Raw genomic sequence first — 64,796 nt, forward strand, 5'->3', positions numbered from 1 at the left:
AACCCAAGATCAAATGACAACCACCTATGGATGTGATTTTTTTTTAAAGATTTTTAATTTATTTATGACATAGATACTGAGAAAGGGAACACAAGCCATGGGGGAGCTGAAGAAGGAGAAGCAGACACCCCGCTGAGCAGAGAGCCCAATGTGAGGCTCGATCCCAGGCCCCTGGGATCATGACCCGAGCCAGAGGCAGACACTTAACCACTGAGCCACCCAAGCACCCCTGGATGTGATTTCTTGACTTTGATCCCCGGGGTCTGGTTTCCTAGAAGGATATCTCAGTTGGAAGGAAATACACCCTAACGTGCTCTCGAGTCATGGAGCATCCGGATCGCGACCCACAGGCAGATCGCTCAGGATGGATACTTCTTTGTATTATATGTGGAAACTTCCTGTAAATTTGAAATTATTAAAAAAATAATATGATTAAGCTTTTCCTGCCCTTGAGGAAACCCGTTTTTCAGCTGCCATCGGTCCTTTCTGTGTTCACTTCTAAGCGTGTGTGAGGACAGGGGTCACCAGAGTTGGGCTCCTTTTGGGCGGTGTTGGGGACCAGTACAACTGCTAAAGGTTAGCGTCGCCCTTCGTGTTTGGAGCCTGGCAGGTCAGCAACCCGAGGCACTATTCTGGATGCTGGAGATGCAGCCCGGTGTGAACAAGGCACACAAAGGCTCCTGCCCTCAAGGTGCGTATAGCCTGGAAGGGACAGACGGCCAGTAGACAGGTTGAATAAGTAAGATGTGTGTTACAGAGAGAAAGCCACAAAGGCTGGTGATGGAGAATGAAAATTAGCTACTGGCCCTGAGCAGTGGGAAGAAGATCTGGGAGGTGTGAGTGTGCATGCGTGCATGCGTGCATGTGTGGGTGCTCAGTTTTAGCCACGCAATCTATGAAATGCCTGTTAAGTACCTAAGGGGTGGAGTCAGACTTCAGAGGAGGGGGCCAGGCTGGAGATCAGAATTTGGGCGTCAACTAGATGAAGACTAGGCCATAAAGTCTTTGCTGTTGTTGACTCTGTGGCCTTGGGCAGGTCACTTGACCTTCCAGAGGCTGGGTGTCCTAATCTATCAAAGGAGAGGGGAGCAGTATGAGGGCAGGGAAGGCAAGGATGGTGCAGGGAGCCTCGTGGTGCTCAGGCACCTGGCTCAGACAGGTCACTGGCATGGTCCTGGGTTTGCCCTCTGCCCTTCTCCCAGTAGTCTTGGACACCTGCTCTCATCGGAACAGACCTGTCTTCTGGGCAGGGGTGGGGGCCAGTGAGACACATGGGCGGAGTCCACAAGTCAAGATAGCAATTTACAAGACGCCACTGCCACCCAGCCCGGAATTCTGGGGTCAAGGTGACCTGCGGGCCCTCCCTGTGGGAACGAGATTCCACCAAACAAATCCCTTCCAGCCAGTCACTGGGTGAACCTGGCATTTGAAGAAGGGAAATTAGAGAGTGACGCAGGGTCGGTGGGACCAGGCTGGGTCTCTGTGGCGTGCCCCTGGGTCCTGCTGGGAGGACCGGAACAGGCTTGGTAGCCTCAGTCAGTGCCCTGGCAAGGGTGCGGCTCCGGGGACGGCTCCAGGCTGGCCAGGCCCCTTCCGCCAACTTAGTCTTTCTTTAGCCTCTTTAATATCTTTCCATCTGTCCAGGCCTGGTGGGGGCCCCACTGCCTCTGTGGCTTAGCACTTCCACTTTGGGGCATCCAGAGGCTTCACAGTGTAAATGCCAATGGCTCCCGTCACATGGAGGCTGGGCAGGTGCCTGGCCACAAGACTTCCTGTCCTCCATCCACCCCTCCCCCGCCGGTTGGCAGCAGGAGGCCTCCAGCTGGCCATGCTCACAGTGGGGAAGTCAAATTTCCAGTCTCCCCCAGGAGGATGGCTCTGGGTGCCCTCTGCCTAGCTTAGTCCTAGCCACCCTTAATCCGGGCTCCATCAACGTCCGGAGCCCCGACTCAGCTGTGCCAAGAGCTCCGGCCCACCCTGAGTAGCCAGCAATGCAGGGGGCTGGGCGAGAGGCAGATCCGGAACTGGGGAGCCTGAGAGGATGCTGTGCTGGGATCTACTCTCTCTTCCCTGCTGGGCTATAGGCCTGGCCTGCTCCTTTGCAAGTCACTGCCCAGAACACCTGGCCTGACCCCGAGCCATGAATAAGTGGACTGTGCCAGCATCTGGGGAGTCTGGGGGCTTCATAGGAGTGGGGACTTGGGTGTCAGTCCCGGGGATCTGTGTTGGGGTGAACTCTGGAAAGCTTGGAATGGGGAGGACACTGGTGCCCGGGGCTGTGAAGGGCTGCTCAGGCATGATTGGGCTTGAGGCCTGGGCATCAAGACCCACACAAGGCTGAGGCTGCCCGTTGCAAGCAGATGGGTTTCCCTCATTTTCCTTTGCATTTCCCGTTGCGTGTCTCCTGTGGCCATCCAGTGGGGCAGGGGGTGGCAAAGGCAATTTCAGTGTTTCTGGGATGTAACTGGAGTATTTGGAGCCAAGCGCTATAAAAATCTGGGAAAGAACGTTTAGTGATAAATCAGGAACTAACAAAACCAAAGCAATCATTTGCTAGTTGTGTCTGCAAGAGGGACAGGGCAAGGGGAATTCGGATCCAGACCCGGCCTATGTGCCTGGGTCTGCTTTATTTGGGGGGTGGTGAGACTCTGCCCACATTCTCCCCCTCCAACCCCAGTTGGCTTCCAGAGGGAGAAGTGGGGAAAGCAGGTGCCCACAGTGGGAGGAGCTTTGGTTTGGAAGATCTAAACCCCCGTCTGCCTGTTACACACACACGCGCTCTTGGCAAATCACTGTGCCTCAGTTTCCCATATGTGGAAGGAATAAGCACCATGTCTCCTACCCAAGGCCAAGGAGGGCAAATGAGGTAAGCACGTGTGTTGGGGTCAGTTGGACCACAGTCCTTGTGATCATCCACAATCTCCCCATCTCCCCTGAATCATCCTTTATGGTGTGCCTGTTCTGTGCCAGGCCCTGGGGATAAGGAGAAACCAAGGCAGAAACAGGGCTCTTCCCGGAATCCATCTATCCACGAGGCCCTCGAGCCCGCAGTAGCCTTTTCCCGGCTCGCCCTCTCCCCGGCTCCTCCCCTCCCCTTCCCACCAGCACTTGGCACTTACTGGTTCCACATTTCCTAACCACCCCTTTTCCCTAACATACTGCAACCCGCCCTTCCTGTCTCCACTGCCCAAGGGGACACCTTCAGGCACCCTCTCGGTGCCTCTGCCGTCTTTGGCAACTTAACTTCTGCGGGTCTTCATTTCTCACCCGGGGAACTGGATGAGGGCTCTGGCTCAAGTCCTGACTCGCTGTCCTAGGGGTCACCTAACCTGTCTCAGGTTCCCTACGTGTGAGGAAGAACCACAACGGTCCCCACCTCCTGGGGGTGGTCGTGAAGGGTCGATGAGATCTGGCAACAAAACGCTGAGAACGGCGCCCACCGTCCAATAAAGACTGTCTACATGTTACTCTCATTACTGTTACTTTGTAGCCATTATCAGACCGCAGGACCCAAAGGGCGGCGCTTCGCACGCTTCGCCCTCTTCCCACAGCTCAGCGCCTGGAGCGTGCCAGACCCTGGGCATCTTCCGCACCTGCCCCGGGTCCGGGACGGGGGTGCGGCTGCAGCTCCGGCTCCGGCGCGGGCACTGCCCAACGAGGGAGGGAAGCGGAAGTAGCCCTGTTTCTCGGAGAGCCCGGCCGGCACACAGTAGGTGCTCCGGGGACGGCCGGCTGACACCGGGAAGCCAGTGGCCCGGTGAGTGCACGCTCCCTGCCCCCTCCCCCCACACTCCGGGCGGGCTGCCCGCGCCGTAGGGGTGTATCCGCGCCCGACGACACCCACTCCCACAACAAAGACGCTCGCCTCCGTGGGGGCCGCCTCCCCTCGGGGCCGCCGGCACACGCAGCGGCCGAGGGGCCCGCGCGTCCCCCGGCGCTGCTCCTAGTCCAGGGTCGGCAGCCGTCCCCCGCGGGTGCAGCTGCGCCCGAGAGGCGGTCGGACCCGGGGAGGCGCCCGAGGGGCGCACGGCGACGCCGCCTCCAGCCGCGATTTAAAGGGCAGCGAGGGGCGGAGGGATCCCTGCCGGCCCTCAGCACGGATCCCTCCGCCGCGGGCGACGCGAGGCGACGGCTCCTCACGGCTCTTCTCTGCTCCGCCTAAATTCGCTTTTTGTCCCTCCGCCGCCGCGAGCACCCAGCGAGGAACTCGTTTCTTCTCCGTGTTTCTCCGCCTCCCCCGCCCCCCCCTCCGCGCGTCCCGTAAAAGCAACAGAGGCGGCAGGGGTGGCGCGAGCCGGCTGGTGTCCCTCCGCCCGGCCGGAGGCACTCCTTTTCGTGTCCTTCCACCGTTCCCGGGCGGCGTCCGGACGGCTCACCGGGGGCGGCGACGCGTCTGCGGCGCGGGAGGCGAGGCTCCGGGGCTATGAGGTGAGGGCGCTCGGACACCGGAGGCGGCGCGCGCGGCGCCAGGACCCGGGACGCGGAGCCCCGGCGAAGGCGGCCTTGGGGACGCCGCGGCCGCGCGAGAGGCGAGGTGAGGCCGGGCGCGGGGACGCGGGGGCGCGGCGCGGTGGGGGCGGGGGGCTCCGGCCGCGGCTGGGACTTATTTCCCGACAGCGGATGGAGCGGGCGGTGCTGCGGCCGGCGCCGCCATCTTGGATTTTACTCTCCATTTTTCTCGGGAATTATTTTTTGGTGATTAATTTTTTGGGGGGCCGGGGAAGTGCCGCCCGGCAGCGCGGACCCCCCAGCGCAGCGGCCGGGCCGCGGGGCCGCGTTGCGCCCCGAGGAGCAGCGGGCGGCGCCCGGCGGTGAGCGGGGGGCGGGCGCGGCGCGGGCGTGCGGGGGCGCCGGGCGGCGGCGGCGGCGGCGGCGGGCTGGGGGCGGGCCGGCGGGAGCGGGGGCGCCGGGCCGGGCGGGGGCCGGGGCCGGGGCGCGGGGGGGGGGGCGCGGCCGGGGGAGGGGCGCGGCGCGGCGACGGCGGCGGGCGGCGGCGGGCGGCGGCGGCGGCGGCGGCGGGCGGGGGCGCGGGCCTTGCAGTGGGCGCCGTCGCCGGAAGGGAGCGGTAGCGGCCACCGGGCAGCGCGGGGCCGGGAAGCGCCGGGGCGGCCCGCGGCCGCACGAGGGGAGCAGCCCCGCCGCTCGCGATTGGGGGACTCTGTTTTCCCTCTTCTCCAATGGGCAGCCGTGATCGGGCTCGCCCAATCTGCTAACTCTGCCGCGCTCCGCTTCGGCTTGTTTTTGTTTGGGCTCGAGCCTCGTTCCAGGTCTCCTCCGGGGCCCGTCCCCCACCCTCCCCGTCCCTCCCCTGACAGCGGCGCCGGCCTCGGGCCGCGGCTCCCCTCCCTCGCCCCGGGTCCCCTCGGTCCCCGGCCGTCCTCGCAGAGTGGCGGTTGTCCGTCTGCGCGCCCAGAGGTGATGGGGATCGGCGTCGCTCCCCCCTGTGGGGGGTGGGGACCGTGTTTTCGTGGCGACCGCGGGGTCCAGCTTGCGAGAACGGTGTAGAAGCGCGCCGGACCGGAGGAATCGGCTCTCTTTCTCTCGCCGGGCTCATTGACCCCGTTCAGGACCTATCGCTCCCGATCCCGCGAGTGGGGAAACTAGGGTTACTAAGGAGGTGAACGTGTGTTCCTTAAAGAGGATTTTTAGAAAAGTGGAATTCGGCCTCGCGGGGAGGTCTTAGGTAGAGTAGCGGACAGATGAACTGGTCGGTCGTGATTGTGACTTTGCATCAGGTCCGTTTTACACTTAAGCTACTTTAAACTTTCTCAAAGTATGGTTAAATGTGGTCGGAAGACGGCTGTAGGATCCTCAGAGGAAGCAGTTGCCCGCTGGAGCTTTTTCCTGTCGTTTTTGACACGGAGAACACGGCTGTAACTTCCGATCGTTAGTTGTAAAAGCATAAGTATTTCGGAAAGGGCGGGGAGAAATCATTTTTGTCTGAAATAATCGCGGGTAACTTGTATATATTGAAATGACACGTACCTAAAGAGTTACTTGCTGTGGATACAAGTTTACTTTGTAGCCGAACGTTTGGCAACTTGAAACACAGGTGTGGTCCCGTCCCTGTCCGAGCTCCCTATATTCGCAGAGTAAAGTCCACAAACGCTTTAATCCCAGCATGTGGGGAAACTCCCGGCCCATTTTCCAGTTCGTACTCTTTAAACATTATACATTCTATTCTCCTAGGCTGTAATGCAGCGAGCTTCCCATGCCTGGCGCCGTTTGGTCCGCATTCCTAGCCCGGCTCTGCCCCACCCCCCCCCCCCAATCTGTCAGAAAGGTCCAGTGAGAAAGTTCTCTGCAAAGACTGGCCCACTCTGGAGGACCACACTTCCTCTGCGTTCCCTGAACAGTGGTTACTTGGCATTTTATTTGGTTATTTGCCTGTCCCTTCAGCCTTCTTGTGAACTAACGGTTGGGTTATTACTTCCTTCCTCTGCCTTGCGCAGGTGCCGAGTAGGTGCTTAGTAGGCATTTGATGAAAGTGAATTTGTTAATCTCCAGGTTACAGAGCTTCAAAGCTTGCATTTAGTTTTTTGAAATATGTCCTTTCTGATGTTATTTTAAAACATTGTTGTTATTCACAAAGCAACTTAGTTTGAGAGTGAAAGGAATATTGTGGATACTTAGTCTTCCAGAGAGGAGGGCTCGATTTTGTACCCATGAACTTTGAAACCAGACTCTTTCAAAGTCATTTCCAAGTGCTCTCTTGCTGGTATGTTCATCTGTCCTATCAGACACACACTGAACTGCTTTCTGTCCTTGAACCAGATACTGGGGGGGGGGGGAGGTGGTGGAAGGTTGGGGTTTATAGCAGAATATGATGTGAAGGAAGTGGTCACAGGTTGTGTGTGTGTTTGAGCATAGAATTTTGTGGGTGGAGATGTTGATGTGTCACTTTTCCCTTGGGTCATATAAATCTGGGATCAATTCTGACTTTTCTCTATGTGGGACATGAGTATGTGGCCCAGTCGTGTTGCAAAGACATGTGTGCCATGTGAACAGCTCCTTGTCCCCAGGTATGTCCTTCCCATGGCTTGGGAGAGCAAATCCTTTCCCATAAACCATGTGGATTCCATTGTTTTATACTCTTGCCTACCATATATTAGCTTTACTTTTTCTCCACTCACTAGAATCCTTCTCCATGGAGGAGGAGTTACAGGACTCTGTTATATGTTAGCCCTAGAACACTGTAATTGTTGAGTTTTCCACACTGGGATCCTGTGTCCTTGCTCTACCGTGACCCAGTACTGGTTACACAGACACATTAAGTAAGTGGCTTAGTTCTAGCTCAGATACAGCTGTATGCAGTAGAAAGATGTTTTCTATATAGGATGTAACTGAATTGTTCAGTCGATTTTTAGTTACTCTTTATTTTGGGGGCAAAAACTTATTTAACTGACATGTCTTGGTGTAGGAAATGGGTTTAATTGCTATAAGAAGCACAAGCTCAAATTATTACGAAATAAAATTAAAACTAGCTAATGCACTTTAAATTGTAATCATTAGGGTGTCCTAAGCATTAGAACACAGTGATTTGAAAAGTAATTTCTTGGATAGACTGCCAACTTTGAACTCATAAAACTGCTTTCTGTTTGGAGCTCTTAAGTTTGAAATATGAGTTAAGCCCTGAAGTTTTAATGGCTGAGTTCCATCGAACATGCTATATGAAGAAGGGGTCCTAGCAGACAGTAGGGAGTGAGTATCCTAGGTCTTCGTCTAAAAGATTTTTAATGAGGGAAAAGTTAACAGCTTTCTTTAAATTCTTTCTACCAACTCTACATCATCCCCCACCCCCAATCTCTACAAATCTGTTTTTACTTTAGTTATTACTGTAGACTCTTTCTCCTCCATAATTTGTTGTTTCCTAGAAGTGTTGGCTGAGAGGAAAGGTCATGCCTGACTGGTATCTACCCCGGAATTTATTAATGTGATCTGAGTTTCTTTTTGTCTTATTTAAATAAAAGAAAGCATTTGTCATTTACAAACGTATTTTGACTCAACAGATGTATTCCTAAAATTTAATCTTGCATATTTTAATTTATTTGCATTATAGGATTTTACTATTTTAAAAGAATGCCATGGTAAGCATCCATCTGTACAGGAAAGACCCATAATCTTATTTTTGTAAAGCCATACGAATGCCTAATGTTAGGTTTAAAAAACAAAACAAAATAAAACGCTTTTTCTTTTGACACCCCGTATTGGAGACAGTTAGAGTGGATGCAGTATCTTTATAGAGCTGGTGACGGAACCAGGAACCATTTGCATTCTAAAATATCCTCAAGACAGAAGAAAAGAAGTCCCTGATTTTCACAGCCTTCGATGCTCAAAGGGTTCCTAGGACCAGTTCAGTCACTCAATGCCTATCGTTCCCACCTCTGGTAGGCAGATCTGGGGCTGTCTGATGTCTGTGTGAGACAAACTTAAACCACACAGGGTTGTATGCAATTATGACTACTTAACCTATAATTCTGGAGTTTGATGAAGAACCATTGGAGTAAGAATCAATCCCTGGGTTTCAGTCTGCTCTGTCATTATTTATATAAGACATGGGGCCAAGCCTCAGCTTCTGCAATTGAACTTTAATCTCTGAGATCACTTCCAATTCTGAATTCTATTTTATCATTTACACTTAATCGCCGCCCTGTTTTCTTGCTTCTAAGAACTATTTTAATATTTTGACATCCCTCTAATTGGTATACATGATTCATCTACGTAGCTTATGTAGTTTTTCCTCCCTTTTTCTTAGTTGATGCTGTAGCTTAACAGTCAGTTGGGTTTTAGAATCAAGAGGCCAGAGTATATTCATGGCCCCAAAGCTTGAGGGCTCCTGCTTCTGGATGGCTCCTGTTCATGACTTGCTTCTCTACTAGATGTCTCTGTTTTCTGTATTAATAAGGGTGCACTAAGAAGAAAGTAGATAGACCTAGGGAGCATTCTCTGGTGAGAAGCTTTTTTATTTATGGGTGATGCACGTATCAAGTGGCTCAGGTGTTGGAGTAAACCCCAGACTTGAGTTTGAACACTGGGTTTTAGACCCGGCCTTACCACTGAATAGCAGTTTGACTTCAGGAAAGCAACTTTATTCCTGAGCCGTAGCCATCTCACGTGTAGTGATCGTGCCTGTCTCCCCGACCTCGTAGGGTTGCCAAGCAGATGGACCCTCAGGGGTGTGTCAGGCTGAAACAAACACCTTTGTTTTCAATGTGAGCATCTTTATCAGAACTCCTGCCGGGCAGATCTCTGACGGCCCGGGCATTGCCTCTCAGGTCTCAGGCAGAAGGTCCCTTCCCTGAAGGGTCATCCTGCTTTCTACTCTGCATCCTTCTGCCCTCTTCTTCGGATAGCCAGTCTTCACAGGCTTCCCTTTGGACACGCAGGGTCTCCCACTCTAGTAGCCATGCCCGCTTTTCCTGAAAGCTGAAGCTCACCCGCGCCCTCTAGCGTTCCGTGGACGCAACAATATTCCAGCACCACGAACAGTGCCCAGGGTCTCCGGGTAGGTTCTTGATGAATGTTGGATTCCAGGTCTGCAGAATGATTGATTTCGTCTGTCTGATTTGTGGAACAAGGTTGCAGTAGCTGATACAGTGTAACTCTCTCTGGGGAGTTTTCTTATTTTCAAGGAAATGCCTGTGTCCCATGAGGTGGAGGGATGTACGTTCTTAGCAAGAAAACCAACCTGCTGTTAGAAGATGGCGTTCCCCCCACTGAGGAGTAAAGGGGGCCCTGATCCTTCAGCCAGTGAACCAGTGGAGTCTGGGGCTGGAGAGGCCATATGGAAATCTTCCCTTGTCTCCTTCAAAAGAGAAACAAAAACAGACCTCACTCAGGGTCCAAGAGGATTTAGACCAAGCCAGTTGCCTCAGAAAATATTTGTTTGATATAGATACCAGGAGTGTTTTTGACAACCCTCCCAAAAAGAGAGGGGTGGGGTTTTTTTTTTTTCTATATTTGTGCTTTTATTTCTTTTCCCTGGTCATCCAGTGTAAAGTCTGTTCCCACTTGGTTCTCTCTAACCTTCTATTTGTTTCCTTTAAAGTTCTTAGCAGAATTTGCAGTTTCATACCTATTGGGTTGTTTCTTTTCCCATGCTTTCCTCTGAGATCCAAGAAATTAGGAACCAAGCAACTTTTGTTTTAGGGCCTTACTCTTCAAATATGGGGCAAAGTATGTTTAAAATTTTGTTTGTGTCACTTTCTTTGGAGTGTCAGGAGTGTACAGGCTCTCCACTCAGCCTCGGCTTAATTTGTTTCTAATTCTCTAAGGCTTGCTCTCGTTTGTAAAATGGGGGTGATATTGTGTATGTTACTGTACACGTGAGAGAACTCAATGTTTTTGTTTCATGTTAAGACATAGTTGAATGTGCAGTGTATGATTAAGGGGCTGTGACGGGGGTAAATGGCAGGGTGCACGTAGAGGTGTTGGCGCAGTTCTGGGATGCTGGCGAGAGCCATAGCGTGAAAATGGTGCCTGGGACCCGGAGCTCAGAGCTTTTCTCTGTCGTGCCCAGGACTGCCAGGCTGCCCCTGCCGCACCCAGTTCTCCACTCCCCGCTTGAGCAGACGTTTCCTTAGCTGTGTGTTGGACTTCACAGCACTTACCCGTCTGCAGGACCTCCGCCTCTCCGCGTGCCTGCCTCCTGCCCGACGTGGTTCCTTCTCTCTTCCCTCTCCACTTTTCCTTCCACTAACTGCCTGTGAGAAAGCCCATTTTTTCCCTTTGGGTTCGTGTCTTGGTAGCCTGTTATCTTGTCAGGAGGAGTGAATTACTTTGGGCAGGCCAGGGATTCCTGAGCCTGGTTTTTGTTTTGTTTTGTCTTTTTAATCTAAGGTTTTTTTGCTCTGCCGTTCTGTGATTCTCTGAATTGAGATGATGTGGAAACGCTTGGTAAACTGTAAGGTCCTTTTGTTAGTGTTGCTCTCTTCACGGCCCCCACTTTTTTCCTGAGTTCTGAGGTCTTCACCTGCGTTATGGAACCGCAGATTCAGCACATTGAACCTTTCTCATCTTGCCTGCAAACCTGTTCTTTCTGTAGCTCAGTCTGTGGCAGTGTTGTAGTCTGCCCAGCTAGAGTCTGGCCCATCTGAATTAAATTCCTTTCTGTCCCTCACCACCTGTGTCTGATTTGTTACCAAGTCTTGCCAGCCTTCTCTTTGAAACACCAGAGCTTTCCCCCAGCTTTCCTCCCGCCCTCAGCCCTCCGCCTGCTGCTACTGTTGCCTTTGAGCTGCTCTCCACCTCCAGCCACATGCTTTTTCACCGGTAGGATCCTTTCTAGAGTACAAGTGAGCAAATTCTGCCTCCTTCTGTCTGTATAATCGAGAGAAAAAAGTAGGTACTTTACAGGATTTGAGAATTAAATGGTAAATGAACGGAGGAACTATTATTTGTTGTTGTTTTCTAAGTGGAGTTACAGTGGGGCACCCGGCTGGTGCAGTCAGTGGAGTGCGGGACTCTTGATCTCAGGGTTGTGAGTTCGAGCTTGATGCTGAGTGCAGGGATTCCTTAACATTAAAAAAAAGTGAAGCTGCACTAAGAAAAAAAATGTCTTACCAGAAACACAGTGGGCTAACTTCCACTGTAACAAAATCTGTAATCTCCGTGGATGTTGGTATGTGAGGTGTATGTATGGTAGGATTTTTAATTCTACATTGTTGCCCGAAGCCACATTCCTTCTTGTCAGGCGCAGTCAGAAAAGCAAAGCTGGTCTCGGGTCTCTCTCGTAAATTGGCACCCCAGTCCTTTTATTCTCTTGAAACTCTTTTTGGTGGAAATGGTGATGTGGTGGTTTTCTTGGGGGAGTTATGGTAGGATAAGGAATGGAGGGGAAGTTTCTACTTGATTTAAGTTTTGTGAACAACGTGTCAGCATATCTGACCTTCTGGTTCTACCTTCATCGCTTGGAGCGACGAAGAGCTCTTTCTCCTCGTTTGATCCGTGTGCCAAACCGAGGAGGTAGGCTGTATTTTCGTTTTACTTAGGAGGCATTTGTGGGGTTAAATGACTTGTCCGTGGCTGCAGTGCTAGAGAGTAATGAATGGGGTCAGAGTGGAACCTAGGTGCGTGGACTCCATCCCGAGCCCCATCCTGAACCCCATGTGCACTGCCTCCTGCCAGACTTAGTCTTGGCCTCTAAGACCAGCCCAAGAATCAACCTTTTGGAAATTTTTCCTCACCCAGGTCTTTGCCCAGTAAGAATGGATTCTTCTTTGTTCTGCTTACCTAGCGTCTTCTGAGGAACCGTAGGCTGTCCTTACAGACTTTTGACACTAGGTGGCATCTGTTTATAGAAAAGTAAGATGCTGTGTGGGTCTGGGGGAGGAGTAACAAAAGAAGCATCCTTGATTTTGTTTATAGGCACTACTAGGTGAACGCATGGATCAGATGTGGCGAGATGGGGAAGCAGGTTGTTTTGTTTTGTTTTTGCAGAATTTGTCCCAAAAACCACATCAGCTGGAAACTTTAGTTTCGAAATGCCTACCAAGACAATTGAAAACACAAATCTTTCTTATATCAGATCCTTTGTTGTGATAAGTATTGGATGAAAATTGGATATTACTGGATAAATAAGGAACTGAATCAGTAGTTTCTGCCCTGAGGCAGTTGGAGGGGGGAGTCGATGACACGCCCAGTTGTGGATCAGTAGGCCTGTGTGCTGTAGTGTCTGATCGTGGACTTACCCATGGTGCATGTTTTGCTGTTTCAGATGTTCTGCTGAGTGAAAAATCCTAGCTAAGAGTTTTAGTTTTCATTCTTACTGTAAAATTTTTACATTAGTATAAAAACATACAATCATAACACTTCTACAGAAGGTCTTGGTTATCTGGGGTTAAAGCAGTTAAATGTGTGATTGAGATGCTGGCTTTACCTTCAGAATCCATATAGCTCTCTCTGTAGCTGTGGTTCACACGTGCAGGTGAAGGGGGAAAATGACCTTTTTAAAAAGTATATTTAAAACAACTTTTCAGAGGTGTTTAAGAGTTTTTCCTGTGATATGTTGGAGTTTTAATGTGTTTGGGGGGTCTGGGGTCTGTAGAGCATTTTCACTTTGGTTTACTTTGTCATGGTCTCTGTATTAGTTGCCTGTGGCTGCTCTGACAAGCTACCATGAAGTTGGTGGCCTCCAACCGCCGAGATGGATTCTCAGTTGGGCAGGCTCTAGGGTCACCATCTGTTGCGCTTGGCTAAAGTCAGGGTGTGGTAGGGCTCCCCCTGGAGGCCATAGGAGAGAATCCGTTCCTTGCCTCTGCCGGCTTCTGCTGTGGCGGTCTTTTGCCGGCGGTGTGTCCCTGCAGTCCTCCCCGTCTCCTCTGGGGTAGTGGTGTTGAAGCTCCCTCTGCGGCTCTCATAAGGCCTCTTGTGATAGCATTTAGAGCCCACTCAGATAACCTGTGTCATCTCAAAATCCGTAATTTAAATCACCTCCGCAAAGACCCTTTTCCTTACAAGCTGATAGTCGCAGATTCCAGATTAGGACCTGATATCCTTGAGGACCGAGTTTCAGCCCACTGCATTCTCCTTGGGAGCAGTGAGCACACCCGGCCCAACGTGACTAGCAGCACTGGCTCTCGCCGTCCTGTCAGCTTGGATTTTTATCCGGCCCTACCTTCCTCCGCGCTGGGGGAAACTGCTCCGAACCAGGTGCCGGCTCGCCCTGGCTCGGGTGGGGCCTTACCACCTGCTCCCGCCTGGGGAGGCTGTCAGATTGGCTGAAGCAAAGCGCTTGCTGAGTTTGACTCTGTCAAAGCTGGAAAAGAAAGCAGAAACGATAGTCGTCTAATTTCTCGAATAACACTTCTTTCTGACAGTACTTATAGGAGCAGGTTGTCAGGTCACAGGTGTGACCGTGGATTCGTGGTCGTCTCTGACAGATGGCGAGTGTGGAGCTGTCTTGTCGGAGGGCGTCACAGCCTTACTGTGTTGTGATGCGGGATGTTGACTACAGGTGTTTCTGGTAGCTTCACGGGCTGCTCGTCTTGGCCTGATAGCATGAATTCCTGTTTGAGGGTCCCATGGAGCCTTGGATATGTGTTGATTACAGATGAGTTTGGAATAACCATTGGTAAAGACTGATTTGTAATTCCCTGATACGTTATTGTAGAGCCCTTTTGTAACTTCAGATTTACGAGAAAGAGCTAGTCACCTTGGGCGTACATGTAGCGGCTCAGTTTGCAACCAGAAGGGGGATGTGGTACGAATGGACCTGCGCTGTATTGGGCCTTGTGCTAGGTTCCAGTGATCCGGAAGTGTGTGCCTTAGCCAGCGCACACGGCAGTGCGGAAGCCAAGTATTACCACATAATGGCACGAAGAAGTACAGTTGTAATAAGCACCGTGAAAGAGCATATAACAAGGCAGTCTGTGGTATGAAGGACTCGGGTTGGGGGGGCACACGAGAGGGCAGCTTGCTGGAACGAGGGCGCGGGGCCGGGGACTGGGTCCCACAGGCCCCTTCTAGGCACCGGCAAGGTAAGTTCTGTTAATGGTAGTTGGTAACAATTCCCAGATACTTTTTTTTTTTTTAAAGATTTTATTTATTTATTTGACAGAGAGAGATCACAAGTAGGCAGAGAGGCAGGCAGAGAGAGAGGAGGAAGCAGGCTCTCCGCTGAGCAGAAAGCCTGATGCGGGACTCGATCCTAGGACCCTGAGATCATGACCTGAGCCGAAGGCAGAGGCTTAACCCACTGAGCCACCCAGGTGCCCCTCCCAGATACTTTTGTTTTCGCAATTGCATGTAGGCCAGAAGTGTGAGCTAGAATGGAAACTGGATTTTCACTTCGCCGGTGGGACACCGTTGGCGCCGACCCTAGCCCGTGCGCTCACTGCTGGACCAGTGTGGGTGCTTCTGTTCCTTTGCGGCGTCTGTGTTTGTCTTTTGTCTCCTCTTTGGATAGTGCTGTCTTTCATGTTACGCTCTTTGTATTTGCCTTCCTTGCATTTATTTTAAATACAACGTTCCGGGGGGTCTGGGACTGCGTCCCTTGAGCATCAGCGTCCATCCAAAAGCATCAGAAATGTGGGGACGTAGTTCAGTGACGTGTGACTTCCCTGATGTTTGAATTACTGTATTTAAGGTTGTAAAAATTAGCTTTAACTTATATACATAAGGATGATGTGGAAGGGTTTTTGTGCTGTTTTTATTTTCCTTTTAAATTTTTCTTATAAAAGTAATACAGGCTCATTTTGAAAAGTTGAACCTTGTAAAAAAAAAATTACTCATGGTCTCATTCTCTAGAGATAATACGGTTAACCATTTGGTGTTTTGAATCGTTTTCTCAGCATATTGAGCCGAACCACTTGCAAAGTGTTTGCTCTGCTTTTTCTCAGTGAAGTTTTTCCAAGTCCTCCAGCAAGCTAAAGCCTGCTTTAGTTAACGTGTGTTACTTTCTCAACCCCTTGGGACTTATTTCTTTGCCACTGGATAACTTCTCTAAGATAAACTGAGACAAGTTCAACATGTAAGCCGTTAGAGAATTCTTGGTTATATCACAAGAATTATATTAAAATTCTTGATTCTTTTAGAATCCGTGTTTTCATTTTTTGGATACAGTTTTAAAAGCCTGGTTTGTGTTTAAGACATTCAGCAGGAAATGTCCAAAAGCTACAACTAGGAAAGGACTGGAACCAGAGTTTTCGAATTGGGCATGAGCAGTTAAGTCGAAAGTCACTGAACAGTTTATAATCCCCCATGTGTCACAAAGGGGCAGTGGAAGGAGAGAAGTTCGTTGACATTTGTCGAGGATCTGTCACTGCTGGAAACAGTGCAGGCACTTGACAGGAACCAAGCACAGTTTCTGTGAAACTGTGCTTTCCTTTAAGAAAATTTCAAGTGTCAGCAGGTTTTTGTTTGGTGGGTTTTTTTTCCCTAATTTACAAATCATCAATTTTAGGGGTGGGAATTTTTAAAAATATTAATCCTGTTCCCCCAAAGACAAGGAATGCTGTTGGTGATTTGGAATGGGGGGGGTGTGCATGCACATCTCATACCTTAGTGGTATTATTATAGAAAAAGTTTACTCCTTTTTTTTAAGATTTTTTTATTTTTAAGTAATCTCTACACCTGGTGTGGGGTTCGAACTCATGCTCCACTGATTGAGCCAGCCAGGTGCCCCCCAAAAGTTTCCTCTTTAAATACAACTCTGAATCTTTAAATACTTTCTTCTTTTAAGTGCAACTCTTAGTTTAGAGGTTTTCTTTTTTTCTTTTTTTTTTTTAAAGATTTTTTATTTATTTATTTGACAGATCACAAGTAGGCAGAGAGGCAGGCAGAGAGAGAAGGGAGGAAACAGCCTCCCTGCTGAGCAGAGAGCCCGATGCGGGGCTGGGTCCCAGGACCCTGGGATCACGACCTGAGCCGAAGGCAGAGGCTTAAACCACTGAGCCACCCAGGCGCCCCTAGAGGTTTTCTTTTCTTTTTTTTTTTTTTTTTAAGATTTTATTTATTTATTTGACAGATCACAAGTAGACAGAGAGGCAGGCAGAGAGAGAGGGGGAAGCAGGCTCCCCGCTGAGCAGAGAGCCCGATGCGGGGCTCGATCCCAGGACTCAGGAGCGTGACCTGAGCTGAAGGCAGACGCTCAACAACTGAACCACCAGGCGCCCCAGTTTAGTGGTTTTCAAATACGTTTTGTGTTACCACAAATTGCCTGCCTTTTTAAAATTTATATTTGAAAGTAGAATCTGAAGTAGGTGCTTCCTTCCCCACCTGTTGGTCCGGTGAAACCACGTGAGGTGAATCCTCCTTTCCTGCTGACTTCAGAGTGGGGGAGCCTCGGGGGACTGGCACAGCCAGGTGTCCTCAGAGCCCACTTGCATCATTCTTGTGGCCGCTCTAAAGGAGAGGGAGCAGAGCCTTGGCCGCGCCCTCGGGAGCTCCACCCAGTTACACGCAGATGGTCTTACCACTCCGGTAGAAAACTGTTTTTTTTTTTTAAGATTATTTATTTGACAGAGATCACAAGTAGGCAGAGAGGCAGGCGGTGGGGGGAGGCAGGCTCCCCGCTGAGCAGAGAGCCTGATGTGGGGCTCAATCCCAGGACCCTGGGATCATGACATGAGCTGAAGGCAGAGGCTTTAACCCACTGAGCCACCCAGGTGCCCCGAAAACTATTCTTTTAAAAACTTTAAAAAAACAACAAAAAACAAAACAAACAAACAAAAAAAAACCCTTTTTCTTAAAGATTCTATTTTATTTGAGAAAAAAACTTTTTTTTTCTTTTATAAAAGAAAGATCCTTATAGGGACACCTGGGTGGCTCAGTTGGTTAAGCATCTGCCTTCAGCTCAGGTCATGATCCCAGGGTCCTGGGATCGAGTCCCGCATCGGGCTCTCTGCTCAGCGGGGAGTCTGCTTCCCCCTCTCTCTCTGCCTGCCTCTCTGTCTACTTGTGATCTGTCAAATAAATAAATAAAATCTTTAAAAAAAAAAAAAAAGATCCTTATAAACTCTCTGAAGGCATGCTATTCTCAAACTAACCGGTTCCCAACATCTCCAGCCTCTGTGTTAATTTAGATGTGTCCTTTTGGTCACGCAGTTTTCTCCGCTCATTTGAGACAAATGACCTAGAACTAACTCTTTCTTTCCTTCTTTCTTTTTAAGATTTCATTCATTTATTTGAAGATTTATTTATTTATTTGACAGAGATCACAAGTAGGCAGAGAGGAGGGAGAGAGAGAAGAGGAAGCAGGCTCCCTGCTGAGCAGAGAGCCTGACATGGTGCTCAATCCAGGGACCCTGAGATCATGACCTGAGCCCAAGGCAGAGGCTTTAACCCACTGAGCCACCTAGGCACCCCTCATTTATTTATTTGAGAGAGAGACAGTGAGAGGGAGCACGAGAGGGGAGAAGGTCAGAGGGAAAAGCAGACTCCCCGTGGAGCCGGGAGCCCGATGCGGGACTCGATCCAAGGACTTCAGAATCATGACCTGAGCCGAAGGCTGTTGCTTAACCAACTGAGCCACCCAGGCATCCCCTTAAGACTCTTTCTACTCATTATCCCTCACATTCCCCTCTGCCATCTGACTCTTCACCAAAAGCCCATGTTTCAAGACATCATGCCCATTTTAGAAGTTCTCAGTCGTTTCAGAGTGGGGCTTACGATTGTCAGTGGCCCATCCTGTCCCTGAGTTTCAGCTCCTGCAAGAGAGTTTGGCCTTTCGAGTATCTGCAACCGTGCCCAAGGGGATCACTCCCTTCCTGAAGCTCTGATTCCTCATTTGCTCTCGCTTCTCCTCCTTCCTCCCTAGTTGCCCCTTCCAGTATCCTTTGCTGCTGGTTCCTTGTCTGGAGGGCTCCCCCCTCTGTCCTTAGACTTCTGTCATCTGTCTCATCCCATGAGTGCTCCGACCAGCCTGACCTGTACTCCAGGCCCTTGTATCCCGAGGCCCATTCGCCATCTGTGCTTGGTCTCTGCTGGGCATCTCACACGTGACCGAAGCCAAACTCCTGCATCCCAGCCCCTCCGAAAACCCAAGCTTCCTGTAGTCTTTGCCTCCTCTGTGGAAAGTGTACTTCAATTCGGAAGCTTTCTTTCACAGATCCTGTCTTCGGACCTTCAGAAGAGATCTCGAACCCAGCTGCTTCCTGCCACCTACCTATGCTGCTCCCAGCCCCCAGTATCCTCTGGTTCATTGCAGTAGCCTCTTAACTGGTGCTTTCTATCTTGTTCCCCAGTTACTAGTAGCAGCATTAGATCTGCTTTTTTTTTTTTTAAAGCATTTATTTGTGAGGTTTTCTCCAAATAGCAAGCAGCTAGCATGGGCCTTTAAAATGATAACTTGGGCCACATCATTCCTGTTTTCCATCTCCCTGAGTGTTCATGCCCAAGTCTCAGCAGTGGCTTTGAGGCCCTCTGTTACACGTTCTAGCGGTCCGTCTGACCCTCCCTCGTGCCCCCGCCCCGCTCACCCCACCACAGCCACACTGGGCACCCACTGCTTCTCCCCCTTCCCCACTTTGTGCTTGCCCTTTGCTGGGGCATGTTATGTTCTCCGTTGCTGCCTGACTCCCCCCCCCACCACACACACACTACCCTGGAACACTCCCCACCGCCTAGAAACTGCTCTATTTTCTCCAAGGTGTTTGCATTGATTTGTTACTTCCTAGAGATTTCTTCATTAGAATATATAAGCATACATGAGGGCAGAAACCTGTTTCTGTTCTTTGCTGTATCCTCAGGGCCTGGAACTGGAATATAGTAGATGTCTAATAATTTTCCTAATGCTTTTACACACATGACCCTTGAACTGCCCCCATGCAGTCAAAATTCCACGTACAACTTTTGACTTCTTAAAAACTCAACAACTAACAGCCGCATGTTGACCAGAAGCCTTATAGACAAAGTAAATGGTTAACACAAATTTTGTATGTTGCATGTGTTACAACTGCATTCTTACAGTAATGTAAAGCTACAGAAGATGTTATTAGGAAAATCGGGATGCGTGGGCGACTCTGGGTTAAAGCCTCTGCCTTCGGCTCAGGTCATGATCCCAGGGTCCTGGGATCGAGCCCCACATCGGGCTCTCTGCTCAGCGGGGAGCCTGCCTCCCCCCACCACCTGCCTCTCTGCCTACTTGTGATTTCTGTCTGTCAAATAAATAAAATCTTAAAAAAAATTATAAGAGAAAATAAATGTATAGTGCTGTACTGTGTTTATTTAAAAAAATTTCACAAAGAAGTGGACCCACAGAGTTCAAACCCATGTTGTTAAGGGTCAGTTGTTGGGAAATCAGAACAGAGAGAGATTTGTAGTTGATGCCATTTAAAGAGTGGCCAGTACTCCTTTCTTGAAATTTTTTTCTGCCAGTTTTGGGATAGATTCCAGGTAATTTTTGCTCGTAAATATAGTTAGTGGCCGCTTAGCTCAGACATTGTCAGCCAAGTCAAGACCATGGTCGTGTTTCTCTGTGAGCCGTCTGGTCCCGGCCAGAGAGACTGCGCCCTGGCTTCTGTTGGGAGTGGGACCTCCGCGGGCATCGGGAAGCCTTTCGGCCTTGCTAGCCGCCCAGTGTCCTCAGCTTCTTTCGCTGTGGTCTGTTCCAGCCTGGGCTGTGGCAGCGTTTGAAACTCCGTCTCCAACTTCAGTGCGGACGCGTCCTTTCGGCGCGCGCGCTGGCCGGAGAGCCGTGCCGACCAGCAGCTGCCGCGCTCGGGAGGGCACAACGGTCGGTGCCCCGTTAGTAGGATATGTGTTCATTTTGAGCTAGAAATTTTTTAAAAAGATTTTATTTATTTGAGAGAGAGAACATGAGCAGGAAGAGGGGCAGAGAGAGAGAGAGAAGCGAATTCCCCACTGAACAGGACAAGGGGCTTGATTCGAGGGCTCTGAGATCGCAGCCCGAGCTGAAGGCAGACACTTAACCGACTGAGCCCCCCAGGCGCCCCTTGAGTTAGAAATGTATAAGCCGCTCCCAAATTTCCGATAGTTTCACTAGAACTGGTTTTACAGGAAAATTCATTTGTGAACGTAAGTCAGGTTTTTTGCCTTAATGACAGCCGCTGTTACCTGAGCAAGGGGAGAGTGGGGGAGCCTCTGCCGAGATGAATGCCGCCCTGCACGGCGCGCTCGTCCAGTGGAGTTCAGCCACGTTCTCTGATTGACGGGCTGACACCTTGGTATTTTAAGTTCCAACAAAATAGTATCAGTTGACTGCAGTACAAATGACACGAAAGGTAATGAATTTGCTCCAATTTGGGTAGATCATTAATCCTCAATTTAGTTGAAATTGTGTGTAAATTAGAGTGGATCTCAGGCTCTGTTGCGTGAACTGGGCTGAAGTGTGTTGATTTATTGGCAAACTTTTCCTAATTCTCAGGGAAGGAATTAGGTCAATAGATATAATTTCCTCAGCTTAAGATTTGGCATCTGCCCTTTACCCTAACAGATGATGGAGTGAACGAGTAAGCAACTGAGAGCAGTAGCCCTCCCATGGGAGCTTACATCAGGCCCGCGAGCGGGGCTGGCTTAAGGACAAGCTGCGGGGCTTCGTCCCCGTTTTCTGCTTTTGATCTCTGAGTGAGGATCGTGGTTGGGATTCAGGATTCTCCGAGGAGAGATGACTTGCTCTTTCTTTTCTCTCTTAATTCTCTCTGAAGGCACATTGCTCCTTTCTCTCCCACATGGTTCTGTTTTATGTCTCACCGCTGAAGTGTGCTAGGACTCCTGAGTCCTGAAAACACATTCTTCCGCCATGCCCCATAAACTCTGTGTCCTAGGAGGGCGTTGTTGAGATGGACTTCCTCAAGGACCTTGTTCTTTTCCTCTGCAGGTGTGGAACTGGGAGGTGAAGCAGCAGGTGGAAGGGGCGGGTTGTGGGCAGGTCGCTGTCCCCAGTGGCTGCCATTCCTGCCGTGTTTGTGCCTGGCGGGGGCGGGGGGGGCGCTTCGCTTGCTGCCTTTAACAGGGAGGCGTCTTGAGAAAGAAGAGGACCGAAGAGGTCAGGTTGTAACTTTAGTGTTTTACAGTTTAAAACAATGCAGAAATGAGTTCCGGGGGGCCTGGGTGGCTCAGTCGGTTAAATCTCTGTTCTTGGTTTCAGCTCAGGTCATGAGCCTCAGGGTCATGGGAATGAGCCCGGAGTTGAGCCCTGTGCTCAGCAGGGAGTCTGCTTTGGATCCCCTCTCTCTCTTGTCCCTCCCCCCACTTGTACACGTGCACATGCTTTCCAAAATAAATGAAGATTTTTAAAAAATGAATATTTTGTATTTTTGTTTGGTATCATTAAAGGTATGACCAGGTGTACATTTCTAGAAGCACTTCCAGATAATGTATCATTTGTGTTTTTTGTGTTTGAAAAAAATAAGGGAAATTGGCCTTTGGGGTAGGAAGAGACCCTCGGGCAGCAGTGCTGGGTTCTCCTCATTCTGCCATGGCCGATGGTGTGGCCGGGGCGTGGGACTTCTCCACCTCTGTGGTGTCCGTTCCGCCTGCAAATCGAAGGAGTTGTACTGGGATCTTAAAGCCCCTTTTGCTCCGAAGTTCTGTGTGTTTGCACTTTTTTATCCTGGAGCTCTTTTATTCTGATTTACAATAAAACATAATTCCATAATGAGGCTATGCCACGGACATCCCTGTTCTCATTCCATTACCAGCAAAATGTAATCTGTCACAACCTTACTTCCAAAGGTCCTTATAAATTACAAGCATCCCTCACTATCGAAATCATTCAGTTCCCAATTTCAGCTAATTAAAATTCAGATGGTGAAGGATATCTCTATTTTAGCAAATATCGTTTCTCAATTTCTGTTGCTGTTGTAAAGGCAAACATTTCATGATGGGCAGTGCTTTGCTACTTGAGTATCAGTCCCTGAAACACCTTGGTGGTTGGCTTCAAATTAACAACAAAAGACAAGGCTGTTGTGGACAAAACTGGACTTAGAGACTTTTTCTTAAGCTCTCGGAACAGAAGAGAGAACTTCCTGTAGTTCTCGCACAGTAAATATACTGTTACCGAAGCGTGTCATTTGGGCAGATAGCTGCGCTGTACCTAAGTCCCAGCATAACAAGGTGCAAAACGAACCTTCCTGGTGGCTGAGAGGGAAGTACTTGGAGCGTTTACTATTCACCGGTCTCTGAGCGCAGCGCAGGCGACGTGCACGGCAGTGAGCTCCCTGCCCGCGGAGTCGGGGTGCTGGAGGCCTCAGCACGGCACTGGATGGCTTGGGGCGCCAAGTGGGCTTTTTTAAAAAAATTTATTTATTTTTTATTTATTTATTTTTTTAAGACTTTATTTATTCACTTGACAGATCACAAGTAGGCAGAGAGGCAGGCAGAGAGAGAGAGAGGAGGAAGCAGGCTCCTGGCTGAGCAGAGGGCCCGACGCAGGGCTCGATCCCAGGCCCCTGGGATCATGACCTGAGCCGAAGGCAGAGGCTTTAACCCACTGAGCCACCCAGGCGCCCCGCCAAGTGGTCTTTAAAGAGTGGAAACTTTAGTTACTAAATTACCTCCTCCCCCCCAAAAAAGGGTTTATTCTACACAGAGAGGTGTGGGGTTCAGCCCTTGGCTGCCGCCTTCCTCGTGGCTGCCAGCGCGTCTGTGGGCTCCTCTCTCTTCCTCTTGGCACGGATGTGTGTCCCCACCCGTTCCTCAATGAACTCGAGGGTGCGCTTGTTCTTGGAGACCTCGAGCGGCCCCGTGGCACTCCTTGGATCATGTCCGTGCGGACTCGGTGTGCCCGGTGGGGCGCCCGCGGTGGCTGAGTCTCAGCTGCCTCCATCCTTCCCTCCTCGCAGCCCCAGCGGAGCACCCCCCACCCTCAAGGCCACGGGCGGGCAGGGTTGGCGGCTGCTGCTGCTCCTCGGCTCCCAGCAGCGAAGCCGTCCGGGTAGTGTGGTCATCTGTGTATTTACCTCCGGGTTCTGTTTTCCATATTTTGTCTCTGTCAGGAGAGAACGTTGGAATTATTCTCTGAGCTATCTGAAGAGAGCGACTCAATGCACCTGGGTCAGGCGGTCTGTGGGCATGAAGTGGTTGGGAGAATCCAAGAACATGGTGGTGAATGGCAGGAGGAGTGGAGGCAAGTTGTCTAATGACCATCAGCAGAGTCCATCAAAATTGCAGCACCCGGGCAAGGAGGCCACGAAGGCCGGCAGACACGCGGTTGAGAGGAGGTCAAGCAGATGTATGTACACAGCACGGCTGTCATTCTTTTCATGGTCATCTGGGCAGGCATTCTTTGCAGCTTGGAATGTGTGTTCTGACTTTCCCGAACCCTTGTTCGTGTTCTCACAGTTAAAAGTGGCATGTTTTTACCCTTTCAAAGTTAAAATGGTTCTTTTATTAGCACCCTGATGTGCATACCTCTCATGTAATGCGTAATATGATCACTGTAGTTATGCTCTTAGATCCATGACCCAAGTTACATTGTGTAGAATGTGTACCTAAGTGCTCAATCCGTTCTGTAAAAAAATGTTCAAGTGCTGCCACTGGATTTCCTGCAAGTTCAAACTGTATTTTTTACATCTGCTGTAAGTGTAAGTATGTCTTTCTTTGAAAGCTTAGCAATATGTCATCAAGTCCGCTGTGCAGGGGAAGTGGACTTTAGGGCACTGTCCCAAACTGTCGCCGTTGTTTCCATTTATACGGGCTGAACGGGAGCGCTGGTGATGACGAGCGACTTTTGTACCTCGCTACCTCCTGGCGTACTGCTGAGAGTTCTGAGAGCAGGGAAGTGCCCCAGCATAAGTGTGCACCTCAGTAGGCAGCTGGATGAAGGTATCCGAGGGGGTGTAGCCATGGTAAGGAGGACAGCTTTCTCTGTTCCGGCTTCTCCCGAGGTTCCGTTAGCTGCCCTCCAGGAGCGCCTAGTGCACGTTGCCGCAGGCCTGCCCGGAGGCGCGCTGGGTTTGCCTGGGACCTGGAGCAGTTTCGGGTACGTCGCACCGGTTCTGACGGTGCCCTCCCTGCCGTGCAGACGCTCACGCACTTCACTGGGCCCAGGCTGCCCCCAGTGCTTCCGTGGCAGCGCAGGTCACTGCTGCTGCTGTGAAAACGAGGCAGAAAGCCCCGCTTGGGATAGGAGTTAGAGGGAGAGCCCAGAACTGAATAGATTCTCCTCCTCATGGACACCTGCTCACCCCGGAGCATGTGATGGGAACCTGAAGGAAGTGAGAGGTGTCGTGGCCCTCCCTAGCTAGTGGTATTGCCTCTGGTCAGTAGATGAGGCAACGTTTTTTTGGTTACTTTTCTTTGTTTTGCTTTTTCAAATGGCTGTTGGCCTCATTAGTTTCATTGTTGGAGGTACATAATGGCACAGAAAATGATCATTACATATGCTACACTCTGCCAAGTGCAGACCGGTTCTGAGGACAGGCTGGGAAACCCCAGCGAGTGTGGAGATGGACAGCGTCGTGCTGAATGTGACTGCACAAGAGTGGTACAAAGCGAGAGCCTAGAGTGAAGCAAAACAGAGTTGTGCTCCGTCCTCAGTAACTACAGCGACTTCACCTGACAGCAGAGCCGCAAGGTACATGACGCAGCAGCAGACAAACCTGAAGGGAGAAATCGAGAATTCAGCAGTAATCTGACTTCAGCTTTCAGTAGTGAGTTGACCAACCAGGCCAAAGAGCAATGGGGAAGGAAGACTGAAACAGTAGCCTAAACGAGTTCTTCCCGACAGACAGCTGTGTCACGCACCATCCGGTGACAGCAGAACACACGTCCTTCTTCGGTGCACATGGAATGTTCTTCAGAGTCGGCCATAGGTTGGGCCATGCAACAAGCCTCAGTAAATGTTGGAGGATTGGAATCATATAGTATATGTTCTCTGATTACAGTGGAGTAAGGTTAGAAACGAATAACAGAAATTTGAGAAAATCACAACAGTTTGAGAAATTAAACAACACACTCCTAAGTAACCAATGAATTAAAGAGGAATTTCTAAGAGAAATGAGAAAGTACTTGAAGATGATTGAAAATGAGGATACAACATACTAAAACTTACAGGATGCAGCTAAGGCAGTGTCTAGAGGGAAATTTATAGTTGTGAACACCTGTATTAAAAAAGAAGAAAGATAACTCTTCGTCGGTAACCTAACTTCTTACTTAAAACAGCAGAAAAAGCAGAAAACTAAACCCAAAGCAAGCAGGAGGAAGGGGATAATAGAGTAGAAATTTACAAAGTAGGGAAATAGACAGCAGAAAATCAGCAAAGCTAAAAGTTGAGTCTTTGAAAAGAGAAGAGGATCACCAAAATTAGCAAACCTTTACCCAAGACTAACCAAGAAAAAGAGAAGACTCGAGAAAGAAAGCAGTGACATTACTACTAGCTCACAGGAATAAAAAAGGTTATAACTCAGTATTCTGAACACCTGGATACCAACACATGAGATAACTTAGATGAAATGAACATAGAAAGTAACAAACAACCAAAACTGATGGAAGAAGAAATACAAAATCTGAATAAACCTGTAGCAAGTAAAGAGGTTGAATCCATAATTTGTGAAAAAAACACTACTAAGAAAATTGCAGGCCTGGATGGCTCTGTTGGTGAATACTGGCAGATATTTAAAGAAGAATTAACCCCAGTTCTTCACACACTGTTCTGAAATGCAGAAGGGAAGGGAGCACTTCCTCATTCAATGAGACCACTATTATTCTGCTGCCAAGACCAAAGATGTCACAAGAAAAAATACCAGAAAAACGACAGACCAATTGATTTCTAATAAATGTGGATACACAATCCTCACTAAAATAGTAACAAACCAAATCCAGCAAGAAGTGGGAAGGGTTCTATAGCATAAGCAAGTGGGAATTATCCCAGGAATGCAAAGTTGACTTAATATCTGAAAATTAATGTAATACTACCATATCAGTAATATGAAGGACAAAAGCCATATGATCATTCCAGTAGGTGCAGAAAAAGCGTTTGACAGAATTCAGCAATACCCTTCCAGGGTAAAACAGGGTAACCACTCGACAAACCAGGGATAGAATAATTATTCAACCTGATAAAGAATGTCTACAAAAACCCACAGCTGGGGACGCCTGGGTGGCTCAGTTGGTTAAGCAGCTGCCTTCGGCTCGGGTCATGATCCCAGGGTCTTGGGATCAAGTCCCACATCGGGCTCCTTGTTCAGCGGGGAGCCTGCTTCTCCCTCTGCCTCTGCCTGCCTCTCTGTCTGCCTGTGCTCACTCTCTCTGACAAATGAATAAATTAAAAAATCTTTAAAAAAAAAAAACCCACAGCTGATGTCCTGTTTAATGTTGAAAGATTAAATGCTTTTCTCTTAAGATCGGGGCTAAGACAAGAATATCTGTTCTCGCCACTTCTGTTCAGCATTGTGCTAGAGGTTCTAACCACAGCCCTTAGGCAAGAAAATTAAAAGGCATCCAGATTGGAAAGGAAGAAACGAAATAATCTGTTTGCAGATGACATGATTGTGTGTATAAAAAATTCTAAGGAATCCACTTAAAAACTATTGGAACTGGGGCGCCTGGGTGGCTCAGTGGGTTAAAGCCTCTGCTTTCAGCTCAGGTCATGGTCCCAGGGTCCTGGGATCGAGCCCCACATCGGGCTCTCTGCTCAGCAGGGAGCCTGCTTCCCTTCCTCTCTCTGCCTGCCTCTCTGCCTACTTGTGATCTCTGTCTGTCAAATAAATAAATAAAATATTAAAAAAAAAAAACTATTGGAACTGATAAATGAGTTTAGCAGGATAGATCAGGATGCAGACAATAAAAAGTATAAAATTTGTATTCTGAAAACTGCAAGACAATAAAAAGTATAAAATTTGTATTCTGAAAACTGCAAGTCATTGTTGAGAGAAATCTAAAAAGACCTAACTAAATGGAAAGACATCCCATGTTCATTGATTAGAAAACTTGATATTGTTACGATGGCAGTACTCCCCAAGTGATCTACAGATTGAACACAGTCCCTGTCAAAATCTCAGTTGGCTCCTTTGCAGAGAAATTGGCAAGCCAATCCTGAAATCCTTGTGGAAATTCGGGGGACCCAGAGTAGCCAAAACATCTTGAAAAAGAACAAAGATGGCACACCTGCACTTCTCGTTTTCAAAACTTCCTGCAGAACTGCAGTGTTATATTGGTATGTGGCTAGACATATATCCACGGAATAGAATCCAGAATCTGGAAATAAACCCTCACGTTTGCAATCAGTTGATTTTCAACAAGCATACCAAGAAAATTAATTGAGGAAAGAATAGTCTTTCAGTAAATGATGCTGAAAAACTGGGTATCTACATGCAAAAGGATGAAGCTGGACCCAACTTCACACTGTGTGTGAGAAATTAATCAAAATGGATCAAAGACCTTAAGTATAAAATTCCTAGAGAACATAAGCACATATTTTCATGACTTTGGGTTAGGCAGTGGATTCTTAGGACACTAAAAGCACAAGGAACAAAAGGAAAAATAAAGATAAATGGAAATGCATTAAAGTTACGGACTTTTGTGCTCTAAGGGATAACCTCAAGACCATGAAAAGACAACTCACAGGATGGGAGGGAAAGAAATTTTCTTTTCATATCATGTATCCGATAAAGGACTGGCATTTAGAGTATACAAAGAACTCTTACAAGTCAGCAGGAAAAGACAAACTTCAATTCAGAATGAGCAAGGGAATCTGCATAGATATTTCTCCAAAGATACACAAATGGCCAGTACGTGAAAAGATGCTTGAAATCATTAGTCATCCGAGAAATGCAAATCAAAACCACAAGATACCACTTCACAGCCGCCAGAACGTGTCAAATTAAAAGGACAGATAGTAGCGGATGTTGGTGATGATGTGGAGAATTTAGGAACCGTAATACACTGCTGGTGGAATGTAAAATGGTGCAGCCACTTTGGAAAAGTCTGGCAGTTTCTCAGAAGGTTAAACACAGAGTTACCATATGACCTAGCACTTCCACTCCTAGGTGTGTGCCTAAGAGAATGGAAAATATAGGTCTACACAGAGACTTTTACAGGAATGTTCATAGAAACATTATTCATAACAGCCCGAAAGTGGAAACAGCCCAGTGTCCGTCAGCTGATGAATGAACTAACAAAAGACGATCTGTCCACACAATGGAATATTATTTGGGCTCTAATAAGGAGCAAAGTACTGCTGTGTGCTACCACACAGATGAACCCTGCAAACATTATGCTTATTGAAAGAAGCCAATCACAGAAGACCTCATATTGGATGATTTCATCGATAGGCAATTTGCAGACCAGGCAAATCTGTAGAGACAGAGAGTAGATCAGTGGTTGCCGGGGCTGAAGGAAGGGCAAATCAAGTGACTGCTGCTCACGGGTATGGGTTTTTTTTGGGAATAATGAAAATGTGGTAGAATTGATTGTGGTAACGGCTACGCAGTTCTGTGAATACATTAAAAACCATTAAACTGTGTGCTTTAAATGGGTGAATCCTATGATATGTGAGTTACATTTCAATAAAGTAGAAAATACAACAACTTGGATACCTTTTACATACCTACGTGCAAATGGTTTGATTCCAAAACATACACCTGCCTTTCCGTAGGGGCTTCCGTATGTTTAGTGTTGAATTTGGTTTTTTGAGAGAGCGTAGAAAAGGTTACCTCTCACTGGGTCCTTCATTCTTCCGTGCCTTCCTTGTGAGAGGTTTAAAGTTAACGCTGTGGGCATAACTACGTGGCTGAAAAGACCGTCCCTGACCTCCGGAGCCAACGCCAGTCACCACTGGTGAAACTGCACCCAGACGAGGGTGGTCTTCCGTGCCCCGTCTGCGCTGTGTTTCTTCCGCCGCCAGACCCAGTTGGTTCCGTGAGGTATCTCGGCCACTTCCCTGCTCGTATCCATCCGTTCAAAATCTGTTTCAAACAGGTCGGAAATCGGCCTGCAAGTCTCTGTACTGTTTTCCCCGCTCCTGCCACCTAACTCCTTAAGCCGCAGGCGAGCTTCCTGACCGGTGGGCCTCCGCCGTCGGCCAAGCGGGGATCGTTCTCCACTGCCTGCCCCAAAGCGGGAAGGTGAAGTAGTGTCCTCCCGACTCCTGTTGCTCCTGGAGAGCCACCCTGCCGGCACTTAACTGCGGAGCCCGCCCTGTGCTCTTCCGGGGTCCTCGCCCCTCCCCCCAGCCGCAGTGGCGCTCGACGCCGTCTTGCTGCGGTGACGAGCGTCCGCTCATCCCTGTTCCTGTCTTCCGGGAAGGGCCGAGCATGGCATGTGAGCCCAAGATGCTCTCACCTGCCCAGACAGACCCCGTTCTTGGGAAACCCGATCCTGTCATCTCCTAACCGCAGGACTCTCTGTAATTTACCATATTTGGTTCCCTGTTTATGCAAAAGGTACTCAGTTCTTAATTAAACAGATTGAAACAAGTGGTTTCAATTCTTAATTACTAGCTTGAAAGGGCCGTGAAGCTAAAGGTTTTACGGGTGAATAGAAGTCATTTTCAATTTGAGTTAACTTTTCTTTCTTTCCTTTTCATAGGTAATGGTAATTCGGGATTTGAAGGGCAGAGCCGATATGTACCGTCTTCGGGAATGTCTGCCAAGGAGCTCTGTGAGAATGACGACCTGGCGACCAGTTTGGTTCTTGATCCCTATTTAGGTTTTCAAACACACAAAATGAATACTAGGTAATTGTAAGTCTTTATCCTGAAGTGGAGCAGATGATGATGTTGAATTTAAGAAAAGAGATGCTAATTTTACTTCTAGTCAGAATTTAAAATGACATTAAAGGAGATTTTCTATATGTGAGCCAAGAAAAGCAACAAAAGCTTCTAAGGGTCTTGTCAGTTTTAATTCCGTGTTCTTATTTTATCTCAGGCTGTTTCTATTAAAATATAAAGCCGGAGGAGCAGCTCATATTCTGTTTTACATGTTAATGATAATTATCTCAGCTGAAAGAAAAATCTTGTGAAACCTTGAAAATGTATGTGATTTTTTTTCTGCTCAAAGTAGGTTACATCAGGGGTTTTTTCCCCCCATGATTTTATCATAGACTTTTCTTCTTTTAAATAATTGCAACTGTATATAGAAAATTTTGCCATCATGCTTAATCTTTGAGGTTCAGCTAATCATTGTAGGAGTGAATATTTTTAAAGAGTGCTTCTGTTCAGTACGCAGATGAGAGATGCGTAAGTGCTTTATTGAGTATCACGTGCCCTCTGTATCAGTTAGTATTACATTGCTTGTGAAATCTGTTATATTCTCTTAAACGTCATCTTTCCCCCAAAAAAGACCATTAGAAAATTTCATAATTGCCACCGGACACTAAGTTCGAGCTTCACAACTTTTCTTTACCTCTTGACTTGAGTTGGCAAAGGGTTTTCAAGGCTGGTGGAAGAGTGTTAACAGCAGGGACTGAGAATGTCAGGCCAGTTCTAGGCCCTGATCCCTCGCATCCTCCTCACACTTGTGCTGATTTTTGTAGCTCAAGGGCCAGGGACAGCCCTAGAGGGACCTGATCACCAGGTGACTAGTCGCTGGTAGTGGGGTGAGGGAGGAACTGGTGAGTAAAAGGGATTAGAGGAAATCTTGTGCCATTTTTCCTGTTTTAATTCTGTCCCTTGCTAGAATTTAAAACAAGAGACCATATGATTCATTTATCAGTTATATTCTAAATCGAGAAAGAAGTAATTCAGATAAAAATGAGCCTTTAGTATTTTCTTTTTTCTTTTTTTTTTTTTTTAAGATTTTATTTGAGAGAGAGAGGGAATGAACAGGGGGAGAGGGAGAGGCAGACTCCCTGCTGAGCAGAGAGCCTGACGTGGGGCTCAACCCCAGAACCCCGGGATCATGAACTGAGCTGAAGGCATATGCTTAACCGACTGAGCCACCCAGAGACCCCAAGCCTTTGGTATTTTCATGTAATTTCCTGTCATCATAGATCTTTCCTTTCCTTGCTAAAATGAATTGACGAGTTGCTGTGGATTTGAGGACTTAACTGAAACAGCCCCGGCCGTCAGAGGGGCAGAGACCTAGATTTTCTAAGTAGGCAGGTGGATGGCTGTTGTCTAGAAAGTCAACAGGACTGGATGCCCTAGATCCAGTTAGAATCTGATTTGGATTGTTTTGAGTCCATTTCCCTCCTTTCCCCAGTGAGGCCAGGGCCCGTTCTCCTAGAAGGTCCTGATAATATTTCAGAAACGTGACTCACTTTCACGTAACAGTCTGAGAGATAACTCTGGGTATTACTGCAAAGGCCCATAATTATGACCCAGAGTCATCAAGAATGAGAAGAATGAACATGACATTCATCATGCCTTATATACTGAAACACGGGAACACGTGAGCTGTCTTAGAAAGCATTGCATCAGAATTAAATTATTTTCAGTGGTTTAGGAAAGAATCCCTATATATTCAGTTCTCTCTCCCCAGCCATTTGTTCCAAAGATGAGCTTCTGCAGTAGGAGATGACTCCGATTTTTAAATAAAAGTCCTCCTTGACGACTGCTTCCCACACTTAGTTTACACGTGAGTCACTTGGGGAGTCTTGTGAAGGCGCAGTTTCTGATGCGGGAGCTGTGGGCTGGGGCCTGAGACGCTCCGCTTGTAACAAGCTTCCGCCTGTGCTTGGAATAGCAAGGTCCTGGGCCATCTGACCTACTGAGCTGTGTCGTGGTGTCATCAGTGGGTAAAAAGTTCCTTATCGGTAGTTTCCTAGGCTCATGTAAAAACGTGCGGTCTGGGGCACCCAGGTGGCATAGTGAGTTGAGTGTCCGACTCTTGGTTTCAGTTCAGGGTGTGATCTCGGGGTCATGGGATTGAGCCCCACTTCGGTCTCCGCACTCAGCCGAGAGTCAGCTTGAGACTCTCTCCCTCTCCCCCTGCTTCCCCCCCCGCTCTCTGCTGGCCTCTCTGCCTACTTGTGATCTCTCTCTGTCTGTCAAATAAATAAATAAAATCTTAAAAAAAAAAAACTTCCCTAGCTGGCTCTCTTATGAATGTTTATGTTTTAATCTTGATAGATCCCTACATTTACAGACGAGTAAGTCACGGTTATACCATGATTATCTAGAAATGGTATAAACAAAGTGGTAATTTCAATTTATTAGGAAATATTTAGATTTAGTTGACTTCTGTTAATTATGAAATTCCTCCTTTTAACCAGAGAGCAGAGTTGCTAGTCATGCCTCTGATTTTTTTTTTTTTAATTGTAAAAAGCACATGGAGAGGGACACCTGAGTGGCTCAGTTGGTTAAGCATCTGCGTTCGGCTCAGGTCACAATCCTGGGGTCCTGGGATCAAGTCCCACATCAGGCCCCTCTGCTTATGCACTCACTCGCTCTCTCTTTCTCTCTCTGACAAATTAATAAATAAAATCTTAAAAAAAAAAGGCACACGGAGAGGTGATAGTTTAGAGCAGGGGTGGACACCTTCCTAATATCCCTTGTCATAGGCAGCATGACCTGGAGGTTTCCATGTCCTGGGGAGTGGGGGGCACTGGGCAGGAAATAACACAATGAAGAAATGGGGAGAATCTTCTCAGGAATTTTGGAACTTTTCTCTATTTTTCTAATCTAATTTATACTTCGGCCTGTCTTACCCTTTGACTGCTGTGACCATCTAATTTTGTTTATTTATGTATTTGACTTTAGTATCCATTGTGGGGTGAGAATTTATAAATCACTTTAAATGTGACTTCAAAATCAAGTGCTTGATTAGAAAACATAAAGACATTTTTAGGCGTTCTAACTTAATGTGATCGAGGGGGAGAGGATGTTGCGTGGGAAGGAGAATTTGGGCATCTCGGCCTTTGTTACTGTGCTGAGTCTGCCCACAGCTTCCCAGAGCTCTTGGGTGTCACAGTGTGGTAAGGACTTGTGGGACGACGACTGTTGTAAGTCTGTTTAGAAGTTATAAATACAACTCATACAAATAGTTTTTATCATTGTTTGTTTTTGCATTTATATAGCGCCTTTCCTTCGAGGAGCTCAAGGCATTTTTCAAAATCTGACAGTTTTCCTCACAACAACCCTGTGAGGTAGGTAGAGCGCGTTACGAACAGTAAGAAGATACCGACTAACCTGTGTCAGTCCGCGCCATGTTCCTTTGTGTTAAGTAATTGGAGGTGTCAGCATAAACACGATTTTTAGAGCATTTTGCAAACCGTTTAAAATAGTCTGATGTTAGTAATAGCTGCATCTAAAAAACCACTTGTACTCCACAACAGGGTAATTTTAAGAGAAAGCATTCATCAAAAGATCAGGAGTCACCCCCTGGGATTAGCTGAGCACTGATTGCAGGACTCAGCCAGGTATGTCTCTGGTGGTCGTTTCCTTTCAGGTCCAGAAGGAGTGAGGAGCTGTGGTTCTAGCATGATTCCTCAGCGTCTGCCAACTGTCCGTGTGCAGTCGAACGTTCTTCAAAGGGGGAAATGTGTTCGCAGTGTTGCCTCACGGTCTTCCTATTTTATACCTTAAATATTTGAGCATTTTCTCTCTCTTCCTCCCTCCTTCCCTTGCCCCTTTGTTTCTGTCCCCCTCCTGTTTCCCCCTCCCTCCAGTCAGCTCTTGGGTGTACATGCTAATGGAAGGGCACAGTAGTACAGCTCACACGCTTCTGCCGTTTCCCTTCATTGCCACAGTGGTCCCTTGGGTTTGGAAACAGAAAAACCAAATAGCAAGAAAACCTGGGAAGTCAGTCTCTGGAAAGAGTGGGGAACAGGTGTGTGGGAGTGTGAACTCATGTTTCTTTCTGCCCTTTTTAATAATAAATGATTTAAGTGACATATCTTTGTATTTCTTACACCAGCCATTGATCAGACGTATGGGAAGAGAAAAATGTTTGGTTCGTTTCAAGTTGTAAAGTTTGTATTAGGAGAGGGAAGAGAGACATACTGATTTGGAAATGCCAAAGACCCGTCTCTTGTCTGCCCTGCCATGCCCTTTGCCACCCACCCCACCCCCATACCAAATTCAAAAGGAGGTATTCGAGTCCACTCCCAGTCTCTGGCTGGGCTCTGCTGTGCTCAGTGGCGAATGCAGGTCACATCCGCAGGTCAAGTCCTCTTCCGAGCCTGAAACAGCAGAGGGCCCTCGGAGTCTGCGTCAGAGAGTGGGACTGGGCGCAAGGCCTTGGTAGTGATAGTCCCTCCGTTGACGGCCCTCATTAGGCCTTGTTTTCCTCACTGATGGAACAAGAGCTTCGTTTCGCATAACCTAAATATTCTTCCAGCTCTGAGAACCGTGATGTGAGCGTAGTTTTGTACAGTTTGCATGGTGGATTTAGAACGATTGTGGTTAAGGAGAGGACAATGGGTATTTTTCTCCTCAGTAATAGAAAAAATAGCTCACTTTTTTCTAGGGTTTTCAGTGCCTTTTGCTCTGGCCCTGTTAGTTGTAACAATTGTTACTCAGTAATTTATCTCCCCGCAGTATCTGTTGTAATGGGCTTTGACTTGAACTGTCAGCCAGGTGGTTTTGATGTGCCCCTGTAGGGTCATCGAAAACCTGTCCCGTCCCCTTCTGTCTGCACCCAGAACCGTCTCTTCCTCCTTTGCCTCACTGTCATTTCACGCCTGTGGCAGCCAGCTGAGACCGTGGGTTTGGACGGGAAATTCCATCTAAAGTGAAAGGGAGGTCCTCGCCAGTGGGTAGCAGCAGGGGACAGTTGCAGGGGTTTTGTTTGTGCTCGAAGCAGTAGAAGTCGGGAACGCAGAAACCGAGTGGGCGCGGGAGACCCAAGACAGACTGCCCCCGGACCGACGGCCGGTGGTCTCGGGTCGGTTTCAGCGTGTGAGTTACTTGGCATCGCGGGCAAAGAGGAAGCAGAAGCACGGAGAGCTGGCGGGCGTTTTCAGAGAGGGACGGCGGGTGTCCCGCCGCCGAGGGTTTAGGTTTTCTGAGAAAGCCGGTCTTGACGAGATCTCTTGTGGTGGCTGTGAGTGAGTGGTTTAATATTCTGTTGGTGTGGAAGTGTGGATGTTCTCACAACTCTGCAGGGGATTTTGTAGATCGTTTTAGCAGTGGTTCCCCGAAACCCTATCCCGACAGCCTAGTTCGAGACCTTCTGAATTGTTTAAAGGACTTGCACTCGCCTGCCTGTGAAGGCTGTTGTGCTGATTGATTGAAATGGAAAATAATACAGGGCATTGTCCCCTTGGTCGTATGATCTCTCCGGGATGCGCCTGGAGTCTCTCTCATAGTTCCGCTCACGGGCTGGGGGAGGAGGCTTACTGACACCTGAGGCTGTGGCTTGTTGGTTCCCGGCGGGGGTCAGCTGGCATTTCTAGAGTGGAGGTCCTCTAGGGGTCCTGTCCAGTAAACAGCATTCCCCCCACTCAGGGGCTCACATCTGCCCTCTTCCTTGTTCTAGCACTTTCCCTCAGTGTTGCTGGCCAAGCAGAATCCCTGAGCCCCTGTTCAGCTCTTTGAATCCACCCGAGTTAAGATGCTCTGCTCCGACTTCCCCTCGCTCTGCCTGCCACCACTCTCCTCACTGCTAACATCACTGTCAACGCCAGAACCCCTTCCCAAACAGACCGTACCCTTAGTTACGGTCGCCACACTTGGGAGTGCTGTCGGGTGTGGTTTGTACCCTGTTCACTTGCAGTAGCGGAGCCACGCCCTGCTTAGGGGCTGGGTGCAGGTGTGTGTCTCTTAGTCCCAGAGGGTTTTTTCCATTCAAGAGCAGCGGTCGTGTCTTCTCTCATACTTTTTTCCACACCAGCTGTGTACGCAGCACCTAGTAGAGAATGCTTGGTGAGGTGCTGTGGCTTGAAATCTCGCTGACATGTGATGAGGACCTGTGTGATGGCTTACCTGGGAAACAGTTCTGCTTGGATTCTCCCTGTGCTGGAGTTAGTGCCACATCTTACTTCCCCGTTCACAGGACGTGCAGTTTTAGTTGTTGGAGTAAGATGCGTAGTTCAAATACATTTTCTTCTCCACCACTAATAGTTTCTTCTTAACAGTTTATTTGAATAGCAGTCTAGCTCCTATTTTATTGTTGGACATTCCAAAAACAAAAGGACTTTATTTGGGAAAATAAACCAAAGGAAACTGACATGAGAAGAAATTTGAAATTCAGATGCAAGTACACATTTTCCTGAGAGAACACAGCTTTGGAATAAGGGGCTTTACAGAATCTTTCCTGGGCCACGACGGTGCAGAATTCTGAGGGCCTGGCTGGTTTTACGTAGGAGCCCTTCAGGGTCCTACCCCAGCGGGTTTTCCCTTTGAGGTCACCAGTTCAGCACTATCCCCGCTAGAGTTGTGCTTTTTGCAAAACTCTCCTTTGCTCTCTGAATGCACTTGTCAAAGATTGATTTCACGTGGGTGTTAGAACATTAAGATGTGTTTCGGGACCTCCTGGGATACTAGTTGGTTTGGGATTTTTCTAACTGTGCACATGGAGAATGTTGTTTATGGCATGACGTTGTTTGCTTCATTCCTCTGAAGCTCATTGCCTTGCACTCTTCTGGTTTGGTTCTGCATGTTTTTAAAAAAAGAATCTTGTCATTTTAACTCTCAGGTAGACACATTCTGTTCTAGATATCTTGTACCATCCAAAGTAGCTGGCTAGCGTGAGCCTGAGTCAGACAGCTTTCATCGGAGTCCTCTGGTCATTTCTCAGTTAAATGAGGTAACAGGAAATAAAAATATCGACATACAGTTTGAAGAAAGAGAAGTTCTAGTTCCTAGTGAGCACTATTACTTGAGCAGTAGTTATCGGGATTATTGATTATTGTCTTTTTTAAGTCCGGCTGTTTTTAGGTTATTATCTCTTATCTCAGGAGCTCACAGCAGTGTCCCAGGGATGATGACAGATAACTAAAGTGAATGTTTTGATTTTGTTCAGATTTCGGCCTATTAAGGGAAGGCAAGAGGAACTAAAGGAAGTCATTGAACGTTTTAAGAAAGATGAACACTTGGAGAAAGCCTTCAAATGTTTGACTTCAGGCGAATGGGCACGGCATTATTTTCTCAACAAGAACAAAATGCAGGAGAAATTATTCAAGGAACATGTAGGTTTATTGATAAGATTAGTACTGTTTTTCTGTTTGGATAAGAGGGAACTAAAGCTTAAATTTTAGTGAACACTGAAACAACAGAGTTTGTTACTTAATTATCTTAAATGTTTTACATTTTGGTGATGGTTTGCTTTTATAACTGAGCAAATCTAATAGGATAAACAATTTGATACGAAGTTAATATCTTTTTTTTTTCCTGTTTTAGGTATTTATTTACTTGCGAATGTTTGCAACTGACAGTGGATTTGAAATATTACCTTGTAATAGATACTCATCCGAACAAAATGGAGCCAAAATAGTTGCAACAAAAGAGTGGTAACTATTATACTAGTATAAACCCATAGCGTCATTTTAATGAAAGGGCTCTCTGCAGTAACTGCGGAAGTGCCGAGAAACTTGTGGGAAGGAGTGAAGCCAGAGCTCACCGTAAAGAAGTCAGGGCAGTGCCAGTGCCTTGACCCAGTGACCTGGGTCAGGACAGCAAAATTACAAATCTCAGTTGAACCAGACCCTGTCCCTGAGCCACCGCGCAGCTTGGCGATGAGGCTACCGAAAGCCTGTGGGCACCAGGGCTGGAGCCCCGGGCTGCAGGAGTCCGTCTCCTGCTGGCCGAGAGGAAGGTGGGGTGTGAAGTCTTAATGAGCCTGGGAATTTCACAGGTGGGAATGTTCTGTTGCATTGCCTGCCTAAATGTCCACACAGACATATGTGCCCGTGCAAGTCGGTGGTGAAGTTGAGCCCAGGAAGGAGGGAGGGGAAAGCCATTCAGGAGAGAGAGATGATGGGATCATGTGTTTCCTCTGATGCCTGTTCTTACGTTATCTCCCAGGAGAAGGAATGTGTTGCCCTTCTCATAAGCTGCCTTCAATCCCCTCAGTATTTTTTATAGCAAAAAGGTTAGAATCAGGTACCTGAGAACGGGATGGCCAAAGAGCAGCGCGCCCAGGGCTCTGGGATAGGCGTGTGCACGTGAGCGTGCGTGGGGGCATCTCGAGCTCGGTCCCCTGCTCCGCAGGCTCCCTGTGTTGTCAGCGGATGTCGAGCTTTGAGGTCTTGTCTAATAGAACTGCGCTGTCCAGTGCGGTGGGCACCAGCCACTTGTGGCTCAGTGTGAGCTGTCTGTGTGCTGTATGTGCCAGATGTTACATTAAACTGTAGTTCTCATTAATATTTCTTCCATTTTTGACCTGCTGGAATAGGATTGGGGGTATATTGGGTTAAAATACACAACTAAAAGTAATTCCACCTGGTCTTTCTTTTCTTTTTTTTTTAAAGATTTTATTTATTTATTTGACAGAGAGAGAGATCACAAGCAGGCAGAGAGACAGATAGGGGGGTTGGGGAAGCAGGCTCCCTGCTGAGCAGAGAGCCCGATGTGGGACTCAATCCCAGGACCCTGGGACCATGACCTGAGCCAAAGGCAGAGACTTAACCCACCGAGCCACCCAGGCGCCCTGGTCTTTCCTTTCTTAATGTGGCTGCTAGAATTTGGAGGATTCCGTGTTCGGCTTCCGTCACGTTTCTCTTGGATGGTACTGCTCTAGAGGGTGGCATCCCAGTCCTGGGTCCCCGAGGCCTTTCCTCCTGCTTGTCTCTGTCTCCCTCATCCACTGTCAGCAGGTTGTGTTCAGGGCCGCGGGTATTGGAGTCCTTCCCGCGTACAGAACACGACAGTGCGTGCTGCAGGGGACACAGAGAGGGGGGTGGCGCAGCTTCGGCCTGGAGGGCCTCCCGGGCTCTCAGAGCAACCAGGCAGCTGCACAGGCAGCCGGGGCACAGGGCGGGAGGGGGCTGCTGGGGTGGGCGAGGACGGAGCCCGGTGGAGGTCCCAGGGGCTCAGCTGATAGACACACAACTAGGCATTCTCAATTCCTGCTGTTGAGTGGACAGGCTTATTTTATTAAAAAGAAGCCTTGTTATTTATAATTACTAGTAATTTTTAACATGACATATTTTAAATAGGAAACGAAATGACAAAATAGAATTACTGGTGGGTTGTATTGCCGAACTTTCAGAAATTGAGGAGAACATGCTACTTAGACATGGAGAAAACGACTTCAGTGTCATGTATTCCACAAGGAAAAACTGTGCTCAGCTCTGGCTTGGCCCCGCCGCCTTTATAAACCATGGTAAGCTGTGCTTGTCGGGCGGGCGCGAGTGGCGGGCAGGACTGCTAAGACTTGGCATGGCCTCGTCAGACCGCCTAAAACCTCACCTCCCTGCAGAGGAGGTGGGCGATGGGACATCTTTATCTTTCCCCACCAGCTTAGTAAATAAATTATGATGTGGTTGAACTTGAGACATAAACTTCTATCGAAAGTTGTAAAATTATGTGGAAAGCTTATTTCAGATTTCTGTAATTGTTCGTGTTTCAGATCTTATCTACAGTTAATTGACTTTATCTTTTGGACATTTTTCAGATTGCAGACCTAACTGCAAGGTAAGCAGAGACCTTTTTTTATTTCCTGTGTTTTGTTTCTGCCTCACGTATGAGTTTCTTAATGAGCCGTTTGTATTTCAGTTTGTGTCAACCGGTCGAGATACGGCGTGTGTGAAGGCCCTGAGAGACATTGAGCCTGGAGAAGAGATTTCTTGTTATTACGGAGACGGGTTTTTTGGAGAAAATAATGAGTTCTGCGAGTGTTACACTTGCGAAAGGTAGTGTATCAAGTGAGGCGGTCGTGGGCATGAGCTGGTGTCACTTCCTCCACGCAGGGTTGTCTTCTGTGTTCGTAGCCTTGCGCCTGGCACAGCGCGCGTGAGCAGCCAAAGTGCAGAGCTCCGCAGGGCCATTGGCGCTTCAGCCTGTGAGATGTTTTTACCGGCTGCTGCTGCTTCTGAGTAGCTCAGGATACCAGTGTGCCTGAAGAGAGAATGGGAAATAACACACACACACAGTGCAGAGTGGGGTTGCCCAAAAAATGGCAAGTGACATTCACCACTGATAATTGGGTAAAAAGCCTGAAGTTGTCTTGGGTATTACCAAACTGTGCTTCTGGAATTTTTGTGGTTTGTTTTAATTTTTTTATCTGAGTGTAGTTGACACACCACAGTATGTCAGTTTCAGGTGTGCAGCGTAGTGATTCGGCCTGTGTTCACGTTCTGCTGTGCTCACCACAGGAATTTTTATGTTTTGATGTCCATGCTTTTCATAATTCCTGAGTTCTGTCTCTTCCTTAATAAGGAACCTCTTGTGACCCATCAGGATTCTAGAGTGCGTGTAGAAATCCCCCAGATCGGACGTGGTGGGACTGCTGGTTCCCACTCACTCATTGCACTGGTTTCTGCATAGAAGAGCTCCCAGAGGTGGCCTAATGGGCTTGTCCGGCTAGTGCTGCGGGAAGTACTCTGTCACAAAGCAGTGCACATTGGCACAGGCCACACAGCAGAGCAAACCTGGATTTCTTGGGTCCGTTTTTCTTACCTTGTGCTGTGCTAGGTGCTTTACAAACCCTGACTCATTCGGCCTTCACGGCCATCCTGAGAGAGTACCAGTGACAAGTCTACACGGCAAGGCCAAAAACGGGAGTGTCTGAACCCCGGGACTTCAGGGCCCTCGTCCTGTCCACTTCATACTGCTTTTGCTGCTTCTCCCTCTAGAAACACCCAGCCTGCAACCAGCCAGCCTGCAGAGAGAGAGGGAGTGCCCCAGGGGCCTCACTTCCCCTCTTTCCAGGTAGCTTGAAGTATCGCCCTGCCCCCCAAGAGAGCGGAAGCCTGGAGTCCTGGTGCTGCCCCGGCCATTTCTCTCCCGTCACTCTGGTCCTTGCCACAAAGAATGACAGAAAACCTATTCCTGGTGCCGCTGAGTTTTTGCCCCCTCCATTTTTTGGGGGGGAGTGGGGAGTGGGTGTAAAAAATTTATTTTCTACATAAAAAGTGGTTTGAATGTTGGTTAAATCTTAGAGCAGCTCCCAAAAGGAGCTCTAGTCCACAAAGTGGTTTAATTATACTTAAATAATGCCTCACCGACGTGCCTGAGCCGAGTGCCGTCTACCAGAGCTGAGAGACTGTGGCCGCACTTCGTCAGCTGCGAGAGCTTGAGCAGCGTAGGTGCTTTCTGTGCCTCACCTAACCCCATCTGTAAAGTGGGGATAACGCTAGAAGCAAGCTCGCGGGGTCACTGTGAGGGTTGAATTTGTTATTTCCCACGAAGCACACGGAATAGCACAGTCCGTTCTCAGATGTTAGCTGTCAGGTTACTCTGTGGCTTCTGGTCGTTTGCCCACTGGAATGGAAGCTCTATGCAGGCAGAGATTGCTCAGCCTTTTCACTTCCTGCTGTATCCCCAGCCTCCGGAACAGTGCCTGGCACTAACTAGTGGGTTCTTGATAAACACTCGGTCAGCGAGTGAACGAGCGCAGCAAACGGCGCGCCGGGTCGGCTTTCAGAGGCGGCTCGGGGGACCGTCACCGCGTGCTTGGGGCTCCGAACCCGGCCCGAAGCTCCTCTTTTCCTGGAACCGCGTGTGTCCAGCTCCTCGGGCACTTCTGTGCTCTGTGAGCCTCGGTTTCTCACCGGCCAGGTGGGGTGAGCCCACCTCCCCCACAGGGTTAGTGTGAGGAGTGAGTAGACACACGAGCAGATCCGTTCGTGGTGGAAAGGCTCAGTCCCCGCAGTGGCCAGGGCTCTTTTCACACTGTTTGAGCACATCAATTTAAAGGGTGATCGCAAATATTCTTGAAGTCTTAGGAACACCCGAGAGGGTGAGAGGAGTCGGACTCACCCAGTTACTAGCCAGTGGTTAACTGAGTAGTTGACTTAGGTAAGGTCTGGTACGTGCCAGGTGGACGGGCCTAGTGCGATGCCAGCTGTGAGGGCAGCAGTGACAGGGACATGCACACGTGTGCTCTGCCGGGGGCTGCGGGATGAGAGAGGCGGGCGAGCAGAAGGCTTACGGAGGCTCCGAGATCATTGGTAAGCGTCCAGGATGCGTTTGATGCTCCTTTCTGGCTGTCACCATCCTGACCATCGCTGTTGGGAATGTAATGGGTTCCTGAGTAAGTGCTGTGGATTTTACTGCCGAAAATGTGAGAAATTCTAACGAGGGACTGAAAAATATGAAGGATTAGATTATTTTTAAGTTTATGTGGAAATATGTCTGGTGATAGCCAAGAAACAATTTCTAAAGTAGCGTTAGAGGAGATTTGCATTAGTGGGTAACAAAAGTAGCCAGGAAACTGTTGCGATCAACACTGGATGCTGTTAGCCCAGAAGTGGACAAATGGATAAAAGGACACGAGCAGAGAGGCCTGAATCAGAGGCGAATGTGTGTGAGATCTGATATCCCACACGGAGAGATGATTTGTCTAGTGAATGATGTTAGTATCATTCGCTCTGCATCTGGAAGAAGACCAAGCTGAGTTCAAGATGGGTTAAAGATTAGAATTTTAAAATACAATGCAAAATTGTTAGAAAAAAATAGGAGAATAGCTCTCTAACCTTGGTGTAGTAGAGATGTTTTGAAAGAAGGTTAAGAAAAACTGAATACAAAAATGTTTGAAATGTCAAAAGTAAAATCAAAGACAGCTGATGAACCGAAGGGAGAACAGTACACAGACGGCAAAGGCTTAATAATCCGAATAGCAGAAGCTCCTAGAAGCTCAAAAGACAGACTCTGGAAGAGAAGGGTAAGGAGGATGCCGCAGGGAAAATCACGGCCATAAACAAGGCAGTTAGAACAGTATCACGTGTTCGTTGTCACTGTCCGATTGGCAAAACGTGAGAGAGAGAGTCTGTAGTGGTGGTGAGGGTGTGGAGAAGCGGGCACTCACCCCCGTGAGTAGGGCCGTGCGCTGCCTGACAGCGTCGTTCAGAGTAAGTGTGCCTTCTGCCTGGGGTCAGTCCCCCGTGGAAGAGTCTCTCCTGTGGAAATAGCACTCGCTAGTCAGGAGTTGCTTTGCAAGCAGTACAAGGGCAGTGTTCACGGTGGCAGACGAAAACAAAACCCCTGCAAGTTTTACTGACCACCGATGTGGAATGATTGACTACATCGTGGAGTGTTTGTTCATTCAGTGTAAAAAATACAGATTCCAAAACCTGTGTTCAGTTTAGATGTGTTTGTCCATCGCATGACGATAAAGCTGATGGCTGAGTGTTAGCATACATTTTGGTTGTGGTTTTGGTTTTGTTTGCTTAAAAAGAACTAACAGCATAGACGGGTGCGTGGACCGTGGCAGAGGAGCAGGGGATGACACACGGGCAGGCGCTTAACGCTGGTACCTGGGGCTCCAGGCGTGCAGGTGGCCGACCGGCCTCTTGCGCTTCCGGGCTGAGATCTGCGGTTGTTCTCGTTGCGCAAGCTGGAGCGCGCCTCCCTTGCTTACATTAGGAAGGAAAAAGCAGGGAAGTAGAGAAGCAGAGGAATGGTAGAGTTTCACTTAAAACAAAAAAACCCTCTAGTTTCCAGAAAAAAGAATCCCACCATGATTATTTGTATTTAAGCATAATTTAAGTATGGCCCATTTTTCGAGAAATGAACCAGAAATGTTGTAGGTTATGGGGGAAAGACCTGGAATATCTCAAAATACTGTATTACTTTCTATAAGATAAAATAAAGATAAAACTCCCTATAAGATAAAATCGCCTTTGACATTTCTCCATTTTCTCTGCACACGTTTTCGTGTGGAGTGGAGTGGGAACTGCTTGCCTGTCTGGGTAATGATTACCTGGACGTTTTACCGTGACTTTTTTTTTTTTTTTTAAGATTTTATTTATTTATTTGACAGGCAGAGATCACAAGTAAGCAGAGAGGCAGGCAGAGAGAGAGGAAGGGAAGCAGGCTCCCTGCTGAGCGGAGAGCCTGATTGGACTCCATCCCAGGAACCTGAGATCATGACTTGAGCCGAAGGCAGAGGCTTTAACCCACTGAGCCACCCAGGTGCCCCTACCGTGACTTCTTTTTTTTTTTTTAAGACTTTATTTATTTATTTGACAGAGATCACAGGTAGGCAGAGGGAGAGGGAGAGGAGGAAGCAGGCTCCCTGCTAAGCAGGGAGCCCAGTGCAGGGCTCGATCCCAGGACCCTGAGATCATGACCTGAGCCGAAGGCAGAGGCTTTAACCCACTGAGCCACCTAGGCGCCACCCCCCCCACCATGACTTCTAACACACTTCCCAAGACCAGAACTGAGGCAGCCACACAATACATTTGTTGTGGTTTTTTTTTTTTTTTTAAGATTTTCTTTATTTGAGAAACACACATGCAAGCAGGGGAGGGGCAGAGGCCAAGGGGGAAGCGGGCTCCCCACTGAGCAGGGAGTCCGATGCGGGGCTCCATCCTGGGACCCTGAGATCATGACCTGGGCGGAAAGCAAACGCTTAGCTAGCTGAGCCACCCAGGCTCCCATTTTGTTGTGCTTTTTTTGCAGAAATGGTAATAAAAGTGGAATACCAGATCTGTTCTGGAAAGGTATAGAAAGCAAGAATGCTCACCCTCCTTATCAGAGATGGTTTTGGTGATGGGTTTAGGTGTGTGGCCCCTAAGCTCTAAGAGGTAAGATGGTAGGAAGGGGAGTTGAAAGTTTTGTTGTTCCTTAGCTGAAGTGGAGCCCTGTGGTCACTTGGGGGAGAATGACTGTGTCTTCAGCCACATCCTGAAAGGAGGGAACCGCATGGGCTGCTGCGGAGGCCGGTCCTGCCCCCAGACTAGAGGGCGCCCTCAGCCTTACTGTGTGTCCAAAGGCTGATGTACAGTTTTTCGTTGACAAGCTGAAGACAGAAGCAAGTCAGTGAAGGCAATTTTGACCAAAGGAATTTTTCATTCTTTAATTGTAATATGTAGCATCTTTTTTTTTTTTTTTTAACCTCACTAACTTACACTCTCGAATTGAGCTGAGTAGAAATTCACCAGTACTCACTGAATAAAGTTAATGTCTGCAGAGCTAGGTTCAGTAAGGTCAATGAGAGCCTTTCCTGAGCACTTTCACTTCAGAAGAATTTATATAAAAATAGAAATTATTTTAAAAAATAGAAATTATTAGAGTAAGCTACAAATGATTCTTGTCCTGTGATAAAAGCAAGTCTTTTAATGCCCTTTATTAAGTAACATTGTGTTAATTATGGTCATTCATGTTTATCTTAGTAACTTGAAAGAAATTAAAACAGTTTTTATTGTTCTAGAAGTCAGATTTTCACTGATACAGTGTAGCCACCTTGCGTAGATTTTTAGTTAATATTTGTCTATATCTAACATAGAGTTCTAAGTAATGAATTAATTTAAGAAAATTCTCTGGTTTCTTTTTAATTCATTAATTCTTAATATGCAGTGTTGTAGAGGTAAATTGCGTAGAGCAGAGCTGGAATACAGTTAACAGGTGGGTTAATTCAGCCGCAATGTAGACCTGAGTGTGGACTCACCAGCTTTGAAATGGAAGAATTAGTTATTTCCATCTACACCTGGACTTCAGGGTCTAGGAGTTTCTCATGGGCAGTTAATAATCAGTTGATAATAGTCACGATAATTTGTTGCTTAAAATCTAGAGGGTTTTTTTGCATTAGTTTTCTATACATTTTTAATTCTTTTGCGAGTCCGAGACTTGGCAGATTTCCAGTAATTATTGAGGCCTCATCAGCGTGCCACATCTGTTGACGTGATGTGGCCGTGAGCCCTCAACACCTGACCTTAGAGCAAGGACACTGTCTGTTTAACCTGTGCTGTTTTCTCTTTCAGACGGGGAACCGGTGCTTTTAAATCCAGAGTGGGACTGCCTGCACCTGCTCCTGTTATCAATAGCAAATACGGACTCAGAGAGACAGATAAACGCTTAAATAGGCTTAAAAAGTTAGGTGACAGCAGCAAAAACTCAGACAGTCAATCTGTCAGCTCTAACACTGATGCAGATACCACTCAGGAAAAAAACAATGCAAGTAAGTAAGGGAGATTGATAAGCATCTATCTTCTTTTTTTATTATCATTATTTTTTAAAGTATTTTCACACAGTTGTCTTTCTAAAGTATGCTTCACTTCAGTAATTTCGATCTTTTAAATATTGAGAGAAGCTCTGGGACTCACATGCTTCAGCAGCACCGCAAGGTTCTAGAAACGATCTGAGCACAAAAGCAGTCTATCCCGCCTCCAGATTCAGTCCTGTCCTCTAGACTGAACTGTTTGCTTTTCTTGAATTCCTGGTAACTGGATACTACGTTCTTCATCATGTGTTCCAGGGTCGTCCTATGTTTGAGAGAAACATTTTCAAGGTGTTAGTTTGACTGTGGCGATGGTGGTAGGTCCTACAGGAAGACGAAGGACTGGGTAGAGGTGTGGAGGCACATCCGTGTCCCCGCGCCGAGCCAGTCCCTTAGCACGTGTGACGCCAGCCTGGGCGGTTCAGAGCTCTGGCCTCAAGGCTCCCACCTCCTTGTCGCTCGCTTGCCCTTTTCCAACGGAACCGAGCCCGTTCGCCAGGCCGCCGGCTCCCAGGCTCAGAGTTGCGAGAGAGGAGCGTTCAGAAGGTCGCTGGGACTCTGATGTGGTGCCTTAGCCACCACGGAAAGCAGCAAGAGAGGTGCCACGAGGAAGCCAGCAGTAAGATACCGGTTGTGCGTTGGGGCAAGACCGTATGGAAACTGGAAACAGAGAGAACGGAGCACGAAGAGGAAAGCAAGCGGAGCCGGCCCGGCCGGGCAGAAGGAAGCGCGTCCTGTCTGTGGAACTCTGAAGTCCTGGGACCACGCTCGTGGCTGCCGGTTTCCTCTGGGTAACACCAGTTTCCTCTCATTGCCACCAAAGCTGTAGGCTCGTTAGTCTGACTTGTTTCTGACAGGAATAAAGTTTCAGAGTTTTGACTCAGTGATCTCTAGGGACACCTGTTTCGCCACGCCAGGTGGCCACAGGTCCTTGGTAGCGCCTTTGTGCCTCCGGAAGTCGCGTTGCTTGAGGCTCCCCCCCCGCCCCATCTTCAGCCGTTGGCAGCCCAGCGCGGTGCACCCCTCCCCTGCAGAAAACCCTGGCGAGAAGGGAAGGCCTCTCCCGCGATGGGGAGCGTCATGCTGTGAGTTCCTGCGTCCACCTGCTGCTGGAGGGTCAGGGGCCAGGTGTCACCCCGTAGCGGAAGAGCAGTACCGTGTTCCTAGTCCAGTGTCCATGCCCCGAGTGAGCAGAAAGAGCGCAGTTAGCCCGTCACTCGCTGTTGACTGTTGGTTCTCACAATAAATGGAACATAATCAACGTTTTGTTTTCGGAGTCTGGTTCCTTGGCGAAACTGGAGACTTGTGAAGCCCGGTTTAGAGATACATGCACGAAACACTACAGAGCGCGGACACGGCCACCACGCTGCGCATGCTGGACGGCTCTGTGACACGGGGGGCGTTAGCTCTATTCCTACCGTATACATACCGAACTCAGTACACCATGGAGTCGAAAAGAACATAACGTAGGCAGCCTCTGAAAGTGTGCTGACTACCGTGTGGCCGCCTGGGGAGTATTTCTTAGTAAGCCAGATCCTCAGAAGCCTCCTAGCTGCTGGAGAGCTGCGGAGATGTCTGAGACTCGGGCCCGTCCCTCGGGGTGCGGCAGGCACCCAGGTCATCGCGCCGAGCAGGCCGCGAGTGCGGAGCGAGCCAGGGTCCCTTTGACCCGGGGTCTCCGCCTCACCGAGGGGCGATGCAGCGCTCCCCGGTGATTGCCGGTGGTGGGGGGTGGCGCTTACCGTTCAGGTCACCTTTCTGCAGGATTACGGTTGTGAGGACCGGGAGGGTGGACGGAGCTGACTCGGAGGGCCGGGCGCTAGAGGTGACAGACGCGGCTCTGCCCTCCGGAGCAGCGAGAGGCTTACCACCACCAGCCCTCGCGGCCCGCACTCCGCTGGGCCACCTTCACAGCAGGGTCCTGTCAGGTCCCCACGGGGTTTCTTTCAGAAGGGGTTGCTTTTGGTGTCTGTGTCTCGACCATAACCTCCTACCTGTTTGAAAGAAAGACTTTTTGAGATCGCAGCTGGGAGCAAAGCCCAGGCTGCCTGAGCCTCTCCCAGAAGAGGCGGTGAACAGCTTGTGTGTTCTTTTTTAGAGAAACATTTCTGCCTACTCGGGAGAAAAATTCTTTCTTCTGCGCAGATCTCTTTTTTGAAAGGTGTCTCTAGAGCCACAAGTTGAGTGTCGGCTTTAGCATCTGGAAAGAGGAGACGACAGGAAATCCATTTTCACAAATTCAGTCCACAAGCCTGAATTTCAAGGCCGTTATTAGAAGAGGGTGGTGTCTTAGGCCTCTTGTGGCTTGATGGCTAGGCCACCCCCCATAGTGCCGCGAACCGGGGTGTGAGTCGTGCCGGTGCCACAGGTCGGTGTGAGGCCTGGAAGACAAGGCCGGTGGAATAAGTTTATCTTAACTCCAGAGCGCCTGTCCTAGAAATAGTGGACTGGGCCACCCACTTCTCACTGTCAGCTGCCACAGACCTCACTGTCGATCTGAACCCTCTTTGCCGCTGAGCCGGTAGGCTACTCCTCGGTCCTTTCCGACAGCCACTTGCAGGCTGCTCCTGCCGGTCTGCGCTGGTCATGTCCGATGGAAGATGCTTGTTGTGCCTGACAGACTTGAACTGAACTCTACAGTCTCACTCAGGGTTTTCTGGATCTTCAAGTTCTGAAGATGCCAGGCCGTGGCCGGCCCTCGTGTTCCCTTGGTTCACGGGGATAGCGTGCGTTTCTGGGGCCTTGCCAGTACCGAAGCCAGTCTGGGCGCACGGGAAGCCTTGATGTTTCACTGCTCGTATCTGGCTGTCATTCTCGATGCCCACACCGGGCTGCCTTGTGATTTGGAGGGCACCGTGAGGTGGCGGTGAGGGCCGTGCCGTGTGGGTCCTGTCCCTGGGAGCAGGGACCGCCACTGTACCTCTGTGGCATACTTAGTACGGCAGCTCTTGAGTCACGGATGCCACTCAGTCCAGATGCCAGCTCTCCCCCTTGCAGGTGGGCGGTCTGAGGCACGCTCAGCCGGATGCGTTTGGTTGCCCCGTGGACTTAGTAGCACCACGAAGAAGGCGTGTTAGGATTGAGATCATACTGATTGGGCCATTTCGCACAGCATCAGCATATAATAATTGCTAAGAATGTGTCTCTGCACCTAGAATGACTGTCCTAGGTTTGTGCACTGGGGATCTGTCCCCGCCACCAGGCCGCAGAGTTGCCCCGTGGTGTGGCTGTGCCGAGGCCAGAGCAGCCGCAGGGGTGCCTGATCTCCACTGAGTCAGAGTCCTCAGTCCCTGGACAGGCTCCCATTCGTTGGCAGCGTGGCTGCTGTTCTCCTCCTCTAGCCTACCATCACTGTCCTCCTGAAGCAGGACAGTGTAGACCCGTCCGGGAGAGAGGAGCCCTTGGCGCCCACGGGGCTCCCATCTTCGCCACATTGCTCACCTTGGCCTTGCCCAGCTTCTCTGGGTCTCTTCTGACCTTGGACTTGATGATCATACCTCTGCTGGGTTTTGTTGAGAAACTTTTTAAAACGAAAGTCTAGACTGACCAGTACACGAACACGTGTAAGTGAGATCTCCGTATCAACAAATCCGTAGCATCCAACACAGTCCGTTCTGTGTGGTTTAGAACACACACCAGCGCCCTGTCGGTGGGTCCCGCAGTCGGCTAGCAGGGAGTCCTTTGGAAGCAGCGGTGAATTCAGAATCACCAGAGAATGAGACTCACCTAATGGATTAAGATACGAGCCGGACTAAGGAGGGTCTCAGGTGCTCTGAAAACAGAAAGGGTCATTTGTAGAAAGTCCTGAAGGTCTCCCCGAGCGAAGCATGCATTAAGCGGAGTCTTAAAGGGGGAAGGGGACTGGCCTAGGAAAGTGTCTTCAGGGCAGAGGGAATTCATAAATGGAGACACGGGGATGAGTGTAGGACCCAAATAAGGAAAATAGATCGTGGCTGGAGTAGGGGGTAGGAAGGAGGGATATGACCGTCGTTTAAAATTTTGGATTTATTCTGAGGACATTCGGTTACTGAAAGTCCTAAAGCCCGGCAGTGACATGTCGTACTAGGAAAATCACTCCGGCCACAGGGTAGAGAACAGGCTGTTGGGGAAGCGATGGGAGAGATGAGAAGAAGGGGAGGGAGCCGCGGCGGTTCAGGCATGGGACTATGAAGCCTATGGATCGAGAGAAGTAGGATGGCCACAGGGACGCCGCAGGAGGGGCTCCACGGGACATGGTGGCTGACTGGGGGAGGCGGTTAGGGAAAGCAGGAGGGCAGGGTGACCTCCCGCCGTCTGCTTGGGCAGCTGTCTGTGTGGATGGTGGTGTTCCTGAGCAGGAGGGAGAATTTAGAGGGGGAGCAGCCGTGAAGCTTGATACTGAGTTCAGTTTGGGGGCATGTTGGCTGTGATGAGGGGTCCATCCTCGGGACGGTCTAGATGCCGGCAGGTGTTTGGTGTTACCGATCTGTGATCTAGGAGGGAGACTAGAGAAAGTGGCTTGGGAGCTGCTGGTGCATCAGTGATCAGAGGCGGGGGGGTGCCTGTCACCCAGAGAAGGCATGTGGTTTCCAGAGGGTCTAGGACAGCAGAGGCCTGAGGAGCGCGGTTGCAGGGGGCAGAGGGCAGGGCACGCGACAGTGTGCCCCTGCGGGCAGCCAGTGGGATGGGAGTTTTCAGGAAGAAAAACGGTGAGCAGTGTCCCACTCTGCAGAGAAAGGAAGAGGAGGGCAGTGGAGAGAGGCCACTGGATGGCATGATAAGGTTTTCCAGGGTTGCCAAAGGCTGTCTCATTAGAGGGACGGGCTGGATCCGGGTTGCAGCGGGCTTGCGGTCCAGCACGTGGGGTGCGTGTGTGTTGAAGGGGTGGTGCGGGTACGGCGCGGGAATGGGCGGCAAAAGGCACAGTGAGGCTGACAGCCACCAAGTTTGGTCCTGGAGTGGTCCTCGAGGAGTCTGAGCCGAGCCGGGGGACTTCACAGCCACGTTTGAGAAGGCCAAGTGCCGGACGCCGGCGTGCGCCTACGTCAGCAAGCACGTGTCTTCAGTGGACCTCGTAGGAAGCCTTGTGAGCATAAAGAAATCCTGTAACACAAGAAGGCCCCGTGTAGGCTCGTGTTTTAAAAAATCATTTCCAGTGAGTTTGTACGATTCCGGTTCACGCGACGTCAGTTCTCCGGTCGAGCGGCGCCCAAGCCACGACTCCCGCTGTTCTAAGAATGAGTGGCTGCCTCGGGGTGGGGAGCCCATACGGAGAAGCGCCTTCTGGGTCCAGTCCGGGCACTCGCTACTGGGAGCTGTGCTGGTTTGGGTTCCCCCAAAGCCTCTCATGAGACGCCCTTGAGTCCAGAGCCTTCTCTTCGTGGTGGTTTGGTATGTCGGGATTGCTCGTAGCGCATTCTTGTTCTCTCAGTAGAAGCTAACTAGTGGTCACTCACTTGCTTAGCCATGCGGAAGGAATAGCCGTCGCCCTGGCAACCCTTGGCCAAGTCCGCGGTGACGGTCTCTGCCGGGCAGTGTGCTCGGTTTACCCATAGTCCCTTTTTACTCTCCCTGTTTTCTGGTGAGAAGTGGGGATTATTACTTCCGTCATCTGAGCTTCCTTAGTGGATGACTCAAAGGGGTAGTTTGATGAGGAAGGGGTTTCAGGTGGGGACCGGGGGGGGGGGTGGACAATAAGGAATTGAGAAATGGACTCCTGTAAAACACTGTGCATACAGGTCCAAACTGTCAACGGAGAGAAAAACACAAAGACAGCAGAAAGTCCCTGGTAAGGTCAAGCTCACTGCAGAAGCAGCTTAAACTTGAGTCACCCATAAGCCTTTTTGCGAATCTGATCGGGGTCCTCGGGTTGGCGATTCCCAGTAGGGTCCTTGCAGCCTTTCCGTACGCTTGTCCAGAGGAAGTTGAATCCCCCTTTGTCCCAAGAGTGTGACTCTAGTCACAGGCTTCTTCCTGCCTCAGTTTGGTGGTTGGCAGCAGGCGGTCCCTGGAGGGACGCGGCCAAAACGTTCTGCCGCCCCTGGAAGTCTGCTGGTCCTCGCGGAGTTGGAGCAAGAACTCTGTGTAGTGCAGCTCGTTGTGGGATTAACAGTATATAGTGCTTAGGGTCTCTCTTGCTTGTTTGAAACCGCTGTGGTAGAGTGTCTGTTAGAGCTCAGTGATGATGTATTTCTGTTCTGTATTACTGGTCAAGTAATATCCTTCCTTTGAGTCAATGAGTCACAGGTTTTAGAAACCTGTCTTGAATGATGTTGAGAATTGGTGAAAGAAAATCTGATTTTTTCCTCAAGTTTACAAAGACTCGAGGAAATAACCCAGGAGAAGAAATACTTACGTCGGACAAGTATCACGATGGGTTATGGACGAGCCCGGGGTGGAGCGCAGGTCCTTGCCGCGGGAGATGCCGAGGTGCTCCGTAAACCGGAGGCAGCGGTTGGGAAGTTACAGGAAGGCGGCGTGGGGGTGCCCGTGTGCCGGCCGAGACCGGCGGGGTCCCCTCGCGCGCTGCTGTGATGCGACCCTCTCGTAGCCGGCTGGTTTGGGCGGCGTCGTGTTGAGTGCGCCTGCGTTCCCCGGACTGGTTTTCATCCTTTTCTTTCTTCTTCTTAACTTGCAGCTCCTAACCGAAAACCTTCCGTCGGTGTGAAAAAGAGCAGCAAGAACGGAACGTTGACAAGGCGGCCTGTGTCAAGGGTTCCAGCTTCCTCCAACTCTACCTCATCTAAGCTAACTCATGTAAACAATTCCAGGGTACCAAAGAAACTGAAAAAGCCTGCAAAGCCTTTACTTTCAAAGATAAAATTAAGAAATCATTGCAAACGGCTGGAGCAAAAGAGCGCTTCAAGAAAACTCGAGATGGGAAACTTAGTACTCAAAGAGCCCAAAGTAGTTCTATATAAAAACTTACCCATTAAGAAGGAGAAGGAGCCCGAGGGACCGGCTCCGGCCGCGGCGGCCGGCGGGTGCTTAACTAGACACGCGGCGGCGCGGGAGCACCGGGCGGGCTCCGGGCGAGGCGCCCCGCCGCTGGGGCACGGGGCCCCCTGCGCCTACACCACCAGGCGGTCCGCGCGGACAAGGACGACCCCGAAGGAGCCCTCTGACCTCCCGCTGGATCCCAGCCCGTCGGACGGCTATAAGAGCGGCTCGCCAGCAGCGGGCCCGGACGGCGGTGAGCAGCCGGCTGCCCAGGCGCAGGAGGGGGACCTGACCCCCGGGGCAGCGCCCAGCGGGGAAGCGAAGTGTCCGAGGAGTGACAGCGGCCTGTCGAAGAAGAAATCGCGGCAAGGGAAACTTGGGAAACCGTTGGCGAAAGCCGAGGAGCCTGCCGAGGGGCCGGACTCCCCCGGAGAAGCCGGCGTGGCGCCCGAGGTGCTGGGGGCCCCCTGCGAGCCGGCGGAGCGCGGCGCCCCGGAACCCGCGCCCGGGGCCTACCCGGACTGGGCGCCTTCGCCCGGCAGCGGGCCGGTCGTCACGTCCGACAGCTTCAAGACGAAGGACGGCTTCAGAACTGCAAAAAGTAAAAAGAAGAGGCGAATCACCAGGTATGACGCACAGCTGATCCTGGAGAATAACTCTGGGATCCCCAAATTGACTCTTCGGAGGCGCCACGACAGCAGCAGCAAGACCAACGACCCCGAGAGCGATGGCGTGAATTCCTCAAAAATAAGCATCAAGCTAAGCAAAGACCACGAGAACGATAACAACCTGTATGTAGCCAAGCTCAACAACGGGTTTAACTCAGGGTCGGGCAGCAGCGCCACAAAACTGAAGATCCAGCTGAAGCGCGACGAGGAGGGTCGCGGGCCGCACCCGGAGGGGCTTCACGAGAACGGGGTGTGCTGCGGCGACCCGCTCTCGCTGCTGGAGTCCCGCATGGAGGTGGACGACTACGGCCGGTACGGGGAGGAGAGCACGGACGAGCCCTCCTCCTCGGACGGCGACGAGGAGGACGAGGACTACGAGGAGGACTTCGAGGACGACTTCATTCCCCTCCCTCCGGCCAAGCGCCTGCGGCTGATCGTGGGCAAGGACTCCATCGACATTGACATCTCCTCCCGGAGGAGAGAAGACCAGTCTTTGCGGCTCAACGCATGAGCGCGCGGTCTCGGTTTGGCCTGGGAAACCTACTTTAAAGAAATAAAAACAAATTCCCGTCAGTGATTCCTCACCCGAGACCGTTCTAGCGGCCGCGCTTCCCTCCTCTCTCCACTTAGCAGTGTCATACTGTAGAAAGTGTACAGCCCGCTGACTCTCCCGAAGTCTGATTTGTGCAAATTTTTATTGTACTTTTTAAATAGCCTTCCTACGTGCAATTCTGAGTTAGAGGGAAAGCCCAGTTGTAAAATAAAGGCTCAAGCGAAATTGTACAGTGATAGCGACTTTCCACACGGGACGTTGAAAACAATAATGTGGCTACATAATTTTCTTTTTCCTTTTTTGTTTTCCTCTTCTTTTTTTTTTTTTTTTAACCAAGAGCATCAACTGGCTCTTTAATATATGACTAAACAATAATTTAAAACAAATCATAGTAGCAGCATATTAAGGTTTTCTAGTATATGCTAATATCACCAGCAATGATCTTTGGCTTTTTGATTTATTTGCTAGATGTTCCCCCCCCCCCCCTCGGAGTTTTGTCAGTTTCACACTGTTCGCTGGCCCAGGTGTACTGTGCGTGGCCTTGCTCAAAAGAGCAAACCATCGATCAGGAGTCGAATTGGTTTTTAAAAAAAAAAAAGTACAATGACACAGGTGACCGCTCACTTTCCAGTACATTTTCTGTACGAGAGCGGCAGTGTGGAGGACGAGTTCCGAGTCAGTGTATTTATTGCTTGTCATGTAAATTAAAGACCTTGTATTTAACACTTTTCAATCCTTTTAGATAAAATTGTTCTTTGCAAGAATGATTGGTGCTTATTTTTTCAAAACTTTGCTGTGAACAATGTGATGACAACAGGCAACATTTATCTAATGAACTACAGCTCTCTTAATTTGGGTCTTCAAGGTTTCTGTTGCACTTGTAAAATGCTACAAGGAATATTAAAAACTCTATTCACTTTAACTTATAATAGTTTATGAAATAAAAACATGAGTCACAGCTTTTGTTCTGTGGTAACCTATAAAAATGTTTGTCTTTGAAATTCAATGTAAAGAACTGAGAACAATGTATATGTTGTAAATATTTGTGTGTTGTGAGAAATTTTTGTCATAAGAAATTAAAAGAACTTACCAGGAAGGTTTTTAAGTTTAGAAATATTCATGCCAATAAAATAGGAGATTATAAAATATATAGTTTTAAGCACTGCATCAGTGGGAGTTCTTGGCTTATGTTAGTTTATGTATGAAGATATCAAAGATTTTTTGACTATATTATCAGTTAAACGAAAAAGAGGAGTCAGATTTAATTTGTTTTTTTTTTGAAGCACTTTGAGAAGAGAAATTAATTTTAAGTAACTTAATGAGCAAATTTTTGATTACTACTTTATGTTCAATACCAACCTTTCATTTCTCTGGATTATTTTACAAATCATTGGACAAAGAATTTGGGAATATAAAGCTGTAGCAGGTGTTTGACGCCAATGGGTCTCCTTATTTCTGGGGAATGTGTACGTGTACTTTCAGATATACAGTGTTCCTGAGTAAGATCGATTTAGGGGATTCGTGTAGTGTCTATAGAAAAGTAGCCCATGTCTTAAGATATTAAAAGGAATCTGCCCGTAACAAAAAGTCCAGTGGAGAAAACCTCAATGCTTCCTCTTACTTTTGGTGATTCCTGCTGGTTGCCAGGTTCTGGGGAACACCCTTTAAACTGAGTCCCATGAAACGATTGCCAATAGGGGTTCCATGTAGAAATTAATAATATTCATAAAAGTGTTTGCAATGTAGAGTTTTTGTTTCTCCTCATGCTCTTTAAGGAGTTACTCGTGTGGTCTTAACGTCGCCTCATTCCCGTCTGTCCCATGCAGGTCACCCCTCAGGTAGTAGCGTGGAGGGCAGGTGGAGACCCACTTCCCTGCTGCACCGCCTCCCGCCCCTGCTCCGCGTGTGGTCCACCCCCCCCCCCCCGCGAAGCAGAACAGTTCCCCCGGGTTCTGTCCCAAGGCCCTCAGAGCGCGTTGTGGACCACATCCGGTCCTCACGTTGTCCCTCGGGGGAGAAGTGTGAGACTCCAGCCACTGAGGAAAGTCGAGCATAGACTCCGTGTCTGGAAAGTACCAGAAAGCCGTGGGCCACCCCTTTCACTCCCGCCTTAGTGTGGAGCGTGTCGAAGAGGTTCAGAGACATAAGTCTCAGACCGTCTCCCGGAATACCAACGACAGCCATTTCAGGAATTTCCCCCTAAAGGAAAAAGTCACAAAATACCACGTTTCCCACATTTCTCCATTTTGAAGCTTAATTTTAGTAACTTATTTACGTTTGTTTTAACTTGATTGTGGCCTCGGCTTTTCGAGGCTGACCTTCCCCGTGGGCCCCAGCAGCGGCGCCCGGGGGCGGGGTGCACAAACCTTTCAGGGAAACCTGATTTCCGTTTTTCCAGGTGGGGGCCTCGGAGCTGCTCGGGCTCCGCCGTGGAACGTCCCCGTGTGGGATGGCGAGAGCCACACACGGGTGACACGGCGACCACTTGGAAGAGGCTGCGTTCCATACGACTTCGAGCTTGAGCTTGCGCGATGATTCGTAAAGATTTTGGCATTGTAAGAATTAGGAGAGGATCATAAAAATACATGTAAAGTGTTCGGTTTTCAATCATTTTTCAAATTACTGTTTTAAATTGTTTTGCTGAGTTGTAATACCTTTGAGATACAATGTATTCCTTGTACTGAAAGATTGAAAAAAAAAAAAGGACTTTTTCAGCATTTGAGGTAAGTTCTTTAACGTTTCATTAAAAACATTTTTTACAAATATTTTGTACATGCACTTGCAGTATTGAGGTTAATCATTTTAATAAATTCGGAAATTGAAACAATCTGGCCGGTGTTCGCTGTATCTGAAAGGAAGGATCAAAGGGGTGCCCTTCAGCACAAGGCTTCCATTTCAAGTAGGATTTGTAAAGTCGAGGGTTCGCAAGCTTTCCAGCATCTGCGAGTTAGCCGAACTTAGCCGTTGCCTGTGCCCCGGCCTCCCATTTGCTTCCGGTGCCGCTCCTTTTGTTGAAAAGACGGGAAAGCAGTCCTTGTCTCCTGGGGAGGCTCCTCTCCAACCCCACCGCCGTCCCACCCCACACTGCCCAACTCCCAAGGGCTGGGTTTCTGCCCTCTCTGAATGGACAAAACCGGCCTATCGGGCTCGTGTGGGTCCTCTGTCCTCCTAGTTACTGTAGCAAAACCCGATTGAGGGGAGACGTGGGCCTGGCTTAGGAGTCAGGGGGCAGGAGCTTGCTCAGCCCTGCTGCATCTGAGGGGCCCTGGGCGAGCTGCCAGCCGCCCCCCCATCGCCTCTCCGCGGCACCCTGAAGTCCCCGCGGATGCCCGAGGCAGGCAGGGTGGGTGACGCAGCTTAGTCCGGAGAGCGCTGATGTCCCCGTTGAAACTGCCGCCTCAGCCGGCTTCATTCCCGCCCGCTACCCAGCGGCAGCTGGCTTGCAGCATGCTGCCCGGAGCCCTGTGCGATTCCGTCCCTCGAGTGCCAGCTCTGACACTGGCACGCACCCAGTCATGCTTCCAAGCCCAGAGGCACTTTGGTAACCCCAGGGTTCCAGTAAGCAAAGCCCTGGCCTGCGAGGGTGACGCAGTCCCCAGCGTCTCCCTCCCCGAGGTCAAGAGCGTGGGCATTGCTTGCGTTCCCTAGTGAGGAGGCCCGGAGGAAAAGCGATTTTGAGTCCTTCGGAAGGGGCAGGGGGTGTGGATGGGCAGGATTGGAGAGGGGGCCTCCCGCCAGGGCCGCCCCCTCCCGTTACGGCACCTCCCAGGGCATCAGGTTTGTGTTCATGGAAACTGTCGCAAAGCTTCCGATCTGGGGGACCGGAGACAACCTGCAGCCTCCTGTGATGACTCGGGTCATGATCTTTGAAAGACAATCTGTCTGTTCCCAGATCCTGTTTTCTCTTTGTCAGATTGAGTTTTTCTGCTAAGTTCAGTAGATCAAGACTTCCCTCTTTTGGGGATACCCCTCCCCCCCAACGGAGTCTGCTCCACCGTGGGGCCGCTCACACACCAGAAGGCTGGCAGGGGATGTGCACGTGGCTGGCCAGTCCGAGACCCCGAACGGCGCGATCCCAAGTGACCTAGAGTAAAGCTGCGTTTCTTTAGTACTCGTTGAACACCTGGTTTGTATTAGTGCGGGGGGGGGAGGTGGGGGAGGCAAGCGGTGCAATTAAAGCCCCGGGAGCAGGTGAGGTGACCTAGGGAGGGGGCCAGACAGCGCGCCCAGCCGCTCCCCCCCGCCCCAGGACCTGGAAGAGGGCAGCAGGGGCTTCCAGGAGGAGCCAGACCGGTGGGGAGAGCAGAAGCGGCTGGGAGGGGAGGTGGCGTTAAACGGGGGTTTGTGTGGTTAATGAGGGACAAGCACCTTGAGGTGAGAAACTTCCACAGGGGATGAGTTCCCAAAAGGGAAGGTGGGGAGTTATTCAGAGTCTGGGGGAGGCGGGCTGGCCTTAGACCCTCCGTCTTCCTTGGTAACAAGAGGAAAGAGGCGCAGCTGTGGGGGGGCCAGTTCCAGCAATGAAGGTTTCTGTTTTGTCTGTAAACAGGAGGCGAGGTCCCCCAGCGCTTCAGGAGCACGAAGGAGACCCAAAGAAAGGAAAAGCAAGCCAACTCTTCAAACCCAGCACAATTCATTACAGAAATCTCTACCAGTTACCTTCTAGGTACTGGACTGTGTTCTAGACACCCCGGGAGCCAAGGCAGGGGGCACGGCACTTCTCGGCCAGCCCCGGTGTGAGACTCTCACCCAGGTGTGGGGGGGGGGGGGGGGCAGAAGACGGCAGGATAGAGGGCTGGGGGGGGTGGGGCAGGAGAGGGCTTGAATGAAGAGTCCCGGAGAGTGTACCAGTTAAGGAAGAGAAGAAGAGTCCACGGCCTGAGTGGGCCCCTAGCCAGGGACAGTACAGTCACCCGAGGCCTGGAGATGCACCTGTGGTCAGAGAACGGACAAGCAAGTGGGAGGACAGGAGGCTGTGGCCAGAGCGGGCCCTCGGAGCTTTGGAAGGACTGCCTTTAAGTGATGGCAAAGACGCTGATGGGGCCTGCGAGAGAGTGTCCTGGTTCTGGGAGACCAAGACATTGGGCAGAACCAAGGTCACTCAAGATGACAGCTGACACCCTTTCCTGGGGGTCCTGGGAACCAGCCAACACTAGTCGGAAACAGCCTGTAGGGGATAAACACGGGGAGGTACCCTACTCGGGGGCAGGGGCGCCTTGCGGAAGGAGAGGTGAGCAAATGCTCAGAAATTTTGTTTCAATGAATGAGTCAGCCTGCCTGAGGCCACACAGGTCATGGCAAGCCGCAGGGCCAGACCCAGCTCCCAGGTCCTGGGTGCTTTGGGAGCCTGGAGAGCACTAGCAAGAGTCCCAGAGCCAAGGGTCACCGGGGCCAGCCCGTGTCGCAAGGCCCCACCTTCCCAGGTTAATTCTGGAAAGTTCCGTGGATGACAAATGGCAATCACCGCCTTTTACCCTCCTTTCCATGCAGTTATATGGGGCCAGGAGAACTTTGTCCGAAGGTTATCACGCAGATAAGCACGGTGACCTAACCCCACTAGTCAAATAGACTCCGGGGCTTGAGAAGTGTGTAAGGTACCTCGTGGACTGGCCTTTAGCTGAGTGAGTCGAGCCAGAGGAGGCCCCAAGACCGCCAGGAAAAAGTCCAAGGTTTCTTCCAGCCTGGTGAGCTGCTGACTCCATCTCGACAATGACCTCATGCGAACGTAGCCAGGCACACAGGAGGAGGGGACACACTTTGGAAGCTAGAGTGACAAGTCCGGAGGAGAACACTCCTGCGACGCTAACTCCCCAGCCCCACCCGCTGGGTGTTGTGATTTCTTACACCTCCCGGTGGGCGGCCCGGGCCGGGCCCAGGGAGTCAGACGCTGATGGGAAGTGCCTGTTAATCTCTCCCCCAGGCTCTGGCAGGTTGGAGAAGGTCACACTCCCACAAACCAAACAGAAAGACATTTATTTCCTCCTCTTGCCAGTGAAACCACATTTTTCTTGGGGTAGGAAGGGGGAGTGACACACGGCCTGAGCAGCCTCCAAGTGGACCAGAGCCACTCCGGGAAGTGCTCAGCTCCGGTCCCTGGGGGCCCAGGGCTGTGGGTGTCGCTGCCCTCCCCTGCGGTTCCTCTCTGGTCTCCGTGTTTTCTCACCTGTCAAGCAGGGCTTACCCTGGCACTGACTATGCAGATGTTCAGGAGTGACAGGAGCCGTGAGCCCCTTCCTGGGGCCCCGTCCCCGTGTGGCCAGGGCTGAACGCTGTCTGTGCGCTCCTGGGCTTCCTCGGGGCCTCTGACCTTTACCCTCTCCGGTTAACACCGGCTCCAACAGCCTTCAATCACAGCCTTTTCCATTCCAGCTTCAAACCGCTGGGCCCCTGGACCCAGTCTCCACCGGGACAGGGTGGACAAACATCAAGGTTTCCGGTTCTTTCTTCCTCTGGCCAAGGCCTCTGTCCACCACGCTGGGCCTCCTCTGTCCCCGGAGCACGCTCCTCCTTCCCCAGGCCTCCCCGCTCTCCGCAGGGGCCTTTCTGGATGTGTCTGCTCCCTCGCCCACCTTCTCACCCAGGGCGCTCGAAAGGCACGGGGTTCCGGGACTGGCTGTCCCGGAGCCACGAGTGGCAGGTACATACATTGGCAGGGAGCGGGACACAGGCCTGAGGGAGTGCCCAGGAGGCACCGTTGCCGCTGGGGAGTCGAGGCAGGCAGGGTCCAACGCGGAGGGGGGAGAGGAGGAGAGACGAAGAAGGGTCCAGAGACACTGGTATGAATAGTTCGTAAGCCCAGGGTCGGGGAGGCAGCAGGCCGCAGGAGTCCTGGAGACAAGGAAGGGCAGGATGTGCTCTGGAAGGATGCCGAGAAGTTCAGAGTGGCCAGTCCAGAAGATTTAAAGGGGCTGGAGGGGCCCAGGTGGCCCTGAGGACATAGGGTGAGGATGGGAGGGAGACGGGGACGCACTGGGTTAGGAGGAAGGGTCGGGCGCCCTCACGGGAAGCTCAGTCCACGCCACTTCCTAACTGGGCAGCCTTGGCTCGCTGTTCTGTGATATGGGAACAACGGAGCGTGCCCGCCTCACTGAGGAGTAGATGAGACAGCAAAAGGGGGTCGGGGCCACCATGGGTCACTTTCAGTTTCTGGGATCTAATTCCAGAGGCTGTGCTGTTTCTCCGGCTTCGCCCGGTGAGCACCCCCTGCGCTCCCCAACCCTCCTCCCGGCCCCGACCGTGGCTCAGCCATCCCAGGCCAGAGGCCAGAGGGACAGAGAGGGGGACGGAACCCCGGGCATCAGGGACAGCCTGAGCCCCGCTGCGGGCGGTGGCAGGCATCCTGCCCGGATTCCAACACGGGCAGGTGCCGCTCAGGCCTCTTCTTAGCAACCTCCGCCCCAGGAGAGCCGGGCCGGGGCAGGACGGAGCCAATGCACAACGGGCCGAAGCAGGAGAGAAGAAAGCAGGGGAGCAAGAAGGCTGCTCGCGGCTGCACCCCGGAAGCCGCGGAGCGGAAGCAAGGAAGCCTGGGCGGGGGACGCGGGGACGAGGCGTCGGACGACACGCCTCCTGTCTGGGCTTCATCCGGTGGATCTCGAACACCCATCACCGTCTGATCACAGCCCCCGCCTCTGAGAGACCCGCCCTGCTCATCCCAGAGCTGTCGCCTTTGGTCCTTTGCCCTGGACCCGAGACAGGGACGAGTTCCGTTCTCAGGTGCGGCTGGAGGTCGCCCACACCCAAGACATTCTCGACAGTCTGGCCGAAGGACAAAATAAAAACAAACACAGGTACTTGACCATGTTACTGTGCCCTGCACAGTTCATTTTTAGTAGAGCTTTGCGGGGCGCCTGGGTGGCTCAGTGGGTTAAGCCTCTGCCTTCGGCTCAGATCATGATCTCAGGGTCCTGGGGTCGAGCCATGAGCCCTGACAGGCTCTCTGCTCAGCAGGGAGCCTGCTTCCTCCTCTCTCTCTGCCTGCCTCTCTGCCTACTTGTGATCTCTCTCTCTCTCTGTGTCAAATAAATAAATAAAATCTTAAAAAAAATAAAGTAGAGCTTTGCTACATATGCTTTTAGTCCAAGAAAAGTGCAGATGGAAGCAATATATAAATATATATATATATATTTTGTCTTTGGAGAGGATCCTGCAAGTTAGTTGGTCTTAAAGTGCAACACTGTTTCATCTTAAAACTGGGGCAGCTCTGCTGGAGGACCTCCGCACAGAGGCTTCAGTGATAGTTACTTTGACTTGCTTATGATTTCCAAAAATATAAATTAATAAATTAATAGCCGGCAGCCAGGCCCAGGAGGTTGCTGCCGTTTGACCGCTGGAGGCACTCACCAAAGAGGTTCATGTTCAACTCCCTCCAGTCCCCGGAGCTGCCGGCAGGGAGCCAGCAATAAGAAAGACCCTGGCCAGGACGGGACCACCACCTGTCTGCCCTTCCTGCCCCCAGAGAGGGACATGAGTCCATCCTTGCCCTGGAGAGCGCCAGGGGAAGGCTGGAAGTGTGTCTCTTGCATCTTTGGGAACACCGAAGGCGGGCAGGCTGGGATCCTCATTGCTGTTCCTGGGAGGGAGGAGGAGCCCGAGGCCCTGAGCAGGACAGTGTCACCAATGTCATAGAGTCAGTCCCCAGGACTCTGCCACACTAGGCTAGTTCCTAGGGACCCCTGGGAGGGTCTGGTGGTTTATGGCTTCAAGGTGGAGGGTAAAGCTGGTGGGTACCCTGGGGCTCACCTGGGTTAGGAAGTCTTGCCTGTTCCCTCCATCTGGCCCCTCGCTCGGTCCCACCTTCACCTGAGCGGCAACTTCTGAGCCCTGGGACCTCTGGCAGATGTCAGCTCCGGAATCCTCTCGGGGGCCCCACTGCTCCCCGATCTCCTCTTGGCTCAGTTCTGATTCCTCTAGCCCCATGGAGTCCTTGGGGCCTGACGGTGTCAGCCCAGGAAAGCCCGGGCAAGTCACAGGCTGATGGGGAAGGGGCTTCCTCCCTGGAGAAAGAAACCCAAATGCGCTCCAGCCTCTCATCCCCTTTGGTCAGCTGGGCAGGGTTCAGGTCATCCCCAAAAGCCAGAGCCTTAGGTTGCCACCAGCCACGGGGGCCGCTGGGCCACCCTCTCCTCCCCCCAGTGACTTGGGGAGCCCAGGAGGCCACACTAGGCAAAACGGCTGTGCCTGACCTGAGCCCCAGAACCCCTTCATCCTGTCCCAGGACTCCCAGCGGGGAAAGGGCCGGGAGGGGGGGAGCAGAACTCTTGCTCCACGTTGGGTCCGGGGACATGGCCCGAGGTCTGAGATGGGGCGGGCTGGTGGCCAAGGGACACGTGGGTGCGGGCAGCTGCCGCTGTCATAGCCTTCATGCCAGGCGAGAGTGGTGGACCAGCCAGGAAGGAACGCACTGTCCCCGGGCTGGCCCCTCCAGCCCACCTGGTGGGACAGACACTGCCTTTTCCAGGGGTTCCCACGCAGCCCCAAGGGGGGGGCCCACCGGTCCAGCCAGGGTGTGCGCTGGGCAGGCGCAGAGCAGGCACAGCCCTGAATGTCCCCTCGAGGCTGACCGCTTTCCCTGTGGGCAAGGAGGGAAGGCATGTTCTGACAGGGACCAAAGCTGGAGGCATGAGCGTTAACGGGGCACCGGGAGAAGGAACGAGACAGAGTCGGGGTGGAGGGGAGGTTGCAGGGTGCCCAGGTGGAGACAAGTGACCCTGGGGGCAGCCCTACCCCCACCTGCCGGCCTAGCCGCCCAAGGAAGGCTTGAGCCCAGTGCTCCCCCGTTCTGAAGCTGCGCCCCGTCGCCTCCCAGTGCTGTCGGGGCTTCCACGCATTCGCTCATTTCCTCACTCATTCATTCAACGGCTGTTTGCTGAGCACCCGCTCTGTGCCATGATCTATACCGGGCACACACTGGCCACCAGGGAATCCCCGCTTCCCACCCTTGTGGGAGGTGGGGTGCATAGTCTGACAGGGAGACACACTTCAGTTGGGGAACACGGAGGAGGGGACACGGAGGAGGCCTCCTGGAAGGCTGGCCAGCACAGTAGGGAAGGCTTCCCGGAGGAAGCGTCGTGGAACTTGGTTTTGGGCCCTGCCCTTCTTGGAGCTTCTGTCAACAGCAGGCTTTGGCCCCTGCCTTGTAATGTGCCCAGGCTGGCAGGGCCCCAGGTGAGACAAGGCGACACGCCTGGGCCACGGCCACTCACTGTTCCACGTGGCGGCCTCAGGAAAGTGAAGACACGTTGGCGGCCCGCCCCCCTTCATCCTGCTGCCCTGTCCTCGGGGCCGGGGCCACAGCAGGCTTGTTTCAGGGCCTGAGGCTCAGCGAGAGCTGAG

At 50.3% G+C, this 64,796-nt stretch overlaps 1 protein-coding gene across 8 annotated transcripts; it reads left to right on the forward strand.

Moving 5' to 3' along the window:
* Nucleotides 1-4,249: 4,249 nt before the first annotated feature.
* Nucleotides 4,250-57,282, forward strand: KMT5B (lysine methyltransferase 5B). 8 transcript variants are annotated; one of them, XM_080817143.1, is made up of 11 exons: nucleotides 4,250-4,534; nucleotides 23,397-23,632; nucleotides 29,929-30,076; nucleotides 33,358-33,426; nucleotides 37,245-37,410; nucleotides 37,622-37,731; nucleotides 39,379-39,545; nucleotides 39,837-39,856; nucleotides 39,938-40,074; nucleotides 46,087-46,283; nucleotides 52,939-57,282. In XM_080817143.1, exons 2-11 carry the CDS (start codon nucleotides 23,473-23,475, stop codon nucleotides 54,417-54,419), a joined length of 2,655 nt encoding a protein of 884 aa, XP_080673269.1. In that variant the 5' UTR covers nucleotides 4,250-4,534; nucleotides 23,397-23,472; the 3' UTR covers nucleotides 54,420-57,282. The 8 variants fall into 8 exon arrangements, with proteins under 8 accessions (XP_080673269.1, XP_080673271.1, XP_080673272.1 ...); XM_080817145.1 differs by having other exon boundaries at nucleotides 56,860-57,280; XM_080817146.1 differs by lacking the exon at nucleotides 52,939-57,282 and adding an exon at nucleotides 46,581-47,588.
* Nucleotides 57,283-64,796: the final 7,514 nt, after the last annotated feature.

The sequence above is a fragment of the Martes martes genome (genome assembly GCF_963455335.1).
Source record: "Martes martes genome assembly, chromosome: 10".
In the NCBI taxonomy this organism is placed as follows: domain Eukaryota; kingdom Metazoa; phylum Chordata; class Mammalia; order Carnivora; family Mustelidae; genus Martes; species Martes martes.

Bases quoted from the DNA above. Each gene is read 5' to 3' on its own strand.
- KMT5B (XM_080817141.1), top strand. From the start codon at position 23,473: ATGAAGTGGTTGGGAGAATCCAAGAACATGGTGGTGAATGGCAGGAGG. The intron at 30,077-33,357 runs GTAATTGTAAGT...GCATTTATATAG, and splicing joins ACACACAAAATGAATACTAG to CGCCTTTCCTTCGAGGAGCT. The intron at 37,411-37,621 runs GTAGGTTTATTG...TTCCTGTTTTAG, and splicing joins AGAAATTATTCAAGGAACAT to GTATTTATTTACTTGCGAAT.